At 42.8% G+C, this 72,089-nt stretch overlaps 2 protein-coding genes across 2 annotated transcripts; one reads left to right on the plus strand and one right to left on the minus strand.

Moving 5' to 3' along the window:
- Positions 1-40,011: 40,011 nt before the first annotated feature.
- On the plus strand, positions 40,012-47,001 carry LOC141049963 (olfactory receptor 1500-like). The gene is made up of 2 exons (XM_073546806.1): positions 40,012-40,083; positions 46,051-47,001. Exons 1-2 carry the CDS (start codon positions 40,012-40,014, stop codon positions 46,999-47,001), a joined length of 1,023 nt encoding a protein of 340 aa, XP_073402907.1.
- Positions 47,002-54,962: 7,961 nt separating this feature from the next.
- Positions 54,963-67,512, minus strand: LOC141049964 (olfactory receptor 1500-like). The gene is made up of 2 exons (XM_073546807.1): positions 67,504-67,512; positions 54,963-55,886 (listed from the first exon to the last, which is right to left on the minus strand). The coding sequence occupies exons 1-2, from the start codon at positions 67,510-67,512 to the stop codon at positions 54,963-54,965; spliced, it is 933 nt and encodes a 310-aa protein (XP_073402908.1).
- Between the last annotated feature and the right edge of the window lie 4,577 nt (positions 67,513-72,089).

Genomic DNA, 72,089 nt, shown 5'->3' on the forward strand with positions numbered 1-72,089 from the left:
CTCTTCAGTGAACACCGTAGAAAAAAAAATTGTGGGGAAATCTATGCTTTTTCATCATATCGCCCAATCTAAAGTATAATAAAACATGATCAAAAAGACTAATGCAAATACAAACGGTATCTCTGAAAACGACATTTTGTTCTGCAAAAAAAACAAGCCTCGTACAGCTCCATGAGTGGACAAAATCAAAAAAGCTATACCTTTCAGTTTAAAGAGATGCAAAAATAATAGTTTTTTTCTATAAAATTGCTTTTACTGTGTACAAGCGTCAAAACATAAAAAAACTGTATAAATGTAGTATCGCTGTGCTCATAATGACACAAAGAATACAGTTATCAATTTTACCACATGAGGAATGGCATAAAAAAACTCACAAGAAACAATTTCTGGATTGCTGGTTATTGTTTATTTTGTCTTCCAAAAATCAAAACAGAAGGCGAACAACACATGTTATGTAACCAAAAATAATACCAATAAAAACGTCAACTCATCTCGCAAAAAGTAAGCCATCACATGACTCTGTCGGCCGAAATATGGAAAAATGATAGATTTCAAAATATGGCAATGGAAAAACTAGTTTTTTCAATAAAAAGTGACGTTCGGTGTGTGACAGCAGCTAAACATAAACAAATATATATATATATATATATATGATATTGCTGTAATCGCACCGATAAATAAAATTGCCTAATCACTTTTACTGCATGAAGAAAGGCATAAAAAATAATTAAACCCAATTCTTTTCCTGCTGTTGATTTCTTCATTCTGCCTCCCAAAGATTGCAGTAAGGCTCGGCACTAGAGTTGAGCGACTTTTGGTTTTTTAGGGTCGCGTTTCGTTTCGTGAAACCCGACTTTTCCAAAAGTCGGGTCGAGCAAGATCGTCCGATTATAGGGAAAAGTCGGGGTCGTCCCGAAACACGAAACCCAATGTAAGTCAATGGGGAATAAAAGTCGGCAGTGAGAGGAGGACAGGAAACACACCTACAGTGGCCATTTGAATGCCAAAAGCATCAATTCTTCTTACTTAAGCTTGTCAACCTTAATTAACTACATAATACAAGTTACACACTGAAAAATGGGGGTTATTTGGCTAAAGTTGTGGGGGGGGAGGGCTGGCTCCAGGTTTTCATGTGCCCTGGGCGAAAGAGCGCCCCTTTAACACATACCACAACTCATCATGCTCCGATACGGCAGATAAATAGCGGTATAGTACAATGAAAAATACCTCACTTTTTACATCTCATGACGAGGCCCATCTATTTCTCCATACAGAATCATTGGTCCCATATAATGTTTGAAACATTATATGATGAGCTCCACATAATGCTACAGTATATGTTGGTCCCCATGGATGAAGCTCCACTGTCTTATGGGCCCAAATAATGCTCCAAACATAATGGGCCCCATTTCTAATGCTCTAGTGTATAATGGGCCCTGTAAATGCTGCTCCAGTGTCTGATGTCCACCTTTGGAATGTTCCAGTGTATGGTGGGCCCCATCTATCATTCTCCAGAGTATAGTGCTCCCCAAAAATTGCTGTCCCAACATTGAAAACAATCAAATAAGTCTCCTCGCTAGGGAATCCCTGTACTTGTCTGGACAGGCGCTATAGCTTGCTTAACAGCTCGCCAGCCGTTCTCACACCCAGTATGGATTGCACGTGATTGCACAAAGGTTAGAAAGGGTACCGTATCCCTGGATAACATGTATGGATAGCGTACACATTCAAAATATATGTCTCAGGAGGCAGGCTCAGACGGTGTCAGGCCCAGTATGGATTGCACGTGATTGCACAAAGGTTAGAAAGGGTACCATATCCCTGGATAACATGTATGGATAGCGTACACATTCAAAATATATGTCTCAGGAGGCAGGCTCAGACGGTGTCAGGCCCAGTATGGATTGCACGTGATTGCACAAAGGTTAGAAAGGGTACCGTATCCCCGGATAACATGTATGGATAGCGTACACATTCAAAATATATGTCTCAGGAGGCAGGCTCAGACGGTGTTAGGCCCAGTATGGATTGCACGTGATTGCACAAATGTTAGAAAGGGTACCGTATCCCCGGATAACATGTATGGATAGCGTACACATTCAAAATATATGTCTCAGGAGGCAGGCTCAGACGGTGTCAGGCCCAGTATGGATTGCACGTGATTGCACAAAGGTTAGAAAGGGTACCGTATCCCTGGATAACATGTATGGATAGCGTACACATTCAAAATATATGTCTCAGGAGGCAGGCTCAGACGGTGTTAGGCCCAGTATGGATTGCACGTGATTGCACAAAGGTTAGAAAGGGTACCGTATCCCCGGATAACATGTATGGATAGCATACACATTCAAAATATATGTCTCAGGAGGCAGGCTCAGATGGTGTCAGGCCCAGTATGGATTGCACGTGATTGCACAAAGGTTAGAAAGGGTACCGTATCCCCGGATAACATGTATGGATAGCGTACACATTCAAAATATATGTCTCAGGAGGCAGGCTCAGACGGTGTCAGGCCCAGTATGAATTGCACGTGATTGCACAAAGGTTAGAAAGGGTACCGTATCCCTGGATAACATGTATGGATAGCGTACACATTCAAAATATATGTCTCAGGAGGCAGGCTCAGACGGTGTTAGGCCCAGTATGAATTGCACGTGATTGCACAAAGGTTAGAAAGGGTACCGTATCCCCGGATAACATGTATGGATAGCGTACACATTCAAAATATATGTCTCAGGAGGCAGGCTCAGACGGTGTCAGGCCCAGTATGGATTGCACGTGATTGCACAAAGGTTAGAAAGGGTACCGTATCCCTGGATAACATGTATGGATAGCGTACACATTCAAAATATATGTCTCAGGAGGCAGGCTCAGACGGTGTCAGGCCCAGTATGGATTGCACGTGATTGCTCAAAGGTTAGAAAGGGTACCGTATCCCTGGATAACATGTATGGATAGCGTACACATTCAAAATATATGTCTCAGGAGGCAGGCTCAGACGGTGTTAGGCCTCTTTCACACATCCGGTTATCAGCATCAGGCGCGATGCGGCGAAAAGTGTAAAAACCGGATCCGGCGCCGGTTGCCACCGGATCCGGTTTTTCCCCCATTCAGTTTCATTATTGCCGCATCGCGCCGGATACCTATGCGGCGTATCCGGTTTTTGCCTGATCCGGCAAAAACAGCCTGTCCGGCATCTGGAAAAAACATTCCATGTAACGTTTTTTTGCAGCGCCGGACCGGCTTTTTCCACAGCGCATGCCCGGACTCTGTGAATGTTAACCCCACAAGTGCCCGGCGAGATAGAGAGAGATCTCTCTCTGTCACCCGGACACTTGTGAGAGATCTCTCTCGCCGGGCACTTGTGGGGTTAACACTCACAGTGTCTGGGTGAGAGAGAGAGATCTCTCTGTGGGGTTAACCCCACATGTGCCCAGCAAGAGAGAGAGATTCTCTTGCCTGGACACTAATGTTAACCCCCCATGTCTCTCTCTCTCCACCCCCCTCCCCTCTCCTCCCCTCCCCTCTCCTATCCTCTCCTCCCCTCACCTCCCTTTCAGCAGCTGTCTCATTGGCTGCCTCTGTCCTGCGGCTCCTTTAATAATGTCCGAGCCGTATCATCTCGCCGCACACACATCCGGTGTCATGGCTGCAGGCCGGATCCGGCGGCCCGGCTTTTCGCCGCACGCCACCGGACCCCACACACCGGATGTGTGAAAGTAGCCTTAGGCCCAGTATGGATTGCACGTGATTGCACAAAGGTTAGAAAGGGTACCGTATCCCCGGATAACATGTATGGATAGCGTACACATTCAAAATATATGTCTCAGGAGGCAGGCTCAGACGGTGTCAGGCCCAGTATGGATTGCACGTGATTGCACAAAGGTTAGAAAGGGTACCGTATCCCTGGATAACATGTATGGATAGCGTACACATTCAAAATATATGTCTCAGGAGGCAGGCTCAGATGGTGTCAGGCACAGTATGGATTGCACGTGATTGCACAAAGGTTAGAAAGGGTACCGTATCCCTGGATAACATGTATGGATAGCGTACACATTCAAAATATATGTCTCAGGAGGCAGGCTCAGACGGTGTCAGGCACAGTATGGATTTGACGGCCCAGATTACACAGCGGAGGAGCAGGGAGAGGTAAAGATTGCAAATGCTGGGGCCCTGCCCAAGCAAGGGGGGCCCACTCGTGGGCGCGGGAACTGGCACTGAGCCCCTCATAGTACAGCGGTGTGTCTGACGGCGGGTGTGCACCACCACCGTCAGAGACACTTGATTGCACTATGAGGGACCCTGTGCCAGTGCCCGCACCCAAGAGTCGGCCTACCCACCTGTCCAGGGCAACGGCACTCGCACGGTGTCGTGCGGTACGTGGTGACTAGGGATGGGCGAATCTACTCGTTAGGACTCGTTACTCTGAGAGTAGTAGGGGACTCGCAGGAGTCGGTACTCTGCGAGTTTCCAAGCGATTACTCGCACAGTAACGAGTCCAATGCAAATGAATGGCAATCCTAGTTTTTGCAGAGTTTCTTAGCGATTTTGTGTCAGCAGCTGGACACAAAATCGCTAAGAAACTAGGATTGCTTGTATTAAACTGTGAAAAAACTAGCTAGGAGTTCTCTCTCTCTGTTTTGCAGCGATTCCTGTGCTGGGGGATTCCTGTGCTGGGGAGGAGGAGAATGGGGATGCGAGTTTTGCAGCGATTCCTGTGCTGGAGGGGAGAGAGAGAGAGAACTCCTAGCTAGTTTTGTGTGTCCTAGCTGGACACAAAATCGCTAAGAAACTAGGATTGCTTGTATTAAACTGTGAAAAAACTAGCTAGGAGTTCGTTCTCTCTCTCTCTCTCCTCGCATCCCCATTCTCCTCCCCAGCACAGGAATCGCTGCAAAACAGAGAGAGAGAACTCCTAGCTAGTTTTTTAACAGTTTAATACAAGCAATCCTAGTTTCTTAGCGATTTTGTGTCCAGCTGCTGACACAAAATCGCTAAGAAACTCTGCAAAAAAAAAAATCTGCTTCCCCATTCTCCTCCTCCCCAGCACAGGAATCGCTGCAAAACTCGCATCCCCATTCATTAACATTGGACTCGCTAGACTCGCAACGAGTAGCAAGTTTCCAAGTCGGACTCGTTACAGCCTAGCGATTCCGAATATTTCAGGATTCGCCCATCCCTAGTGGTGACCCCGGCCATGGGGGGGAGGCAGCACAGTTAGGGAGTTTTAGAAAGTGGCATATGTTGATGTTGGACATTCAGCTGATGCAAAAGGCGAAATAGGTGAAGTACCAGGAAGAGGTGGACCAAAGCAAGCCATTTTTCTGTCACCCTATGTGTCATCAGGGGAAGGTGGGACAAAATCCTTGGAAACCCATGCGTGGTTCATTTTAATGAAGGTTAGATCATCCACATTTTGGGTTGACAGACAGGTCCTTTTTTCTGTCAGGATTGATCCAGCTGCACTGAAGACTCTTTCCGATAGCACACTTGCAGCTGGGCAAGCGAGCTCCTGTAAGGCATATTGGGCCAATTCAGGCCAGGTGTCCAGTTTAGCGGCCCAATAGTCAAAGGGGAATGACCTGTGTGGGAGAACATCGATATGGGAGGAAAAGTAGTTTGTAACCATAGTTGACAACTGCTGTCTCCTGTCACTTTCCATCGATGCAGTATTACCAGTTGTGTGAGCGGTATTTGAAAAATCAGTCCTCAACATTGTCATGAAACCCCTGTCTCCAACGCCACTTCTGCTGTGTGCACCACGAACACCTCTGCCAAGCTGCCCCCAGCCCGTACGGCTCGTGTGAGAACCATCACCGGTGCTGTGTGCTGGGAATGCCTCAAGCAACCGATTTACCAGAGTTGCTTGTTTATTAGCCAATATTAGGTCAAGTTTCTCCTGTGGCATGATGTTTTGTAATTTGCCTTTATAGCGTGGATCCAGGATGTTGGCCAACCAGTAGTCGTCATCGTTCATCATTTTGGCAATGCGGGGGTCCATTTTTAGGATCCGCAAGGCATAATCTGACATGTGGGCCAATGTTCCCGGTGTCAATGATGCACTGCGAGTGCTGGGTGGAGGAGCACTTTCTGGCAAATCCACATCCCTCCAGTCACGCACAAACCCTGTACCAGACCTTGCCACGCCAACATTTTCACTTGCCCCACGAGATGCATCCTCCTCCCCTAAGTAATCATCCCCATCATCCTCCTCCTCCTCCTCTTCTTCCTCCACCTCGTCCAGGAGAGGTCCCTGAGCAGACAATGGCTGAATGTCATCAAGGATTCCCTCCTCCTCTTCCTCCTCATCAACATTGGCTGCAGACGCCTGCTCCTTAAGGTGCGTCAAAGTTTGCATGAGCAGACGCATAAGTGGGATGCTCATGCTTAGGATGGCGTCGTCTGCGCTTACCAGCCGTGTGCATTCCTCAAAACACTGAAGGACTTTACAAAGGTCTTTCAGCTTCGACCACTGCACGCCTGTCAACTCCATGTCTGCTCTCAAAGTGCCTGGCCGTGTATCCTCCCACAAATGCATTATGGCCTGCCTCTGCTCGCACAGCCGCTCCACCATGTGCAGGGTGGAGTTCCACCTTGTTGCAATGTCGATAATGAGGCGGTGGTTGGGAAGGTGGAGCAATCGCTGCAGCTTCTGCATACGAACGGAGTGTACAGGCGACCGGCGGATGTGCCCGCACAGTCTTCGCACCTTCTGGAGCAGGTCTGTTAACTCCGGATAATTTTTGAGGAAGCACTGCACCACCAGGTTCAAGGTGTGAGCCAAGCAAGGTATGTGGCTGAGTTTTGAAAGGGCTATGGCTGCCACAAAATTACGGCCGTTATCACTAACTACCTTGCCTGCATCAAGATGTACACTGCCCAGCCATGACTCAGTTTGTCGCTTCAAGTACTCGGCCAGCACCTCGGCGGTGTGTCTGTCGCCCAAACACATCATCTGCAACACAGCCTGCTGACGCTTTCCACTAGCTGCTCGATAGGGGGACACATCGTGTGCAACAGTGGCAGCTGCAGATGGAGTGCTCGTACGACTGCGCTCTGTGGACGAGCTTTCGCTTCTGGAGGAGGAGGAGGGTCGAACGCCTACAGCCAACTGTTTCCTATACCGTGGGCTAGGCAGCACTGTCCCACCACCGCTGTCCCCTGTGGACCCTGCATCCACCACATTAACCCAGTGCGCAGTGATGGACACGTAACGGCCCTGGCCATGCCGACTGGACCATGCATCAGTTGTGAGGTGCACCTTTCCGCTCACTGACTGCTTGAGTGCATGGACAATGCGGTCTTTCACATGATGGTGGAGGGCTGGGATGGCTTTGCGAGAGAAGAAGTGGCGACTGGGTAGGTCATAGCGTGGTACTGCATAGGCCATGAGTTCGCGGAAAGCTGTGCTATCCACCAACCGAAAGGGCATCATCTCAAACGAGATTAGTTTGGCAATGTGGGCGTTCAAACCCAGTGTACGCGGATGAGAGACTGAGTACTTTCTTGACCTACTCATAGTGTCTGGGAGGGTGAGCTGGACTTGAGAGCTGCATATGGTGGAAGTAGCGGTGGACAGGCCGGACTGAGAGAGGGTTGATGATGGTGATGGAGTTGGTGTTCTTTCTGATGGCCTAGAATCAGTCTTTCGTTGATATAACAGTGGGATTCCCTGACTGCTGTGGTCTTGCAACGACACCTCAACATTTGCTGCTGTGCTAACCGGTGGGCTTACAGTGGGGGAAACAATGTAGCGTTGCTGACTACCTTCATTGTGATCAGTTGCACATGTGGCACTTGAGGTTTGGTGTTGTGTCCATGCTTGCAAGTGCATGCTGGTTAAATGTCTAAGCATGCAACTGGTATTCAAATTTTTCAGATTTTTCCCTCGGCTAAAGGTCTTTGCGCACTTCTTACAGATAACCTTGGCCTGATCATGAGGATTTTGTTCAAAAAAGTGCCACACTGCACTCTTCCTACTTTGGCAGACATTTTGCGGCCTAGCACGCTGTGATCTTTTGACCCTCTGGACACGCTGTCCAGCAACTTTTTTGATGTTTGGAACCTGTCTTTGGAGTGCTCCGGGCCTGCCAGATAACAGCTGTTGCGATGTCGATGTCTGCTGTGGATGCTCCTCATCTGAGCTATTGGAAGCAGCACCCTCTTCCCCCAATGGATGCCAATCTGGGTCAACAACTGGGTCATCCATCACCTCCTCTTCTATGTCATGTGCACCTTTCTCTGTGTCACCGTGTATGGTGGTATAGTGTGCGGGAAGGGGCACCTGAGTCTCATCAGGGTCAAAATCTGGCTCTGTACACTGCGAGGACAATGTAGTGCTCTGAGTGAATGTACCAGCAGAATCATCCATCAGCGGCTGTGCATCAGTGCACTCCATGTCAGATTCATCTTGGCCTGGGTAATTCACCATTTCACTTGATAATCCAGGCATGGTATGTGAAAACAGTTCCATGGAGTAATCAGTAGTATGGCCTGCGTCATCCTTCAATCTTGGTTGGGGTGAAGGACACAAGGAAAGGTGTGGTTCATGAACATGAGCCTCCAATGACGACTCAGTGCTTTTACTTTTTACAACTGAAGAAGAGGAGGCTATAGAGCTGGAGGCTGAGTCAGCAATGTAAGACAAAACTTTTTCCTGATGCTCTGCCTTTAAAAGCGGTTTGCCAACTCCTAGAAAACTAAGCGTTCGAGGCCTTATGTAGCCAGACGATGACGCAGGGTCAGCACCTCCTGCATTCGGTCCTATTTTGCTCTTGCCACTACCATCAGATCCACCACCAACACCATCATTACCAGCTGCCAACCCCCGCCCAATTCCACGGCCTCTTCCACCAGCCTTCCTCATTTTTGGTAGAAATGTAGACAAAATCCAACAAACTATATAGTAATGTAAAACAAGGTACAAGGTGTCTATAGGACAGGGGAGATTTAGAATTTCTGCACACACTTGTGGACAGTGGACACTTTTGGATTGTGTGAGGCCCACTGATAACTGAGCGCTATGTGACAGGCTCGATGGCACATCTGCCTGTGACCAAAGTGACGACAGGATAATGGAGATTTTGAATCTCTGCGCACACTTTTGGACACTGGACACTTGTGGATTGTGTGAGGCCCACTGATATCTGAGCGCTATGTGACAGGCTCGATGGCACAGCTGCCTGTGACCAAAGTGACGAGAGGATAATGGAGATTTTGAATCTCTGCGCACACTTTTGGACACTGGACACTTGTGGATTGTGTGAGGCCCACTGATATCTGAGCGCTATGTGACACGCTCGATGGCACAGCTGCCTGTGACCAAAGTGACGAGAGGATAATGGAGATTTTGAATCTCTGTGCACACTTTTGGACACTGGACACTTGTAGATTGTGTGAGGCCCACTGATATCTGAGCGCTATGTGACACGCTCGATGGCACAGCTGCCTGTGACCAAAGTGACGAGAGGATAATGGAGATTTTGAATCTCTGCGCACACTTTTGGACACTGGACACTTGTGGATTGTGTGAGGCCCACTGATATCTGAGTGCTATGTGACATGCTCGATGGCACAGCTGCCTGTGACCAAAGTGACGAGAGGATAATGGAGATTTTGAATCTCTGCGCACACTTTTGGACACTTGTGGATTGTGTGAGGCCCACTGATATCTGAGCGCTATGTGACACGCTCGATGGCACAGCTGCCTGTGACCAAAGTGACGAGAGGATAATGGAGATTTTGAATCTCTGCGCACACTTTTGGACACTGGACACTTGTGGATTGTGTGAGGCCCACTGATATCTGAGCGCTATGTGACACGCTCGATGGCACAGCTGCCTGTGACCAAAGTGACGAGAGGATAATGGAGATTTTGAATCTCTGCGCATACTTTTGGACACTGGACACTTGTGGATTGTGTGAGGCCCACTGATATCTGAGCGCTATGTGACACGCTCGATGGCACAGCTGCCTGTAACCAAAGTGACGAGAGCATAATGGAGATTTTGAATCTCTGCGCACACTTTTGGACACTGGACACTTGTGGATTGTGTGAGGCCCACTGATATCTGAGCGCTATGTGACACGCTCGATGGCACAGCTGCCTGTGACCAAAGTGACGAGAGGATAATGGAGATTTTGAATCTCTGCGCACACTTTTGGACACTGGACACTTGTGGATTGTGTAAGGCCCACTGATATCTGAGCGCTATGTGACACGCTCGATGGCACAGCTGCCTGTGACCAAAGTGACGAGAGGATAATGGAGATTTTGAATCTCTGCGCACACTTTTGGACACTGGACACTTGTGGATTGTGTGAGGCCCACTGATATCTGAGCGCTATGTGACACGCTCGATGGCACAGCTGCCTGTGACCAAAGTGACGAGAGGATAATGGAGATTTTGAATCTCTGCGCACACTTTTGGACACTGGACACTTGTGGATTGTGTGAGGCCCACTGATATCTGAGCGCTATGTGACACGCTCGATGGCACAGCTGCCTGTGACCAAAGTGACGAGAGGATAATGGAGATTTTGAATCTCTGCGCACACTTTTGGACACTGGACACTTGTGGATTGTGTGAGGCCCACTGATATCTGAGCGCTATGTGACAGGCTCGATGGCACAGCTGCCTGTGACAAAAGTGACGAGAGGATAATGGAGATTTTGAATCTCTGCGCACACTTTTGGACACTGGACACTTGTGGATTGTGTGAGGCCCACTGATATCTGAGCGCTATGTGACAGGCTCGATGGCACAGCTGTGACCAAAGTGACGAGAGGATAATGGAGATTTTGAATCTCTGCGCACACTTTTGGACACTGGACACTTGTGGATTGTGTGAGGCCCACTGATATTTGAGCGCTATGTGACACGCTCGATGGCACAGCTGCCTGTGACCAAAGTGACGAGAGGATAATGGAGATTTTGAATCTCTGCGCACACTTTTGGACACTGGACACTTGTGGATTGTGTGAGGCCCACTGATATCTGAGCGCTATGTGACAGGCTCGATGGCACAGCTGCCTGTGACAAAAGTGACGAGAGGATAATGGAGATTTTGAATCTCTGCGCACACTTTTGGACACTGGACACTTGTGGATTGTGTGAGGCCCACTGATATCTGAGCGCTATGTGACACGCTCGATGGCACAGCTGCCTGTGACCAAAGTGACGAGAGGATAATGGAGATTTTGAATCTCTGCGCACACTTTTGGACACTGGACACTTGTGGATTGTGTGAGGCCCACTGATATCTGAGCGCTATGTGACAGGCTCGATGGCATAGCTGTGACAAAAGTGACTAGAGGATAAGGGAGATTGGATTGCTTTTAAAAAAGCAGTTTGCGGAGCAGTGGGTAAACAGCAATGCCAGCGTGTCAGGAAGCCTTAAAAGGCAGCCCAACAACCAACACCACTGATACACCACAATATAGCCTCCCCTTGCACTGCACACACAGTGACTTGTGTGTTGTGCAGGCCAAATCGCTAGCAGCAGAAGCAGTTTTTTTGTCTTCTTCCCTGCCTAACGCTCTCCCTACAGAATCAGCAGCAACCTCTCCCTATACTAAGATCGGCAGAAGTAAGATGGCGGTTGGCGTGAACGCCCTTTTATAAAAGTCTCTCATACAAAGTCTCTCATACAATCCTTATTGAAAAAATGATTAAGTATGGAATGGACAAGGCAACTGTTAGGTGGATTCATAACTGGCTTAGTGATCGGACCCAAAGAGTGGTCGTAAATGGCTGCACATCCAGTTGGAAGAATGTCTCAAGTGGGGTACCACAGGGCTCTGTCCTGGTCCCTGTATTGTTCAACATCTTTATCAATGATTTAGATGAAGGAATTGAGGGTAAACTGATTAAATTTGCTGATGACACAAAGCTAGGAGGGATAGCTAATACTAGAGAAGAGAGAGAGAGGATTCAAAAAGATTTAAATAAACTGGAGAAGTGGGCACCACATTTTAAAAAAGACATCAACAAACTGGAGCAAGTTCAGAAAAGAGCGACCAGAATGGTGACCGGTCTGCAAACCCTGTCTTATGAGGAAAGGTTGCAGGATTTGGGAATGTTTAGTTTGCAAAAGAGAAGACTGAGAGGAGACTTAAGAGCTGTCTACAAATATCTAAAGGGCTGTCACATTGTAGAAGGATCAACTTTATTCTCATTTGCACAAGGAAAGACTAGAAGCAATGGGATGAAACTGAATGGGAGGAGACACAGATTAGATATTAGAAAAAACTTTTTGACAGTTAGAGTGATCAATGAGTGGAACAGGCTGCCACGAGAAGTGGTGAGTTCTCCTTCAATGGAAGTCTTCAAACAGAGGCTGGACAGACATCTGACTGGGATGATTTAGCGAATCCTGCTTTGAGCAGGGGGTTGGACCAGATGGCCCTGGAGGTCCCTTCCAACTCTACGATTCTATGATTCTATGATTCTATGATTCTATTCTATGATTCTATACCCCCTGTGACGCCCACCAAAGCAAGCCAATCACTTGCATGCCCTTCTGAAAGATGGTGGTGACCCGTGCCTAGGTCATCACGTTGCCCACAGTGTCCGTGGATCCTGATTGGCTGAAAAAGAGCGCAAAACAAACTTTTGAAACGCGACTTTGGCGCGTAAGTCGCCGACCTCGTGGCCGACCTCATCCTAGGGTCGGGTTTCGTTTCATGAAACCCGACTTTGCCAAAAGTCGGCGACTTTTGAATTTTTTCGACCCGTTTCGCTCAACTCTACTCGGCACACATTTATCCTGCACTCTGTGCTGAGCGCTTGTGTGGCGCCCCTGAGGGTTCAGTCGCCACAGAGGTACTGCACCTCCTCCTGAGGTGTGGTGCCCCACCATTCAGGTAAGGTAGAGACTTCTGACCACACTCCAATACCTGCATCCCACACAACATAGTAGTGTAGCAAAGCACCCTTTGGTGGCTCCCTGCTTGGAACACGAAGCATGCTGGGAGGCAGGTGAAGTTAGTTGGCACCAAAAGAGCGGGAAGAGTTTAGGATTTGGTCAGTCAGTCTGACAGAGTGAGTGGAGGAGTGTAGATCCCCTGAGTGGGATGGATGAAGGAAGTGCTGCAGCCGACCTCAGTGACCTGGGTCCGCTGGCACAAGAAGGAGACATTGATGGAAAGACTGACTTTCTCCATAAGAAAGAAGGATTACTAAGGAACGTAAGGAGAGGAGGACTAAGGATTAGGGTTAGAGCAGAACCCTTCTCAAGTTCACAGCACATGGCCGGGGTCCGGTCCCCGAGGTTGTATGGATACTAATGGTCCTGCGACAGACACCGGAGGAATAGAAGTTGTCACCACTTTATTCCCTCACAAGACTTTCGGGCACAACAGCATCGATATTGAGCAGGGACTAGGTAGAAAGGAGTCCCCTACACAGGCTACAGCTGTCTGCCGTACAAGTAGAGTTCATAGGAACATCTGACAGGAGGAACTCCAGTGTAACTCAGTACTGAGAGTACTTCACTATAGGCGCGAAAGGGAGACGTTCAGAAAAGGCACTTACGTTGGTGGAGTGTTGGAACGGAGTACTCCATCTGGCCTGGAGGTTGGCTGGGCCCCTGACCTGGAGGATACGGCACCGAGGCGGGCATCTGGATGTACAACAGATTGTGAGTAGTGTTGAGCATTCCGATACCGCAAGTATCGGGTATCGGCCGATACTTGCTGTATCGGAATTCCGATACCGACTTCCGATATTTTTTCAATATCGGGCATCGGCATCGGAATCGGAAGTTCAAAGTTGATTGACAGCCGAAATGACGTCATCATGATGCGCGGTGTGTGCGCATCATGATGCGCCGTCATTTCGGGCCTTCTGGGGGTCTCTGCCGGCCTGCCGGGGGGCTGTGTGGACTGCCCGGGGTCTGTACCGGCCTGCCGGGGGGCTGTGCCGGCCTGCCGGTGGTCTGTGCACCCTGTGGGGGTCTGTACCGGCCTGCCGGGGGGCTGTGCCGGCCTGCCGGTGGTCTGTGCACCCTGTGGGGGTCTGTACCGGCCTGTCGGGGGGCTGTGCCGGCCTGCCGGGGGGCTGTGCTGATGTCCGGGGGTCTGTGCAAGCATCGTCCGATGGGACTACAAGTCCCATCTGGCGATGCCTGCTACCATGACAGTGATTGACACATTAGCCAATGATGGGACAGTAGTAGTCCCATCATCCGGCTAATGTGTTAAATGTTTTAAAAAAAATATATATATATATACTACATACATACTACATACATACTACATGCTACATACATACCACATATATACTACATGCATGCTACATACATACTACATGCTACATACATACCACATATATACTACATGCATGCTACATACATACTACATGCTACATACATACCACATATATACTACATGCATGCTACATACATACTACATGCTACATACATACCACATATATACTACATGCATGCTACATACATACTACATGCTACTAGAGTTGAGCGATACCATCCGATACTTCAAAGTATCGTATCGGATGGTATCGGCCGATCTTTAAAAAAAGTATCGGTATCGCCGATTCCGATACCGGAAGTCCCATTCAAGTCTATGGGACTTCCGGTATCGGAATAAGAAAAACCCTTTCCTGCCCTTGTACAGCCTCTCTGGGGTCTGTACGGGCCTTTCGGGGGGCTGTGCCGGCCTGCCAGGGGGTCTGTGCAGGCTCCGGTGGTCTGTGCCGGCCTGCCGGTGGTCTGTGCAGGCTCCGGGGGGCTGTGCCGGCCTGCCAGGGGGTCTGTGCAGGCTCCGGTGGTCTGTGCCGGCCTGCCGGTGGTCTGTGCAGGCTCCGGGGGGCTGTGCCGGCCTGCCGGGGGGCTGTGCCGGCCTGCCGGGGGGCTGTGCCGGCCTGCCGGGGGGCTGTGCCGGCCTGCCGGTGGTCTGTGCAGGCTCCGGGGGTCTGTGCAGGCATCGTCCGATGGGACTACAAGTCCCATCGGGCGATGCCTGCTACCATGACAGTGATTGACACATTAGCCAATGATGGGACAGTAGTAGTCCCATCATCCGGCTAATGTGTTAAATGTAAAAAAAAAAAAAAAAAAAAAAAATTACATGCTACATTCATACTACATACTACATACATGCTACATTCATACTACATACTACATACATGCTACATTCATACTACATACTACATACATGCTACATTCATACTACATGCAACATACATACTACATATATACTACATGCATGCTACATATATACTACATGCATGCTACATACATACTACATATATACTACATGCATGCTACATACATACTACATATATACTACATGCATGCTACATACATACTACATGCTACATGCATGCTACATACTACATACATGCTACATATATACTACATACATACTACATATATACTACATGCATGCTACATATATACTACATGCATGCTACATACATACTACATATATACTACATGCATGCTACATACATACTACATGCTACATGCATGCTACATACATACTACATACATGCTACATATATACTACATACATACTACATATATACTACATTATTTCCCACACAGCAATGGCATAAAGTGAGACTAGGGACTTTTTTTTTTTTTAAGTGGCGGAGGAATACAGTGCGGAAGGATACCTACCTTCCGTCATTGGATTCCTGCAGCCCGTAGAGAACGGCAGCATCATCTGATGCTGCAGTTCTCTACCCAAGATCGTCGTGGGACACACTCGTGGACTGCTTCGGATCGTGGGTGAGTATTTTTGTGGTTTGTTATGTTAATATTTATTCCGGAAAGACAATGGCTTCGGGGAACAATGTGACAAGTATTGGTAAGTATGTTACTCTATGTTATATGTACTGTATGTCTATGTATGTATTGTATGAATGTATTGTATGTATGTAGTATATATGTGGTATGTATGTAGCATGTAGTATGTATGTAGTATGTATGTAGCATGCATGTAGCATGTAGTATGTATGTAGCATGCATGTAGTATATATGTAGTATGTATGTAGCATGCATGTAGTATATATGTAGCATGTATGTAGTATGTATGTGGTATGTATGTAGCATGTAGTATATATGTAGCATGCATGTAGTATATATGTAGTATGTATGTAGTATGTATGTAGCATGTATGTAGTATATATGTAGTATGTATGTAGTATATATGTAGCATGCATGTAGTATATATGTAGTATGCATGTAGTATATATGTAGCATGCATGTAGTATATATGTAGTATGTATGTAGTATATATGTAGCATGTATGTAGTATGTATGTAGCATGCATGTAGCATGTAGTATGTATGTAGCATGCATGTAGTATATATGTAGTATGTATGTAGTATATATGTAGCATGCATGTAGTATATATGTAGTATGTATGTAGTATATATGTAGCATGTATGTAGTATGTATGTAGCATGCATGTAGCATGTAGTATGTATGTAGCATGCATGTAGTATATATGTAGTATGTATGTAGCATGCATGTAGTATATATGTAGCATGCATGTAGTATGTATGTGGTATGTATGTAGCATGTAGTATATATGTAGCATGCATGTAGTATGTATGTAGTATGTATGTAGTATGTATGTAGCATGCAGTATGTATGTAGTATGTATGTAGTATATATGTAGTATGTATGTAGCATGCATGTAGTATGTATGTAGCATGTATGTAGTATGTATGTAGTATATATGTAGTATGTATGTAGCATGTAGTATGTATGTAGTATTTTTTTTTTTTTTTTTTTTTTTTTTTTTAACATTTAACACATTAGCCGGATGATGGGACTACTACTGTCCCATCATTGGCTAATGTGTCAATCACTGTCATGGTAGCAGGCATCGCCCGATGGGACTTGTAGTCCCATCGGACGATGCTTGCACAGACCCCCGGACATCAGCACAGCCCCCCGGCAGGCCGGCACAGCCCCCCGGCAGGCCGGTACAGACCCCCACAGGGTGCACAGCCCCCCGGCAGGCCGGCACAGCCCCCCGGCAGGCCGGCAGAGACCCCGGGCAGTCCACAAAGCCCCCCGGCAGGCCGGCACAGCCCCCCGGCAGGCCGGCAGAGACCCCCGGAAGGCCCGAAATGACGGCGCATCATGATGCGCACACACCGCGCATCATGATGACGTCAGGCCGTCAATCAACTGAACTTCCGATTCCGATGCCAAATTCCGATATTGAAAAAATATCGGAAGTCGGTATCGGAATTCCGATACAGCAAGTATCGGCCGATACCCGATACTTGCGGTATCGGAATGCTCAACACTACATGCTACATACATACCACATAAATACTACATGCATGCTACATACATACTACATGCTACATACATGCCACATATATACTACATGCATGCTACATACATACTACATGCTACATACATACTACATATATACTACATGCATGCTACATACATACTACATACATACTACATATATACTACATGCATGCTACATACATACTGCATGCTACATACATACTACATACATACTACATGCATGCTACATACATACTACATACATACTACATACATACTACATGCTACATACATACCACATATATACTACATACATACTACATGCTACATACATACCACAAATATACTACATACATACTACATGCATGCTATATACATACCACATACATACTACATACATACTACATACATACTACATGCATGCTACATACATACTACATGCTACATACATACCACATATATACTACATGCATGCTACATACATACTACATGCTACATACATACCACATACATACTACATACATACTACATACATACTACATGCATGCTACATACATACTACATGCTACATACATACCACATATATACTACATGCATGCTACATACATGCTACATGCTACATACATACTACATACATACTACATACATACTACATGCATGCTACATACATACTACATGCATGCTACATACATACTACATGCTACATACATACTACATACATACTACATACATACTACATGCATGCTAAATACATACTACATGCTACATACATACTACATACATACTACATACATACTACATGCATGCTACATACATACTACATGCTACATACATACTACATGCATGCTACATACATACTACATGCATGCTACATACATACTACATGCAAACTACATACGTACTACATGCTACATACATACTACATACATACTACATGCATGCTACATACAATACATTCATACAATACATACATAGACATACAGTACATATAACATAGAGTAACATACTTACCAATACGAAGCCATTGTCTTTAACGGAATAAATATTAACATAACAAACCACAAAAATACTCACCCATGATCCGAAGCAGTCCACGAGTGTGTCCCACGACGATCTTGGGTAGAGAACTGCAGCATCAGCTGATGCTGCCGCTCTCTACGGGCTGCAGGAATCCAATGATGGAAGGTAGATATCCTTCCGCACTGTATTCCTCCGCCACTTAAAAAGCCCGTGGTTTGTTATGTTAATATTTATTCCGTAAAAGACATTGGCTTCGGGGAACAATGTGACAAGTATTGGTAAGTATGTTACTCTATGTTATATGTACTGTATGTCTATGTATGTATTGTATGAATGTATTGTATGTAGCATGCATGTAGTATGTATGTAGTATGTATGTAGCATGTAGTATGTATGTAGCATGCATGTAGTATGTATGTAGTATGTATGTAGCATGTAGTATGTATGTAGCATGCATGTAGTATGTATGTAGTATGTATGTAGCATGTAGTATGTATGTAGTATATATGTAGTATGTATGTAGTATGTATGTAGCATGTAGTATGTATGTAGCATGCATGTAGTATGTATGTAGCATGCATGTAGTATGTATGTAGCATGCATGTAGTATGTATGTAGCATGCATGTAGTATGTAGCATGTATGTAGTATGCATGTAGTATATATGTAGTATGTATGTTACATGTAGTATATATGTAGTATGCATGTTGCATGCATGTAGTATATATGTTGTATGTATGTTGCATGCATGTAGTATATATGTAGTATGTATGTTGCATGCATGTAGTATATATGTAGTATGTATGTTGCATGCATGTAGTATATATGTAGTATGTATGTTGCATGCATGTAGTATATATGTAGTATGAATGTAGCATGTATGTAGCATGTATGTAGCATGCATGTAGTATGCATGTTGCATGTAGTATATATGTAGTATGTATGTTACATGTAGTATATATGTAGTATGCATGTTGTATGTATGTAGCATGTATGTAGCATGTAATTTATTTATTTTTTTTTACATTCAACACATTAGCCGGATGATGGGACTACTACTGTCCCATCATTGGCTAATGTGTCAATCACTGTCATGGTAGCAGGCATCGCCCGATGGGACTTGTAGTCCCATCGGACGATGCCTGCACAGACCCCCGAAGCCTGCACAGCCCACCGGCAGGCCGGCACAGCCCCCCGGCAGGCCGGCACAGCCCCCTGGAGCCTGCACAGACCACCGGCAGGCCGGCACAGCCCCCCGGCAGGCCGGCACAGCCCACCGGAGCCTGCACAGACCACCGGCAGGCCGTCACAGCCCCCCGGCAGGCCGGCACAGACCACCGGAGCCTGCACAGACCCCCTGGCAGGCCGGCGCAGCCCCCGAAAGGCCCGTACAGACCCCAGAGAGGCTGTACAAGGCAAAAATAGGGTTTTTCTTATTCCGATACCGGAAGTCCCATAGACTTGAATGGGACTTCCGGTATCGGAATCGGCGATACCGATACTTTTTTTTAAGATCGGCCGATCCATTCCGATCCGATACTTTGAAGTATCGGACGGTATCGCTCAACTCTAATTGTGAGTAAAGCTTTGGAACTACATGCCCTGGTGACCTCCGCTTATTCCTGCGCCAACACCCTCAGCACTGCTACATCTCCATGCTTAACACCACACCGCTCTCCTCACGATCTCTCCATCTACACTGCCCTGGGACTACAGCCCTGCCTGTGGAGGGCCACACCATCATTGCTGCACCACACCATCTCCCAGAGGATTTGTCTGCAGCGTCGGCTTAACATCTTCATTGCCGAACACCACAGGTGGCTTCACGAATCATTCACTCATAAACTTTAATCAACATCCACACACTCAACATTCCCCTTTTACAATGGACGCCCAGGGCCACGGACTGGGTAACAGCTACCGTGACAACTCCCATTGAAATCCACCGGGCCCAGCTCCGAGTACCCCACAGCCCTGGGAGGGTGACCCACTCACACCGGGGTTTCTGTGTAATTTTCTGAGATGCGTGATTCAGATTTACACCCTCCGAATATTCCGTATAACAAGCCAGATGTAGGCACTGTTGACACTGTCTTGGCTATTAATCGGTAGTGTACGCTGTTTTAAGAGTGCATAAAAACACTGTCAACCACAGTTTTGTGCACATTTGAAAATAAGGAAACCACTGAGCAGAGGCCGGATGGAGTCCAGACTAACTCAGAGGCTTAGATGGAAACCCCAAAGTAATTGCTGGGCGTAGAGTGCTAGATAAATGTGATCCCAAATGTTATGTAAAATGTTGTCAATAAATGCTTTAATCCACAAAAATAGCAAGTCCCCACTCAGGTCCATCACCTGACAATGGAAATATAAGGGGCTTCGACGTTACTGCACAAAGCCTCTGGAAAAGTGCTATGGCGCCTCGCTCCTCAAAAGAAATCCAACAAAATCTGGGCTCACAAAAAAATGCCCCCTCCTTTCTGAGCCACACATGTTTGGCATTTATGTGGTGATGGCAGCTCACCTACTTTACGGATTTGTGTCTCTAGAAGCATGAGCTGGGCATAGTATACTGGTGACTGCAATGTACTGGTCACTACAACCCACTGGTCACTACAAGAGCAGATTGCAATTTACTCAGTAACATCCACTGCTGCTTGTTTCTGGAAAATACCCATGGAGTTAAAATCATCAGTACACCTGTAGATAAATTACCAAAGGGTATAATCTCCACAATGTGATCACTTGAGGGGGATTCTGCTCCTCCAGCACTTAGGGGCTCTGTATATAAAGTCCACAAACTATTCTAGGAAAATCTGTGCTCCAGGAGGCAAATAGCTCTTCGTCTCTCGTGAGTCTCTCAGTATGGCTAAACAGTACTGTGGGGTACTTCTAAATTCAGCAGAAATTGTGGAGCAAATTTTGGTGCCATTTTTTGCCCATTTCTCCTTGTGAAAATGTAAAACCTGAGGTTAATGCATATATTTAGTGGTAAAAATGTAGTTATTTTTTCTTCACAGGCCAATGGTATAAGGTTCTGTGACACACCTGTGATGTCAATATGATCACTACAACCCTACATTAATTCATCAAGAGGTGTATTTTGTAAAATGGCATCATTTATGAGAATCTTTGCTGTTCTGGCACCTCAGTGGTTCTCCCAGGGGGTCATGGCACCCGAAAACCATAACAGTAACATCTGCAATATAATATGGCACTTCTTCCCTTCAGTGCTTTGCACTGTGCCTAAAAAGTATTTCTCATTTACGTGTAGGGTATTGGTACACTCAGGAGATATTTTTAAAACAAACTAAGATCCATTTTTTCTTAATAACTGTTAGAAAAATTAAAATTTGGAGCTAGAACAACATTTTAGTGGTAAAAATGTAAATATACTTTTTCACCGCCCAATGGTATAAAAATGTGTGTGGGACAGATGGAGGAAATATGATCACTGTGTAGAGTTCGTGGGCCAAGCTGGGGGGTGGGGGGTGGTCCCTCTTCTTACCGTGCAGAGATGTAACAGAGACAAGATGGAGGCAGGTTCTGGGTGCAACAGGTCCAAGTTTATTTTCACTCGCCGTCCACCTGACGGCCTCAGAAGCACACCGCACTTCCTTCACCTCACGGCCCTCCGTTTCCAGGGCCGCTTCCCACACTCCATACATTACACTGGGGACGTGTATGCATACACCGTCCCCTCTTCACTCGTCGACGCTCCTGACAGGTCCGTCACTGTGGCCGCCTTAGGCTGGTTTCACATTTGCGTTTTTTAGCGCTGGAAAAAAACGCACACCTGCGCATGCGTTTTTTCCCCTATATTTAACATGGGTGCGCATACCTGCACGCTGGTAAGCGCATGTATGCGATTTTCATGCGCTGCGTTTTTTTGGGGTGTGCGTTGGGATTTTCCAGACGCAGCATGTTGCATTTTTTGGCCCTACAAAAAAGCGCATGCGCACATATGCGCACGTTTTGCGCTAAAAATGGCCATTATAGCCTATGGATGCGCATATGTGCGCACTGGCATGCTCATGTATGCGTTTTTTTGCATATGCGTTTTTTTTTTTAAACCATGGAATTTAGGGGTTTGGGTTAGAGTTAGGGTTAGTTAAGGGGGTTTAGGGTTAGGGTTATGGTCAGGGTCAGGGTTAGGGTTGGGGTTTGGGTCAGGGTTAGGGTTAAGTATGGTTTTGTTAAGGATTAGGGTCATGGTTAGGGTCAGGATTAGGGTTAAGTATGGTTTTGTTAAGGGTTAGGGTCAGGGTTAGGGTTAGGGTTAGGGTCAGGGTTAGGGTTAGGGTTAGGGTTAGGGTTAGGGTCAGGGTTAGGGTCAGGATGAGGGTTAAGTATGGTTTTGTTAAGGATTAGGGTCAGGGTTAGGGTCAGGATTAGGGTTAAGTATGGTTTTGTTAAGGGTTAGGGTCAGGGTTAGGGTTAGGGTTAGGGTTAGGGTCAGGGTTAGGGTTAGGGTTAGGGTTAGGGTCAGGGTTAGGGTTAAGTATGGTTTTGTTAAGGGTTAGGGTCAGGGTTAGGGTTAGGGTTAGGGTTAGGGTCAGGGTTAGGGTTAGGGTTAGGGTCAGGGTTAGGGTTAGGGTTAGGGTCAGGGTTAGGGTTAGGGTTAGGGTTAGTTAGGGTTTAGGGTTTGGGTTAGGGTTAAGTATGATTTGGTTAAGGGTTAGGGTCAGGGTTAGGGTTAGGGTCAGGGTTAGGGTTAGGGTTAGGGTCAGGGTTAGGGTTAGTAAAGTCATGGTTTGGGTAGTGTGAGGGGCCACCTAAAAATGTTGGAAAAAAACGCAAACGCGGTAAAAACGCGCTAAAAACGCATACAAACGCATAAAAACGCTGCGTTTTTTTCATGCATGCGCATAAAAATGCTTGAAAAAAACGCAGCAGTTGTATGCTTATGTATGCGTTTTTTCAATGCGTTTTTTTGCGGGAAAAACGCGCTGCAAAAAAAAGCAAGTGTGAAACTAGCCTTAGTCCCATAAACCAACAGCGCTTCTACTGTTCAGTCGTTGTGTCAAATACGGTGTCTTACACCCAGTGCCTCGTCCCTTCTGCGATTCTTCCTGTGAGGACCACCCCCTGACGCTCTCTCTCCTCAGTCCCCCTGGTCTGGTTCTCCTCAGAGAGCACGAACTGTCGTTGTCCTCCTGTCACCTGAGCTCCCCCTGGGGACTGGAATCTTCTGGAACCCTCCCTCAGTATTTATTTCTTTCCCGGTTCACTGTAACTCTGCCCCCCATGACCAACGGTTTCCTAGCCCTAAGCTGCTGTCAAGTCCTTTTCCTCACACTCTCCCCTGCCACCTTGTGGTCACCCAGGGTACTACCTATCACTTTGACTGCCCAGCTGTTATCCATGTGTTATAACTGACAAGTACATCTGTCGGTCAGGTCACTGTCCCTACAACTGCACCCCTAGATGAATTAAATTGGGAATGCAGCTTTTAAAATGAGGTCATATATTTTTTTTTATCTGTTCTGGCACTTCAAGAGCTCTGCTAATCTGACATGGCATCCTTAATCTATTCCAGCAAAATAAATCTCAAATATGGCACTTCTTCCCTTCTGAGACTTGCACCATGCCTCAAAAGTACTTTTTGACCACATATGGGGTATCAATGTACTCAGGAGAAATTGCACAGCAAATTTTGGGGTTCCATTTTATCCTGTTATCCTTGGGAAAATGAAAAAAAAAGTGGGAATTTTTTTTATCATTTCAACAGATCAGTGTTGTAAACTTCTGTGAAGCACTGGGGGTTCAAGGTGCTCATCACACATTTAGATAAGTTCCTTGAGGGTTCCAGTTTCCAAATTGTGTCACTTGTGTGTGGTTTCCACTGGAACTGGTGCAGAATTCCTTAAAAATCTGCATTCCAAAACGTCACTCAATTCCTTTCTGAGCCCTGCAATGCGCATGAACAGTAGTTTTTCCCCACATATATGGAATAAGCGTACACATGAAAAATTGCACAACAAATTGTATGGAGCAATTTCTGCTATTATCCTTATGAAAAAGCAAAATTTGGGGATAATGAACATTTTTGTGGGAAAATTAGATTTTTTTTTTATATTCCTGGCTCAATGTTGTTAACATCTGAGAAGAACCAGAAGAACCTGGAGGATTTAAGTGCTCACCACACATATAGAAGAACTCCTGAGCTACAGCTTGTTTTTTGCAGTCACCAGATGACATTTTCAGAGATACCATTTGTATTTACATACCACTTTTTGATCGCATTTCATTACGCTGTTTTTCAGTATTCTAAAAAGCATAGTTTTTTTTGACATTTTTTATTTTTTTATGGTGTTTACTGAAGGGGATAATTAGCGTGACAATTTTATAGATCAGTTCATTTTGTATGGAGTAATACCAAATATGTGTACTTTTTTTACTTAAATATAAGCATTTAGGGTATATTTTATTCCTCTGATTACTGGTATAATTCATTGCAATGCACATACTGTATAGCTGTCAGTGTCACACTATGGCTGGGGTCTGACTTGCGATTGCAATGCGAGAAATGCGAGAAACTCGCGCATCAATACCCGGTACTCGTAAATGGAGTGTGCGACTGCATGTATTTCTAAACAGCCGCACAATCCGGTCCTGCAGTGATGTGGGAGACTCGCGCTAGTTTCTCGCATAACACTCACAAGTCTGACCCCAGCCGAACAGAACCCCTTTTAGACCATGTTCCTGGCATAGTCGTACAGGACTGGCCACTATAGCTGTTAGATTGTGATCTTCTGCTGTCATGGCAACCATTGGGTCCCCGCGATTACATTTTGTGGGTGCCGATCTGGTGGGAGGGGGAGCCCCCTCCCTCTCCTAACCTTCTAAATGATGCGATAGCCACTGACAATAGAATTTAGAACAGCTGTGGCTGTGTGTGCACTGACCCAGGCCGTGACAGCCGGAAGTTGTGGTAGACTACTCATGACGGGCCCATCAGATCTTTAAAATGAAGGTTTTATCATTTGTCCCATATGGAAAACATGCTGACAAGTTCTCTTTAAAGTTGCACACATTTGATAAAGTTTTCATATAAACTTTCTAAACTCTTTCAATCGTTTGGCAATAATGAATCATTAGGAGTTTTGCTCTTTAGGGATTTAGAACACAGGAGACTCTTGACGGTAAAGAAAAAGTTTTTCCTGGAGTTTGTTTTCCACAGTCTATGTCCTTCACAGATTTCATATATATTAAGGTAGTTGCTGCGTGTTCCATCATCTCACAGAAGACAGAGGATCAGACATTGGGAAGGAGCTGTGTAATCAGGTTGATTACTCTGTGTTTTTTTTTTCATTCATTATTCCCAAGAATTTTTTCAAGGAAACTGGAGCAAAACGACAGAATTTACATTACTAGAAAATTGTTGATGCCGGGAAATGGGAAAATCTGATGTAAGATTATATTTATTGTGGAAATTCTCAGGTCCTTATTTCATCATTATTGCTATTTATATCTGTTGTCTGTGGTGATTTTGTATTTGCTGGGGACACAGGAGTCGATTAAGGTACAGAAAGGCGACATGGTAGTGGAGCTGCTGAAGACTAGATGGTGGGAAAGTTAGAAGAGGCTGTATAAAATCTAAATGGGCTTCAGTGGAGAAGATGCAGCATAAGATTCTAGAAGGGAGGTAGTGAATGATCTATATAATAGGAGATGGAGGAGCAGGAGGAGAGATCACATGAGACCAGAAGGAAAGTTGACAATTGGTTGATCACAGGCTCCATTAGAAAATCATGTGTTATCGCAACTGAGACAAACATTTCATTTAGTAAATAATATCGGTTCTGTAGAGGTTTTTTTTATGTGAAAATGATCTTATATTGTTCTTTGGACGAGTGTTTCTCCAATTTTTAGGATTTCTTGTTGATATAAATTCTTTCAAGGCACTAGGAATTTTCACAAATGTGAAAATAGCCCTGCCTGGCTGTCCTGTGCCTGCCTGGCTGTCCTGTGCCTGCCTGGCTGTCTTGTGCCTGCCTGGCTGTCTTGTGCCTGCCAGGCTGTCTTGTGCCTGCCTGGCTGTCCTGTGCCTGCCTGGCTGTCTTGTGCCTGCCTGGCTGTTCTGTGCCTGCCTGGCTGTCCTGTGCCTGCCTGGCTGTCTTGTGCCTGCCTGGCTGTCCTGTGCCTGCCTGGCTGTCCTGTGCCTGCCTGGCTGTCTTGTGCCTGCCTGGCTGTCCTGTGCCTGCCTGGCTGTCCTGTGCCTGCCTGGCTGTCCTGTGCCTGCCTATAGTTGGTGCACACCTGTTTAATGACTGTTTACCTCCTGATTTAATGGCTAGAATCTAAGGAATGTTACCTTCATAGTCGTCATAGTCAGGGATGACTACAACATGATAAACGCTGAAACACTGATGGCAAAAACTGACACGCGGGCAAAATATTTATGACACTCAAATGAAAAACACTGATCATACTCGGACATTTTTTCTTTCCATAAATGTGAAATCACCGTCTTCGTAGATTATTAATAATATGCCATGAGACCTACTTAACCAATTTGGATGATAACACAATATCGGGCCACAAGAGATGGAATTCATTTTTTCACTTGAAAACTACGCTAGTCCAACATTGAAATGCGTTGTGGAAAACTGCTCAACTCATCTTGGTCCTAAGGACCCTTCAGCGCAGCCTGATATCGTGTTATCGTATGAACTGGTTGACTCTCCTGGAGGAGATCATCCCCCAGCCAGGAGGCAGCTGATCTCCTCAGGTGTCCATAGGAGTTGTGACTGCACACAGCCAGCTCAGGTGAGCGCCTTCCTTTCACTTTCCTTTGCACTCAGAAGGGCGTCACCTGATGGTCTTGTGGCTTTTGTTTCCCTACAGTTTCTCTGCCGTGAGACCTAGTGAGCCGCTCCCGTCAGGTAACTCCGGTGCAGCCATCAGTGTCACACTGCACTATCGGGTAGAATAAGGCTAATTTCACACTTGCTTTTTTTTGCAGCGTGTTTTTCCCGCAAAAAAACGCATTGAAAAAACGCATACAAACGCATACAAATGCTGCGTTTTTTTCAAGCATTTTTATGAGCATGCATGAAAAAAACGCAGCGTTTTTATGCGTTTGTATGCGTTTTTAGTGCGTTTTTACCGCGTTTGCGTTTTTTCCAACATTAGGTGGCCCCTCACACTAACCCAAACCATGACTTTACAAACCCTAACCCTAACCCTGACCCTAACCCTAACCCTGACCCTAACCCTAACCCTAACCCTAACCCTGACCCTAACCCTAACCCAGACCCTAACCCTGACCCTAACCCTAACCCTAACCCTAACCCTGACCCTAACCCTAACCCTAACCCTGACCCTAACCCTGACCCTAACCCTAACCCTAACCCTAACCCTGACCCTAACCCTAACCCTAACCCTAACCCTGACCCTAACCCTGACCCTAACCCTAACCCTTAACCAAACCATACTAACCCTAACCCTAACCCTGACCCTAACCCTAACCCTTAACCAAACCATACTAACCCTAACCCTAACCCTAAACCCTAGCTAACCCTAACCCTAGCCCTAAACCCCCTTAACTAACCCTAACTCTAACCCAAACCCCTAAATTCCATTGTCCAACTAATGGTAAAAAAAAAAACGCATGCGCAAAAAAACGCATACATAAGCATGCCAATGCGCACATATGCGCACCCATAGACTTATAATGGGTGTCTTGCTGTAAAAAAACGCATTGCGCGTGCATGCGTTTTTTTGAGGCAAGTCGGACGCCCAAAAAATGCAACAGGATGCATTTTGTGCGCCCGAGCGCATACCGCAAAAAAACGCATGCGCGGAAAAACGCGTACAAACGGATGTGTATGCGCACATAAGCGCATCCCATGCAAAGTATAGGGAAAAAAAACGCATGCGCTATTTAGCGCTAAAATACCGCGAAAAAAAACGCAAGTGTGAAACCAGCCTAACACTGCAGAATTAACTAACGTAGTTCCTATTTTTTTCCATTTTTAGGACTTGTTCACAAGATGAGCTTTTGTTGCGTTTTGTTCGTGTACGTTTCTGCAGCAGAAAAAAATCAGTGTTTTAGAGCACCAGCAAAATGATTGTGAGATTTCTGCAGTCTCATGCACACAATGCTCATCTTATGACCGATAAAAGAGGTTTTTTTTTCAAATCTTACATGTTAATTATTTCTGTATTTTTGCAGCATTTTCATTCAGTTCAAAGTACGGGATAAACCGTCAATAAGAACGCATCAAAAAGGCGCAGATTTGAGGACACATTTTTCTTGCCAACACTCTGGCTTTTGTAGCAGAAAAAAATGCTGCAAATACTCAACGTGCGCAGATACCGCACCTGTAAAGTGTAGGAACGGGATACAACCAATCTTTGATGGTGTGGAGGGCTCAGAAGAGCAGAGTACCAAAAACTATCCCATTCCATGGTCTCACAACACTTTCCCTACAGGGTCACCTTCTATTCTTACTCTTTCATTTTTTCTCCTCCTCTTCTTCCTAGAGCCATATTTTGTTATACACCCACGTAGCAGTACGATGACTTGTTTTTGGCTCGAGGAGTTGTCATTTTGAATGTTATCATTTATTTTATTATCCAGTGCACTGAACAATGGGAAAAAAAAAATCCAAGTGCTGACAAATAGTATATAAGGAGAATGGAATGTGATGCCAGTGTAACTTTGCTCCTGAGGAAGTGTACAGTGTGTACACGAAACGCGTAGAGTTTATGGAATAAAAAGAAAGTTATAATCACTGCTTGGTCCTTGGATTAACTCCTTGTGAACTTTGGACTGGAACAGCGCGATCCTGAAAGCCGGACTTCTCTCCTTCCTATAGATGTTGGAAAGGCATTAAAGAGGGGTAGGCTGTGCTGAATGTGAGACACCAGTTCTTCAAATCAATATGGCCGATTCACCTTACCCGTCCATTGGGCTTTGGAAGGGCATTTTTGGTATTTAGGGAGGATATGAGAAGTTTTGCTCCAACAAGTAAGTATGGAACTGATTAGTTGGTTTATTTGATGGGATTCTGTCAGACCACAATTATGGTTTTAACCAAGCATTTGGCCTTGTAGGTGATTTTGCCCTTAAAAAATTACACAAATAGTGTTCAAATCTTTGCCTCCATTCTGTAGAAACTGAAGTTCAAACAAAGCTGGTAAGCGGACTGCAAGGTACAGTCATATGTAAAAGTTTGGGCACCCCTATTAATGTTAACCTTTTTTCTTTATAACAATTTTGGTTTTTGCAACAGCTATTTCAGTTTCAGATATCTAATAACTGATGGACTCAGTTATATTTCTGGATTCAAATGAGGTTTATAGTACTAACAGAAAATTTGCAATCTGCATTTTAACAAAATTTGACCGGTGCAAAAGTATGGGCACCTCAACATAAAAGTGACATTAATATTTTGTAGATCCTCCTTTTGCAAAAATAACAGCCTCTAGTCGCTTCCTGTAGCTATTAATGAGTTCCTGGATCCTGGATGAAGGAATTTGTGACCATTCCTGTTTACAAAACAATTCCAGTTCAGTTAAGTTTGATGGTCGCCGAGCATGGACAGCCCGCTTCAAATCATCCCACAGATGGTCAATGATATTCTGGTCTGGGGACTGGAATGGCCATTCCAGAACATTGCAATTGTTCCTCTGCATGAATGCCTGAGTAGATTTGGAGCGGTGTTTTGGATCATTGTCTTGCTGAAATATCCATCCCCTGTGTAACTTCAACTTCGTCACTGATTCTTGCACATTATTGTCAAGAATCTGCTGATACTGAGTTGAATCCATGCGACCCTCAACTTTAACAAGATTCCCGGTGCCGGCATTGGCCACACAGCCCCAAAGCATGATGGAACCTCCACCAAATTTTACTGTGGGTAGCAAGTGTTTTTCTTGGAATGCTGTGTTTTTTAGCCTCCATGCATAACGCCTTTTTGTATGACCAAACAACTCAATCTTTGTTTCATCAGTCCACAGGACCTTCTTCCAAAATGTAACTGGCTTGTCCAAATGTGCTTTTGCAGACCTCAGGCGACTCTGTTTGTGGCGTGCTTGCAGAAACGGCTTCTTTCGCATCACTCTCCCATACAGCTTCTCGTTGTGCAAAGTGCGCTGTATTGTTGACCGATGCACAGTGACACCATCTGCAGCGAGATGATGCTGCCGGTCTTTGGAGGTGGTCTGTGGATTGTCCTTGACTGTTCTCACCATTCTTCTTCTCTGCCTTTCTGATATTTTTCTTGGCCTGCCACTTCTGGGCTTAACAAGAACTGTACCTGTGTTCTTCCATTTCCTTACTATGTTCCTCACAGTGGAAACTGACAGGTTAAATCTCTGAGACAACTTTTTGAATCCTTCCCCTGAAAAGCTATGTTGAATAATCTTTGTTTTCAGATCATTTGAGAGTTGTTTTGAGGAGCCCATGATGCCACTCTTCATAGGAGAATCTAATAGGAGAACTACTTACAAGTGGCCACCTTAAATACCTTTTCTCATGATTTGATACACCTGGCTATGAAGTTCAAAGCTCAATGAGGTCACAAAACCAATTTAGTGCTTCAGGAAGTCAGTAAAAAGTAGTTAGGAGTGTTCAAATCAAGAAAATGATAAGGGTGCCCATACTTTTGCACCGGTCAAATTTTGTTTAAATGCAGATTGCACATTTTCTGTTAGTACAATAAACCTCATTTGAATCCAGAAATATAACTGAGTCCATCAGTTATTAGATATATGAAACTGAAATAGCTGTTGCAAAAACCAAAATTGTTATAAAGAAAAAAGGTTAACATTAATAGGGGTGCCCAAACTTTTACATATGACTGTATGTCCTACAGGGAACGGTTAAAGGATCTGGGAATGTTTAGATTGCAAAAAAGGCTTAATGGAGACCTAACAGCTGTCTACACATATCTGAAGGGCTGTCACATTGTAGCGGGATCATCATTATTCTCATCTGACAATTAAACATGAGATGCAATGGGATGAAACTGAAAGCCAGCAGATACAGATTATATAGTAGAATAAACTTTTTGGCAGTGAGGATAATCAATGAGTGGGACAGGCTGCCGAGAGAGGTGGTGAGTTCTCCTTCAATGGAAGTCTTAAAATAGAGGCTGCACAGACATCTGTCTGGGATGGTTCATTGAATCGTGCATGGAGCAGTTGGTGGGACAAGAGGACCCCTGAGCTCCCAATCCTAACAATCTACGATTCTATGATTCTATGCCAAATAAGGTGGCCATAGCCAAAACTCTCAGTACACCGTGATGCCCACTGGTTTTGCATGCTTCAGCTTTGATTATTAGTAATTGACAGCACATGCCTGGCTTTCATTACAGACTGCGATTGCTGCAGGCAAGCACGCCCAACCAGTCTATAGTGAAAGAGATGTGGACATGCATAAATAGTTGGTGGAGCAATGTCAGACCAAGGGTGCACTGAGCATCCGATTGACCATATCTAAATAAACCTCATTTTCTGCAGAATGGAATCATCGATTAGAACAATAAAGGTGTGATTTTTATTGGGGCTATGTACTTAGTTAATATTATTAATATTGCAAATTTTCACTGACAGACGCCTTTAAGGGTCTTATTCACACCTTGCATTTTTGCCATGTTTTTGCTCTCTTAGCTGTTGAACAAAACAGCATTCTAGATTACATTCCCAAGATGAGTCTTTGGTGAGTTTTTTATGCTGCATATTTTTTTAAAAAATGGTACTAACCTATTTTACCTAACATGTGGAGAAATGGTGCAATCTGGCACATCAAGGAAACACCAAAAACTCATCATGGGAACATACTCTTACAGTTTCAGCATAGCTAATCAGATTTCAGAGATCTCATGTACACGCTAGTTATTTTTTTTCTTGCAGACTTGAACTTTCAAAGTGGTTTTTTTTGCAGCTTGTCAATTACTTCAGCATTTTTACAGCTTTTTTTCACCAATTCAAATGAATGGAATAAGATACAAGTAAAAATGCATAAATTATGCACAGAAAAATGGGGCAAAAATGCACAGATATTGTACTGAGTTATTACTGCCAACACTGATTTCTGCAAAAGAAAAATATGCTGAAAATAATAATAATAATAATAATAATAATAATAATAATAATTTTATTTCTATGGCACCAACATATTTTTCAGCACTTTACATTTTAGAGGGAACTTGTACAGACAATAGATATTACAGCATAACAATAATCACATAGATCAACAGATACCAAGAGGAATGAGGGCCCTGCTCGCAAGCTTACACTCTACGAGAAAATAGGTGAGACATGAAAGGTGGATGGTAACAATTGCTTTCATTGTTTGGACCAGCCATAGTGTACGAATCGGGTGTTCCTGTTGCTGCATGAACCGGTTATCAGACTAAGGCCTGTTTCACACTTGCTTTTTTTTGCAGCGCGTTTTTCCCGCAAAAAAACGCATTGAAAAACGCATACAAAAAAAAGCATACAACTGCTGCGTTTTTTTCAAGCATTTTTATGAGCATGCATGAAAAAAACGCAGCGTTTTTATGCGTTTGTATGCGTTTTTAGTGCGTTTTTACCGCGTTTGCGTTTTTTTCCAACATTAGGTGGCCCCTCACACTAACCCAAACCATGACTTTACTAACCCTAACTCTGACCCTAACCCTAACCCTAACCCTGACCCTAACCCTAACCCTAACCCTTAACCAAACCATACTTAACCCTAACCCTGACCCTAACCCTTAACCAAACCATACTTAACCCTAACCCAAACCCTAACTAACCTTAACCCTAGCCCTAACCCTGACCCTAACCCTAACCCTAACCCTAACCCTGACCCTAACCCTTAACCAAACCATACTTAACCCTAACCCTGACCCTAACCCTGACCCTAACCCTTAACCAAACCATACTTAACCCTAACCCAAACCCTAACTAACCTTAACCCTAACCCTAACCCTGACCCTAACCCTAACCCTAACCCTGACCCTAACCCTTAACCAAACCATACTTAACCCTAACCCTGACCCTAACCCTGACCCTAACCCTTAACCAAACCATACTTAACCCTAACCCTGACCCTAACCCTGACCCTAACCCTAACCCTGACCCTAACCCTTAACCAAACCATACTTAACCCTAACCCTGACCCTAACCCTAACCCTAACCCTGACCCTAACCCTTAACCAAACCATACTTAACCCTAACCCTGACCCTAACCCTAACCCTAACCCTAACCCTGACCCTAACCCTAACCCTAAACCCCCTTAACTAACCCTAACTTTACCCAAACCCCTAAATTCCATTGTCTAAACTAATGGTAAAAAAAAACGCATGTGCAAAAAAACGCATACATAAGCATGCCAATGCGCACATATGCTCACCATAGACTTATAATGGGTGTCTTGCTGTAAAAAAACGCATTGCGCGCGCATGCGTTTTTTTGAGGCAAATCGGACGCACAAAAAATGCAACAAGTTGCATTTTGTGCGCCCGAGCGCATACCGCAAAAAAACGCATGTGCGGTAAAACGCGTACAAACGCATGTGTATGCGCACATAAGCGCATCCCATGCAAAGTATAGGAAAAAAAAACGCATGCGCTATTTAGCGCTAAATTACCGCGAAAAAAAACGCAAATGTGAAACCAGCCTAAGTATGCAACAGTACAGACACAGAGGGCTATTAAATGCATAAAGCATGTGAGGAACCTGGCTATGGTAAAAGATTTTGAATGGGCCAAACAATGATAGTTAGATTATTGTGTTGAGGTCATAGGTCAGTTTGAAGAAATGCATTTTTAGGGCACACTTAAAACTGTGGACATTGAGGATTAATTGAATTAACCTGGGTAGTGCATTCCAAAAAATTGGTGCAGCACATGATAAGTCTTGGAGACGGGAGTGGGAGGTTCTGATTATTGAGGATGCTAACCTCAGGTCATCAGCAGAATGGATGGCATGGGTAGGGTGGTAGGCTGAGACGAGGGAGGAGATGTAGGGTGGTGCTGAGCCATGGAGTGCTTTGCGGCTGAGAGTAATAAGTTTATACTGAATTCTGGAGTGGATGGGTAACCAGTGTAATGACTGGCACAAGGTAGTGGCGATTGGTGAGGAATATGATCCTGGTGTGATATACAATGTCTGCAAAATATGTTTTTGGTTGGAATGTGCTAGAGATCCTCCATTCTATGACTCTGTAAACTGTAGGTAGTAGGAATCCCTTCCCCCCCAAGTGTTATCAACCCTGCCACTCCCTCTGGAAGAGCAGGAATGTTAATTAGCTAGGGGGAAAAGATCCCTTTGGTCTCTGAAAGTGTGCTGGGATCAATATAGGAGATATTAAAAAGAAGCCTGGCTCGCAAACCATACATGACATAGAAACAACGATCATATTTCTTTGATACGAGTGGACCCAGCTTCGCTGTGGTGCCTGTTGCAAAACTCTCGGATCATCAGAACCTGAGATATGGGTTCCTGGTAAACGGTGTATCAGAAATACTGCATATTTGGGCTTGAATAATTGTACTCGACAAATTACAACCAATGATGCCATATATGTGTCTGTCCGGGTTTCCCTCGCTAATTTATGACGATTATAAAGTTTGGTAAGATTTCTACCTTGGAAAGAGAGAGGTGGGACTACCCCAGAATGCATCTCTCCGTGATGTCACATAGCAGAGTCTATAAGGCATTCCCTTGGCAAAACCAGCTCAGAACAGCTGCAGAGTCCGTGCTGAGCAGAACCCAGATGAGTGGAGACATGTGGCTCCGCTTTCTCCTTCCCCCACTCAGCCACTTGGTTTTGCCTAAAGAGTCATGAACAACCGTGAGTGTTACTTTCTATGTTCATCCATCTTTTATTTTATATTTGGAACTGTACATATGTAATGTCTCAATTTTATAGCAACTTTTATCTGTATAATCACTGCCCTCTTTCAGGGAATAAATGATTTAATATTTAGTTCTGTCTCCATGCTCTAAGAATCGAACTATAAGCCTTTGTTAGATAATCGCTACTAAATTGTCGGGTTGGAATCAAACCCCTCCCTTGAGTTTATAACTTAAGCGGAGAAACCAGGAGCTGGTGGCAGAGCAGCGCGTTGTGTACGGTTATTGCGGCTTGCTGGCAGCCCAGAAGGGTTTTATATTGCTGAGTGAGGGGCTGCGGCCACAGCATTGATAATTCCCTGACTGCTGAAGCCTAATTGCCGGTTCACAACAAGCAGCCCGTCCGGCAACTAATTATCCTAGGTGCAGTTCCCTGACTGACCTGAGGGTAAGGGGGCGCCGGAGAGCTGCGAGTTCCAAATTGAACTGAGAAAGTGGGATATACATAACTCCCCGCAGTACTTAGAAGATTGATAGCAGTGGTGGGGCATCCAAAATACCCCCCTGCAGCAAATTGTAGAGCGAGATTAGCTTGCTGGATATTTTTGTCACATGGTGCCAGTGGTGGGATAACTAAGATAATCCCCCACTGCACCTGTGATAGCCGTGTGCCGGCAGTGTGTCACGTCCCTCCATCCGCTGATACACCCGTGTCAGTGGTGGGATTGTGACATAGTGGTGACACAGGGTCCGCTGTCCGTCGCGTTTTGGTGGCAGCAGGACCCCCGTTAGTCTCCGTATTGGGCAAACAGCAGTGGGCTGTTCGTCACACCTGGCTGCAGCATTCAAGACAGATTGGAGAGGGGAAAGTTTGGTAAGAAGGAGGCCGATTGGTAGAACGTTACAATAGTCCAAATGAGAATGAATAAGAAAAACAGTAAGAGTTTTTGCAGAATAAAAAGTAAGAAAATGTTGAATTCTAGAAATGTTTTTGAGGTGCAGATAACAAGAGCGAGCCAGTGATCGGATGTGGGGGGTAAATGAAAGCTCTGAATCAAGTATGATGCCAAGACAGTGGATATGTTGCTGGGGAGTAAAGGTAGATACACATATGGAAATGGCAATGTCAAACTTACGCAGACTTGTAGAGGGAGGAAGCACAAGGAGTTCAGTTTTTGACAAGTTCAGTTTCAGATAGAGGGAGGACATGATGTTGGAGACAGTGGTAAGACAATCACTGGTGTTTTCTAAAAAGGCAGGAGAAGAGGTATATAATTGGGTATCATCAGCATAGAGATCTGGAAAAGGGGTTCCTCGGCTTATCAGACATGTTATGGAATGCCATAGTGGTAATGCTGAAATGCTGAGGTTTGCAGGTGTTGAGAGGGTTAAATTTCCCAGCCAAGGTGGTAACCACCGCAGAATGTTACTTGTGAAAGAAGCTAGATGGATTTTGCATTCTAATGCTTGAATGAAAAAATTGACATGTCTGTCTTTTTGTAATGTTGATGCTTTTTTGTATTTGTATTTGATTTCTGAGTGTTTTTACTTCATGCTTTTATGAATGGATTGTTCACATTAACAGGTGGGTGTACATTGCATTGTGAATGTAGATAGGTGGCACCTTAACCAGCAGGTTGATAGGTGTCAGCCTCCTGCAATCCAGTGCAGGACCCATTGAAGCGCTTAGGCGTGAAACAGCTGTAGTCCGTAACTTGCACATGTCTCCCCGTGCCTGAGCCGCACAGTGTTCAATAAAGCAAGTTGAAACCGCATTGATGAGTGCCATCCATCATTTTTTTTCAATGTGGATTGCCTCAAGTATCAGCCCTCTTCTTCTCTTTGTATACTGCCCCTATTGGACAAAGAATCAGTAGATCCAGGAGAATTAGCATGGAGTAATGACCATTAGATTCAGCTGTTTGTAGATCATTAGAGACTTTAGTGAGAGCAGTTTCAGTAGAGTGTAAAGAGCGGAATCTGGATTGGAGAGGGTCGAGAAGAGAGTTTTCTGAGAGATAGCGGATAAGACGGGAGTGGACCAGGCGTTTGAGGAGTTTAGAGATGAAGGGAAGATTTGAGACAGGTCTATACTTAGTAGCACAGTTTTGGTCGAGGAATGGTTTTTTAAGTAGTGGATGTATGATGGCATGCTTAAATGAGGAGGGAAAAATACCAGAAGAGAGAGAGAGGTTGAATATTTTTGTTAGCTGAGTGGTGTCAGCAGGGGAAAGGGACTGGAGGAGATATGATAGAATTGGGTCACTGGTACAATTAGTAGGGTGAAAAGATGCAAGGAGCCTGCTTACTTCTTCTTCTGTGACTGTTTCAAAATCAGAGAGTGAGCTAGGTGCAGTAGGGGAGGGAGGACAGTGCAATTTAGTCAATTTTTTCTTTGAAGTAACTGTTCAGGTCGTCAGCGCAGATATCTGTGGTTGGGGCCTGATGAGGGCGCTGAAATAGGTTTGTTTGGAGAGGTGAAGGGCAGTGTTGTATGTTTTAATTATAAACTTATAATGGATGAACTCTTCGGGTGTATTTGATTTTCTACACAGATGTTTCGGCACACCTAGAGCACCGCTGTAGAAACGTATTTGCAGCATGTGCCAGAGTTGTCACCATTTGTGCAGAGTTGTTCTATGTATAGGAGGTGTGGTTTCATCCAGGGCACTTTGCAGTGTTTCATTATAATGCTTCAGTGTAGAACCAGGACATGAGAGATAGGGGCCAATGAAGACTGCAAGTTCTTCAGAAGTTTCTGGGTGTTAATGGCCTGTATGTTTCTATAAGTGTGAAAAGTGAGGGTGACCTGAGCGGGATGGCAGTTCTTAACTGAGAATGAAAGAAGGTTGTAGTTAGAGAGCGGGAAAGGAGAGTTTGTAAAATCATATATTGAGCAAAGCCGGGAGAAGACCAACTCGAAGGAATTTCGTCTTCATGCGTAGGAGAGTTAGTAAGCTGCAAAAGTCCAAAGGAGGAGGTTAGAAATAAAAGTTGAGTAGCAGATGAGGAGAAGGGAAAAGCAATGGGGATGTTGAAGTCTCCCATGATGAGGGTAGGGATGTCACAGGAGAGAAAATGTGGAAGCCAAGTGGCAAAATGATCCAAGAACTGATGGGAGGGGCCCGGCGGACGATATACAACTGCCAATCACAAGGAGAAGGGGATGTAGAGTCTGACAGCATGGACCTCAAAAGATGGGAAGATAAGTGAGGGTGCTTGAAGGATAACCTGAAAGGTACATTTGAGTGATAGGAACAGACCAATGCCTCCACCTGCTCTGTTGTCCGATCTTAGGGTAAGAGAGAACTGTAGTCCATCATAAGAAAGAGCAGCATCATTGGTAGTGTCTGACTGCTGGATCCAGGTTTAAGTAAGAGCCAGAAGGTTAAGAGAATCAGAAAGGAAGAAGTCATGGTTAATGGAGAGTTTATTAAACACTGAGCGAGAATTCCAAAGGTAACAATTGAAAGAAACAGAAGGCAAGCAGGGAATATTAATGAGATTTGAGGGGTTTCTGAGTGTAGCAGTAGATGGGTGCAACTTACTATAACATGAGGGGCCGGGGTTGGGAGAGATGTCTCCTGCGACTACGAGAAGGAAGATAGAAAGAGTGAGCAGATGGTTAAGTGATTTGTGAGATTGTCTCTTGTGTTGAATGGTGGGACTGAATGAATATGTGCAGTTTAGCTATGTGAAAAGAGCATGAGTGTTATACATAGGAGAGGAAGAGGACTGAAGAGACGATTTGTACAGTCCTTCAGTTTTTTAGCAGACAGGATAGTTTTTAATCAGCAGAATGGAAATAATACTTGCTGCAAAAGTGCACACTGATGACACAATGATAATATCCTTGCGACATCAGCGTGACATGTACCGGTGCCTGGGAAGGAGCGGTACAGTATGAGCTATTCCCATGCGCCTGCTTCTAAAAGCTGCTCTCACCATTGTCGCCTGGTCTCCCTGGGCTTGATGTCAGCTGACAATACAAAGCTAACATCAACTCGACAAATATTACCCTACTTGCCACCACCAAAGGGTAAGTGGTAAGAATGAGGCTAAGCACCATTTTTGGCGCATCTTATGAATGCTCCATTTCTGGGGCACCTGAGGGCTAATGTTGGTAGCCTGGGGAAGGGGAGAAATATCTCTGGCCTCTTCCCAGGCTATTAATATCAAACTACACCTTTTCAAAATAACCCATTGTAAAGGTTGAAAAAAGATATTTTTAGTATATGAGTATTGGAAGATCAATGCTTAGAAATAATTGTGGGATCTATGTGCCTGTTACCTTTTGCTATGTAATTGTGTTTTTTTTATGAAGTGAGGTATACTTAACAGTACTAGTATTCTTTTTAACTCTGGGTGGGAATGAATGCCACTTCTTTTAGTTACAAATCTGACAGGAAGTTGAAAATCTGAATGTTTTCCTTGAGACAATGTGGGTTAAAAGGAACTAGTCTCCACGTTTTTCACATATTACCTATTGCCACCAAATTTCAGCCAATTTTGACAGCATTCTAAAATGCTACATGGATGGCTCCAATTCGCATTGCAAGACCAAAAAAACACTTTTTATTATACTCAGCCATGGGGCGGTTCGGTACGATGAGAAATGCTGCTCTTAATCCTACAACTCCTCTCTCCTGTCCTCTTCTGCTTCATGTCATCAAGACTAAGATCTCCTTTACCCTCTTGCATAGATGCACTTTTCTCTACACTGCTTAGAGTAGTTCAAATTACTGTAATGTGCATGCGCCAGTGCTTTTTCACTTTTCCTTGTGCATGCATAGAACAGTATTTGGCTCTGGCCTTGGCAGGGTAGAGAGATGTGTTCCTGTGCAGGAGTCTAAAGGGGAACACTGTGGAGATGATTTACGATGCGTCATCCACACAAAACAGAGAAGAATGGTGATTCCAAGAAGAGAGGAGTTGCAGGAAGAAGACAAGCAATGCCCGTTGGACCAAACCGACCTGTCGGTGAGTACAATAAAATGTTTTTTTTTCTGCCTTACGAGGTGAACTGGAGTCATATACAGTATACAGCATTTTAGAATGTTTCAAATGGGACTGAAAGTTGGTGGCCGTAAGTTATATTGGAAAAACCTAGTGACAGTGGTTCCCTTTAATAACTCTGTGTCACTGTATTTAATAAAAATAATAATAATCTTTATTTATAAAGCGCCAACATATTCCACAGCGCTTTACAGTTTAACAGTTCCTCACTCAAGTCATAAGTAACAACGTTAACAATACAATAATTAAAGCAAAATATGCCGCCCCTGCTCGTGAGAGCTTACAATCTACAATGAGGTGGGGGAGATACAGAGGACAGGTGTGTATATACAATGATGTATTTACAATTAAGGTCCAGCCATCTTGAGGGAGTGGGGGATGGATAGAGATAGTGAATGGGCTATATACTCACACTTACACATAGAATGACTGTGATTAGTGAATGTGATAGGCCGCTCTGAAAAAATGTGTTTTGAGGGAGCGCCTAAAACTATGCAAATTGTGGGTAGTCCTAATTTCATGGGGTAGAGCATTCCAGAGGATTGGCACAGCGCGTGAGAAGTCTTGGAGTTGGGAGTGGGAGGTACGGATTAGTGCGGAGGTTAGTCGAAAGTCGTTTGCAGAGCGCAGCAATTGGCTAGGCTGATAGACAGAAATGAGGGAGGAGATGTAGGGGGGTGCTGCACTGTGGAGAGCTTTGTGGGAGAGAACAAGTACTTTGAATTGGATCCTATAATGAATGGGCAGCCAATGTATGGACTGGTGAAGAGCGGACACGTCCGAGTACCGATTAGGCATATGGACGACCCTGGCTGCTGCATTAAGTATGGACTGGAGAGGGGATAGTCGAGTAACAGGGAGGCCAATTAATAGAGTGTTGCAGTAATCCAGGTGGGAGTGGATCAATGCGACAGTGAGGGTTTTTGTTGTTTCCATGGTGAGAAAAGAGCGGATACTAGAGATGTTCTTTAGGTGTAAGCGGCAAGAGCGGGCAAGAGATTGTATATGGGATGTGAAGGAGAGATTGGTGTCAAAAATAACACTCAGACAGTGCGCCTGCGGTGTTATTATGGTGCCACCCTCAGAGAGGGAAATGTCAGATTTAGGGAGGTTAATAGATGGCGGGAGCAGAAGTTCAGAGATGGAGAGGTTGAGTTTGAGTTAAATTATGACTTTTTCTCTGGTGGTGACTTAATTTGGTCAATTGATTTTGGTAATGGAGTTGTAAAGGGATAGTAAAGCTAATTGGGATAGGGAAAAGGTTTTCCACTGCTTGGATCCGAAGATTGTGATTTGGCTTTCACATTCTGTCAACTCATCTCGATAACACCACCGAAAAAGTTTAGGATTCTCATTTTTCTTTGAATTATTTATAAATGATAATCTTTGAGAGTTTAGATGGGATACAGTATGTCATCATTTGAAATGTAATGACACAGAAAAGAGTTGGCCTTTGAGAATAAATATTTCCAACTCCTGTTATTTAAATTGAAGTGGGTTTAAAGCTTGAAAGGTAATAAAGGAAATCAACAGTCTGTTGGGTAGCCAGGGTTTTTTTTTAAAATGGGCTATTTAAAAGGATGGACTTAAGCTTTTGTGTTGTGTAGAGGGTAGCAAGTGCAACTGATTCAGGAGCTGTGAGTTTTGGAAGTTGAGGTTTAGAAAGGTACTGCCTAAATGAAGCTTTCTCATCTCCAGTTATCTCTCGTCTCTTGAGGACAAAATTTATATAAGGAATTTTACAGATGTTTTGGTAGTGACGGTGATCAATTAGTGGAACAGGCGGCCACGAGAAATGGTGAGTTCTCCTTCAATGTAATTCTCCAAACAGAAGCTTGACAGACATCTGTCTGAGATGGTGTCGTGACTCCTGCATTGTGCAGGGGCGTTGGTGACGATGACCGTTGAGGTCCCTTCCAACTCTAACATTCTATGGTTCTATGATCTCTTTGATTTTGGCAGTTTTTTGATGATTAGACCATTTGAATAATTGACCATTAGAATCATTGAGAATATGGATGAAAGTGCATGCTTTCTCTTTTAAATAAATGATGCCATTGGTTTGAAGACAAAGTGCCCAATTTACTAAAACTGTTGTGTCCAAAGAGTCTAATCTATTAAAATATAAATTTATTTACACCTTATATAAATTTCCAAATTTCCAAATGGAAAAAAAGTATCTTAATTCGAGAATTGTCATTTTTCAGTTAAAGTACTTCCTTAAAAAATACAATAGTGATCATGCTTCCCAAAGTAGTATCAATAAAAACATTATCTCAGCAATCAAATAGACAAATTCCCAAGCAAATCCATTTACAGAAAATTTAAAAGTGTACAGTTCTCAGAAAATGGCAACAAAAACAATTTAATTTTGCAAGTTTCTAAAAATTGTTTTAATTGCAAAAATTTACAGATAATCAAATCCGCCAAGAATTACATGTAATAATAATATAATAATAAATTTTATTTTTATAGCGCCGACATATTCCACAGAACTTTACATTTCAGAAGGGACCTGTACAGACAATAGACATTACAGCATAACAATAATCACATACAGTAGATTAGAACAAATACCAAGAGGAATGAGGGCCCTGCTCGCAAGCTTACAGTCTATGAGGAAAGAGGTAGACACGAAAGGTGGGTGGTAACAGTTGCCCTGATTGTATGGACCAGCCATAATGTTAAGTGTGTAACAGTACAGACACAGAGGGCTAATGGATGCATAAAGCATGTGGGAACATGATGCGGGGAACCTGGTTATGATAAAACTTTTGGCTGTGCCACACAGAGATAGATTAGGTTAATGTGTTGAGGCGGTAGGCCAGTCTGAATAAATGCGTTTTCAGGGCATGCTTAAAATTGTGGGGATTGGGGACTAATCGTATTGACCTGGGAAGTGCATTCCAAAGAATTGGTGCAGCATGTGTAAAGTCTTGGAGACGGGAGTGGGAGGTTCTGATTATTGAGGATGCTAACCTCAGGTCATCAGCAGAATAGAGGGCGCGGGTAGGGTGGTATACTGAAACAAGGGAGGAGATGTAGGGTGGTGCTGAGCTATGGAGGGCTTTGTGGGTGAGGGCAATAAGTTTGTACTGGATTCTGGAGTGGATGGGTAGCCAGTGTAATGACTGGCACAAGGTAGAGGCATCGGTGTAACGATTGGTGAGGAATATGATGCTGGCTGCAGCATTCAGGACAGATTGGAGAGGGGAGAGTTTGGTAAGAGGGAGACTGATGAGAAGAGAGTTACAATAGTCGAGACGAGAATGAATAAGAGAAACAGTAAGAGTTTTTGTGGAGTCAAAAGTAAGAAAAGGTCGAATTCTAGAAATGTTTTTGAGGTGCAGATAACAAGAGCGAGCCAGTGATCGTATGTGGGGGACAAAGGATAGCTCGGAGTCAAGTATGACCCCAAGACAGCGGGCATGTTGCTGGGGAGTAATAGTGGAATCACACACGGAAATGGCAATACAAAACATGCGGAATATCACACAAATTTACCTTGGAAATTTGATTTGGATCAAACTCAGATTAGAATTTAATATGCCTTACTATGTTCTGGGTTTCAACATTTGGTTTTGATTATGATTAGGGGCGCATATTGTTTTTGCAATATTCGCCAAACTCAGCCGAACGTCATCGGAGTCATTGGGAGCAGAAATGAATGAATATGTTCAGAACCGATCATCAAATATAAATTCAGCACAAATGGGGAACCAATATGGCATGAATATGGCAAATTCAGATTCGGCGACCGATTCCGAACATTCGCTCAACTCTACTTAACTCCACTCTATAAATGTGCATCTGCAATTTTACTGAATGTGCGTGGAACAAATTGCAAAAATATTTGTATACTGAAGAATACAAAGTTTTAAAAAAATTAAAGGAAAAGTCAACCCAACTTGAATAATTTTGATAATCTTTTCTAAAATACAAAAATAAAAAATCATTATCAAATTGTAATCATATGGATAATCATGTCTCATTTTACCATTTAAGGAACAATGTAAAGGCAAAACCCTAAAAACAAGGACAGAATTACTTTTTTTTCACCATTACACCTCACTATTTATTTTCCTGTGTCTCAGTACATTATATGGTAAATTGCATGGTTTGATTCAACACTACAGCTCGTCCCACAAGCAAAATGAAGACCTCTTATAGCCATATTGAAGGGAAAAAAAAATTATGGCTCAAAGAGCAAGGGGAGGAAAAAGTGATAGCGCAAAAATGAAAAAGATTCTGTCCTTAGCCCCATTCTGGAATATAACATAATAGTACATCACAGGTCAGACTCTAGAGTATGGTGCGGGCTCAGGGACTGAGCCTGTGCCATAACTGAGAGATGTCAGCTGTGTTACACTGTGCTACTGATGTTTAACTGTTTAAATGATTCTGTCAATCTCTGACAGCGACATTTAAATAGCACGATTTCTAGTGTGCACAGGCTTCTATTGGCTCCTCAAGGCATTTAAAAATTAGAAACGACTCTACTTTTACCACATTAATATTAAATAAATATATACAAACATTGCCATACTTGTCCAATTTATTACAATCTAAAAATAATTACCCCATGTGGTAAGCATTGTGGAGAGAAAGAAAAAAAAATGAAATCAAAAGTTCAGATTTGCGTTTTTCAGTTATCAAAAATATGTGTGTCTACCAATAAAAAAGGTGGATGGAAAAACATGCCCGCAAAATTTAAAAAACAATAGTCATAATAGGACCGACCAGGAAAATCATGTTGCTGTGGGATTATTTTTACCCCAGAATCGACACTGTCAAAACAAACCCAGCCACCAAAAAAAAATTGTCAAAATTACAATTTTGCTTTTTGTTTTTTTTTGCCATTTCACTGGACTTTCTTTTTTATTCTGAACATTTTTTGATATTAATCACATTATTCAAAATTGCATTTCATCCAGCAAAAAAACAAAAACAAGCTTTCCTATGATTATTTCAGTGAAAGTATAAAATAGTTATGGCTCTTCGAAAAGGGGAGGAAATGTTGAAGGAGCAAACAGTAAGAAATGGAGTTACAGAATTATAGTTATACAACATAACACATGGCACATTTTAAATCTGCTGTTAACAGTAAACCGTCTTGACACAACATTGTTTTTTGAGCCTAAACAGGAGATGCCATCTAAAAAATACCATTAATTCTAGTCGAGTAGCTCAGGGCTGTTTAGTTGTCTCTACTCCAGCCACTTAGCAGGTCAACACAGGACCAAAGGAGGAAAACTATTCTAAAGATGGATGTGGCAAACTAGAATTGGTATCTTCCATTTTACCCTACCCTGTTGCTTGAATCGGGGATAATATGATGCCACATTATTGCCATCCCTGATTCAATCAACAGAGCAGGGTAAAATAGAAGAAAGTACCTCTAGTTTGGAACCCAAGGTACGGCATCTATATACTAGAGTAAACATGAAGCTATAAAACGACCAAATAAGGATATTAGGCTACTAACTAATTTTATGAAGGCACACAGCAAAATAACACATACAGATAACATCAAGTATTGTCAACTTCTTGTGAATATGGCAGAAGAACTTACAGTCTCTAAACACTAACTAGAGAACTGTTTGCCCACCTCTCAGAACTCACATGAACTAAGTTCAAGTGGGATCTAAGATCAGTGTTGCTGGGGAAAGCTTTCTGTCTAGGCTGTTGGGGCATTAGAAGTATGTTTAGGACCTGTGAGATGTTCAGTTTGATGGAGATGTTCCGAATGTTTCTTGAGGTTCTTGAGTTCCGTGAGGCAATTAGCCAGTGTAGAGGTACCAAAGGGAAACATCCAGAGATGCTGGAATTCATCTTGTCTTAGATATACAGTAATGTGAATGTTTTTAAGGATCTTGTGCTTGTTCTAATATACCAATGATTTCATCTATTTATTTCCTACTTTTTATTTAGGTGAACAATTTGACTGTGAATGCAGAATTTTTCTTATTAGGATTTAAAAATGGCCAACATTCAACTATTTTACTGTTCTGTCTTCTTCTGGCTGTATATTGTGGGACAATATGTGGAAACCTCTTGATCATCACCCTGGTGTCCACCAGTAAGAGTCTCCACACTCCAATGTACTTCTTCATCTCACAACTGTCCATCAGTGACATCTTGTTGGCCTCAGATATTGTCCCTGACACACTACATATCCTACTAAACAACGGGGGAACCACCACTTTTACTGGTTGTATCACTCAGTTTTATTTTTTTTGTGTATGTGAAATATTTGAATGTTTCCTCCTCACGGTGATGTCCTATGACAGATATGTGGCCATCTGTAATCCCCTCCATTACAACTCCACCATGACAAGTGACCGCTGTGTGGTATTGGCCGCCATGTGTTGGGTGTTGAGTCTTTCTATTACACTGATGTACTGTATAACAATATCGATGCTGACATTTTGTGGACCAAATATCATTGACCACTTCTTTTGTGATTTTGTTCCTTTATTAGAAAATTCTTGCTCTGGTACATACACTATTGAGTTGGAGGTGTTTATAATGTGTTTCCCAATACTGTTCATCCCTCTCGCAGTGATTGTTAGTTCTTATATTAATATTATTGCCACCATCTTGAGGTTTCAATCAAATGTTAATAGACAAAAGGCTTTCTCCACCTGTAGCGCCCACCTTTTTGTAGTCTCCATATTCTTCAGTACTCTGCTGAGTGTTTATCTTTTCCCAAAAGGAGAACAGACACTGAACGTTAGTAAAATCTTATCTCTGCTGTATACTATATTAACACCATTGGTCAATCCCATAATATACAGTCTGAGAAATAAAGACATAAAAAATTCTGTACAGGAAATAATCAGATTTGTACTTGGTTATAATGATATATTGCCATCTAGATAAAATTAATTTTTACGGACTGTCAGATCAAATGGATTTTTTTTTCCTCTTTTTTTTACTACTTATCATGTAACACTCTCATTGCCAGTTTTTTTTTTCTTATCATTTTGGTCTTATGGTATCCAAGAACATTTTCCTAAACACTGTCTTTCTCAGGCAGATCTTAATGACACTGCATGGGGGTCATCAACAGACCACCAGCTGTCATAGCAACCCATCATTGCTCCGTGACCATGAAATGATGCCCCTGCCCTGCCGGTGTGTTAAATGCTGCTCTCAGAGATTAATAAGTCAGAGAGTTGGCATATAACATACCAGTACGTCATATGAAATAATAGAAATCATACAATGTTAGAGTTGAAAGCCCCCTCCAGGGTCATCGTGTCCAACCCCCTGCTCAACGCAACATTCACTAAACCATCCCAGTCAGATGTCTGTCCAGCCTCTGTTTGAAGACTTCCATTGAAGGAGAACTCACCACTTCTCGTGGCAGCCTGTTCCACTCATTGATCACTCTAACTGTCAAAATGTTTTTTTCTAATATCTAATCTGTGTCTCCTCCCATTCAGTTTCATCCCATTGCTTCTCATACTTTCATGTGCAAATGAGAATAAGGATGATCCCTCTACACTGCGACATCCCTTCAGATATTTGTAGTCAGATATTACGTCTCCTCTTAGCCTTCTTTTTTGCAACTCCAGATTCTTTAACAGTTCCTCATAGTACATATTTTGCAGTCCGCTCACCATCCTAGTTGCTTTTCTCTGAACTTGCCACGGGTTTTCGATATCTTTTTTTAAACGTGGTGCTGAGAACTGGACACAGTATTCCAGATGAGTTCTGACCAAGGAGGACTAGAGGGAAATAATGACTTCATGCGATTGAAACGCTATGCTTCTCTTAATACATCCCAGAACTGTGTTTGCCTTTTTGCTGTTGCATCACACTGTTGACTAATGTGCAGTCTGTGATTTATTAGTGTATCCATCATTCATACACATGCTGTTGCTTAGTGTTATCCCTCCCATTCTGTAGAGGTAATTTTTGTTTTTCTTATCCAAATGTAGAATCTTGCATTTCTCCCTGTTAAATACTGTTTGGAATAACTTCTACTGATTCTAACACTGATTGATCCACAGTATTCTCATACATATCCTAGTAATACAGAAGAATAAATGGTTGGATCAGTATGTAGATACAGTATATTGCTGTGTGATAAATGCTGAATACAGCAGGAACTAAAAACAAGTGAACTCTAGAAAAAAAAACAAGTGACTCCAGATTTTAGAACAAAGAATGTAAAGTTATGTGATGGGTTAAGTGGATATGATCATAGCTTATTTTATTAAAGTTACCAGCAACGTTATAGTCTTTCATGACTTCTTCAAACCAGCAATAATAAACTGCTTGTCACCCAAATACCTCAGAAAAGTCAGTAGAGAAAACCATAGAGACGTGAACCAAACCACTGTCCAGGACTTAACATAAACGTATAGGGTAGTGCGGTACTAGGAAGAAATTACTTATTTTTAATTCTTTCCTGAGATAGTGATTTTCCATTTTGTGCCTTTGTTTTTTCCTCCCTATCTTCCAAGAGTAATAACTTCCATTAGCATAGCCGTGTCAGATGAGTTACATTTTTTTCAATGTCATCATCCACTGTCTCATGTGATGTACTGTGGAAAACAGAAAAATAAATAAAATTCACTTGTGCTGCGATTTTCTAAGATTGCAACACTTTCATTTATCGGTTGATGAGACTAAATGAGACCTGATTCTTCTAACCTGGATTGACATTTTTATTGATACCAATTTATTATTTTTATTATTATTTATTATAGCGCCATTTATTCCATGGCACTTTACATGTGAAAAAGAGGACACACAACAAAAAACAAGTTCAATAAACTTGAACAAGACAAGTCACTGACTGATACAGGGGGTGAGAGGCCGATGCCTGCGAGGTCTCGCAGTCTGCAGGGATGGGTGAGGACACAGTAGAGCTGGTCATGCAGCAGTTTGGTGGAACAAGGGTTACTGCAGGTTGTAGGCTTGTTGGAAGAGATAAGACTTCATGTTCTTTTTGAAGGTATCCACTTTAGGCGAAAGTCTGATTTGTTGGGGGATACATTGGAAAAATCTTGAATGCAATTGTGGGAAGACATAATTGGGGAGTAGAGAAGTAGATCCTGTGAGGATCAGAGGTTGTGTACAGGTAAGTACAGGGAGACTAGGTCACAGATATATTGATGAGGTTGTGGATTGGTATGCCTAGGTTAGAGTTTTAAACTGCAGATTCTAGGCAATGGGGAACCAGTGAAGGGATTGAAAGAGAGGATAAGCGTGGGAATAGCAGGGGGATAGGTGAATTAATCGGGCAACAGGGAGTGAGGTGAAAAGGTGGTGTGGGAGACGTTGAATGTCCAGTCTGTTAGGTATGAGGAGATCCAAGATAGGGCCAAGACTGTAATGCCAAGAGATAAGAGAATCTGTAGTAAGAGAGAATAATACACTGTGTCAAAGGCAGATGACAGGTCCAGGTGGAGGAGGACAGAGTAGGGTTGATTTGGCAGTTAGTAGGTCATTAGTGACTTTAATTAGGTCAGTTTCAGTGGAATAGTGTGATCACCAACTAGATTGTAAGCGGTCAAAGAAAGTGAGCTAGGAGGACAGTTCAAAATGGTCGTGTTATTCCAGTAGTTTTGAGGCATATGGTAGAAGTAAAATGGGGCGATAGCTAGACAGAAAGCATGGGTCAAGGCTGGGCTTTTAGAGGATGGGTGTAATTGAGGCATGTTTGAAGTACGAGGAAAAGACATCAGTTTTTAGTGATAGGTTGAAGAGATGAGTAACAGTGGGGATGAACATAGTCTTGAGGTTTGGGATGAGGTGGGATGGGATTGGGTGAAATTCACAGGTGGTGAGATGCTATTTGGAGAGTAAACAGGAAAGAAGATCTTCTGCAGTTGTGCAGAATGTTGTTTTGGAGGAGGAGTGCTGAGTAGTTATGAGATGAGGAGGGGCTGTGGCGGCTGTAGGCCAAAGCTTTCTCTGTGGTAATCCGTTTTCTGCCTAAATAATGAGGCAGTCTTCAGCTGAGATGAAAGGAGAAGTAGGACTTGCGAGAGAATGAAGGAGAGATTTAAAATTTTAAAATTTGAGTAGATTCAATGTTTTGATTGCTTCTTACTAGATTTTTTTGCGATATTGTGGGGTTTTATTTTCTTATTTTTATGTAGTTTACCGATCGCCTTCACTTTTTATATATTTTAAAAGAGCAGACTTTTTTTTTTATCAAAAATGTTTTTTACTAACAACCATATGTTATTTAAATGCATTTTTGCTTTTTGGCTTATTTAGTTGCGGGAGGGTATATGACCATTTTGTTTCGCAATGGAGAAAAGCTAGGAGACAAAAAGTGCAACGATGTGCAAAAGGTGATGTCATTCAATAAAGGAAATCAGAAATCTATATCAATCAGATATTATTATGCAGAAATTTATAGAAGAAAAATACCAAAAAAATCTCAGTAAACGTGCTTTCAATAAGTCAAAAAACCTTAATTATAATTCTCTCCAAAAAATCAGAAATTAAGAAATATGAACAATTTGAATTTAACTTCATTACCACTTTTAATAATCAACATGAAAACATCAGAAAAATTCTTCAGGATCATTGGAATATTCTGCTCAATGATCCCATTTTAGAGAAGTCATTACAAAACAACGTCCTTTTAACATTCAAGAGGGCCCCCACATTGAAAAGGATATTAGCCCCAGTAGGATCAAGGAAAAGGATCTTCACCCAATAACTAACACTCATCATCTGAATGAAACCACTGAATGTGCTAGGAGGAACTGTTTGTGCTGAGAGGCCATATGGGGTAGCCTGACAGAATTCTCTCTTCCACAAACAGGAGAAACTTTCCAGATCAACAGCCCTATGTCTTGCAATACTTGTTCTGTAATTTATGCAATTATATGTCCTTGTAAAAACCTATATGTGGGAAGAACTACCCAACCTTTGTATAAATGTCTCCATTCGCGCCGTTCCAATTTAAAAAAAGGGTTTCTGAAACACGGTTTGTCACGTACATAATAAGGATCAAAAAGAACTCAGAATTTTTTCCAACAGAAGAATCCCATCCGAAACCCACAATCGGATAGAACAAGTGAACAGTAAAGCGATATACTGAATCTACAAATGTAATACTCTCACCCCTAACCGTCGGAATGAAATGACTGACACCTTTTTATGACATTCCATCTAGTCCTTATATAGAGTCATTATAACATTTTCCTGAGACAATTTATTTCATTCTTTTCACATTTTCCACTACATTTCCCCCTCATGAATTTCACTCCCGTTTCCTAAAACTTGAAGGTTCATGTGCAGTACATTCCCTCAGTACACTATACTCTCTCGTGGAATAATAGATAAATCAAAAACACAATGAATGCATTTCTCACCTGGTTGTGAACCAGTTGCCTGCCATCAGCCCATTTTTCTTTACGCTGCTTTCAGCATAGTCCATTAAGCCATCCATTTATTGTTTGCACTGCATTCCTCATTTGTGTGTCATTACAATATCTTATCTGCACGGACACACTGATAAACCAGGTCCCCTGTTGTAATCAATGTTCTCACATAGAACACAACACTACATACATTTTCTGATGACCTGGCCTACCACTTTGCAGAAAAAATAGATAATATCCGTCAGGAAATCTGCTCCCAACCACCAAGTGCTGTGACTCCCATCCCTTCCTGCATCTCCCCTGGCTCACTTTCCACAATTGATCCCATCACAGAAGAAGAAGTCTCCAGACTCCTCTCTTCTTCTCGTCTGACTACATGCACTACCGACCCCATTCCCTCACATCTCCTCCAGTCTCTCTCTCCAGTCGTCACAACCCACCTAACTACAATCTTTAATCTCTCCCTCTCCTCGGGCATTTTCCCATCCTCCTTCAAACACGCCATCGTTACTCCATTACTAAAGAAACCTACTCTCAACCCATCCTGCACAAACAACTACAGACCAGTCTCCAATCGCCCCTTCATCTGTAAACTTTTGGAGCGCCTAGTTTACTCCCGCCTTACCCGTTACCTCTCCACTAACTCCCTTCTAGACCCTTCACAGTCCGGCTTTCGTCCCCTACATTCGACTGAAACTGCACTCATCAAAGTGACCAAAGACCTTCTGACATCAAAACTTAATGGTGACCACTCTCTGCTCATTCTTCTTGACCTATCTGCAGCTTTTGACACTGTTGACCACCATCTCCTACTCTCTAGGCTCCTGTCACTAGGCATTAAGGACACTGCTCTCTCCTGTTTCTCTTCCTATCTCTCTGACCGCTCCTTCAGTGTTTTGTTCTCTGGCTCCACGTCATCTCCTCTTCCTCTTGCTGTCGGGGTACCTCAGGGCTCAGTCCTTGGCCCCCTTCTTTTCTCTATCTACACAGCCCCAATTGGACAGACCATCAGCAGATTTGGCTTTCGGTACCATCTTTATGCTGATGACACACAACTATATACGTCTTCCCCCGAACTTACCCCCTCTGCACTACAGAATGCCAGTGACTGTCTGTCCGCAGTCTCCAATATCATGTCCGCTCTCTATCTGAAACTCAACCTCTCCAAAACTGAACTTCTTCTGCTCCCGCCGTCTACTAAACTCCCTAAATCTGACATTTCCCTCTCCGTGGGTGGTACCACTATAACACCCCGGCAGCAGGCGCACTGTCTGGGTGTTATGTTTGACACCAATCTCTACTTCACATCCCTTATACAATCTCTTGCCCGCTCTTGCCGCTTACACCTAAAGAACATCTCTGGAATCCGCCCTTTTCTCACCATGGAAACAACAAAAACCCTCACTGTAGCATTGATCCACTCCCGCCTGGATTACTGCAATGCTCTATTAATTGGCCTCCCCGTCACTTGACTATCCCCTCTCCAGTCCATACTTAATGTAGCAGCCAGGGTTGTCCATCTGGCTAATTGGTACTCGGACGTGTCCGCTCTTCGTCAGTCATTACACTGGCTGCCCATTCATTATAGGATCCAATTCAAAGTATTTGTTCTCACCCACAAAGCTCTCCACAGTGCAGCACCCCCCTACATCTCCTCCCTCATTTCTAGCCGATCGCTGCGCTCTGCAAACGACTTTCGACTAACCTCTGCACTAATCCGCACCTCCCACTCCCGACTCCAAGACTTCTCCCGTGCTGCTCCTATCCTCTGGAATGCTCTATCCCAAGAAATTAGGACTAACCACAATTTGCATAGTTTTAGGTGCTCCCTCAAAACACATTTGTTCAGAGCGGCCTACCACGTTCACTAATCAAAGTCATTCTATGTGTAAGTGTGCGTGTGTAGCCCATTCACTATCTCCATCCATCCTTCACTCGCTCAAGATGGCTGGACCTTCATTGTATATACACCATTGTAAATACACTCCTGTACTCTGTATCTCCCCCACCTCATTATAGATTGTAAGCTCTCACCAGCTGGGGCGGCTTATTTCATCTTATTTTGCTTTAATTATTGTATTGTTAACGTTGTTACTTATGACTTGTGTTTTGAAACTGTTAAACTGTAAAGCGCTGCGGAATATGTTGGCGCTATATAAATAAAGATTATTATTATTATTATTATTATTATTATTATTATCTCAAACACCAGTCTATTTCATTTGCCAGGCCAGTTACCTCCTCCGGTGCCTTCACTCTCAGGTCACTTCCTCCTACCTACCTCCTAATATGGGACTCAAACTCCCCCCTCTTTTTTTCTTCCTTTTTCTTCCTTTTTCTTCTCCCCACTTCCCTTGTTTTCCTCCTACAGTATCAGATGTCACAAACACACTAAATGGTTGGGGATGAGCGTTCCCTCTGCACGTACATTGGGTTCAATCATGATCTTATTTGACAGGCAGATTCCTTGTCCTTTTTTAGGATCTTCACAACCAGACACTGGTGTAGTGGCATACAGCTCCACTCTCCGGTTTGTCCAGTAATGAAATCAATCTTTCTGATCCAGTTCGATCCCACTCAGATATTGTTCTCCTTAGATATTTCTTCTTATTTTTATACATCATGGACAGGTTCTGCCCTATGTTCAATTTTAATAATTTTTCCCAATATTTTAATTAATGTGATGTTAGTTTTAATAAAGTGTATAAATGTTTTAATATTTTTGCAATAAGATTTCTGTGTTACGTATGCCAAATATTCACATAGATCTGGATAAAGTCTTTGAACTCTACTCAGTCAAGTGGCCGGTTTGGTGTTTTGTTTTTTTTTTAAAAAGACTACTTATAAGATGAACATTTCTAACAGCTACCATAGGTTTTTTCCTGATGAAGAGGTCATGCAGAACCTTAAAACGCGTTGACTTGTAAAACCTGTACTATTAAACTCATTTAAATTGATCTCGGCCATCGAGCTTTTATCAGCACAAGTCAATGACACCACCTTTTGCACATCATTTTGTTTTCTTGTAGGTTTTGTCTTTTTAGCTGCCGAAGGAAGGAGACTCAATCCTGCACGGACCCCTATCCCAGCTGTGCAAATACGTAACAACCACAAGGGACATTATATTATGCTCGAACATGGAAAATTATTGTTATTCATGATCCAGATGTGTCCAGTCTTACATTTGCGTCAAATTTGGTCAAGGACTTTAATTTCTCATGGAGAAAACTAAAAGAACATCCTGATATAAAAAAAAAAACATTATCAAGCTGCAATTAATTTCTCAACCACTAGTTGTCTCATAGACGCAAAAAAATTACATTTTGTCACAGAGCATGGAAAAAAATGGGATGTTCTGGAACTCTTCTGACTCCAACACAACACCGATCTGGTGACCAAAGAAAGATAAGTCATCACTTCTTATCTGGTTGGAAGCAATCACACGAGCTACGGTGGGACAAAAGAAGTTGGAGTTAGTGACTATATTTATTTTTTATTATTCTTTTTAAATCTGAAAACTCTTTTCATGTCTTTGTTTCTAAAACTATATATGATGGGATTAACCAATGGAGTGAGCACAGTATATAGAAGCGATAATATCTTATTACCATCTGACGATTTTCCTTTAGTTGGAAAAATGTAAACACTAAAGAGAGTCAGGTAGAATATGGAGACCACGGTGAGGTGGGAGCTACAGGTGGAGAAGACTTTGTGTCTACTGACATTAGCTGAAATCTGTAACACGGCTCGGACAATGTTCACATAGGAAATAATTATAATTATGGTGGGAATAACGACAAATGGAACACTCAGTAAATACAGTTGAAGTTTTATAGGAAATGTGTCAGAACAAGAGATCTCCTGTAAAGGAACCAGATCACAGAAGAAATGATCAATGATATACAGACCACAGAACTTTAACTTGGATATTATTATAATATAAATAAATGAAGAGGAAAAAACAACCAACCAGAAGAAGACAACCAGCCTCACACAAAATGTACTCGTCATGATGGAGGTATAACGGAGGGGATTACAGATGGCCACATATCGGTCACAAGACATCACTGTGAGAAGAAGGCATTCATACCCTTCTGCAACATTAAAAAAATAAAATTGAGTCATACATCCAATAAAAGTAATGGTTCCACCATTGTTCAGTAGGATTTGGAGCATGTACGGGACAATGTCTGTGGGTAACAAGATATCACTGACGGACAGTTGTGAGATGAAGAAGTACATTGGAGTGTGGAGGTTCTGGCTGGTGGACACCAGGGTGATGATCAGGAGATTCCCACATATTGTCCCACAATAAACCACCAGGAACAGAGAGAAAAGGAACATTCTCATATTTTTGGTGGCTTGAAACCCAGTAAGGAAAAACTCATTGACCACAGTCAGGTTTTTTTCCTGTATTCAAAGAAAAGCAAAATCGAAAAGAAACCACTTTTAGTAAAGGTTTTCCCTCTTCATTATCATTAACAAGCCTGTTTTGGTGTTTTTATACATCCACCTTCAGTTCCATAACTTTTTTTATTTAGTTTTTTAAAGACATTGATGGACTAAGGGTTTTTTTCAGTGGGATAAGATGTATTCTTTAATGGCACTACTGTATTGATAATTGTCAAATATTGAATAATTTTTTAAACTTTCATTTTGTAAAGAGATTGCAAAAATAATAACTTTTATACAGTACAGATCAAAAGTGTGGGCACATCTGTGCAAGCAATGGTTTGTTTGTTTCTATTGGAATGTGGATATTGTAGATTCAGACTGAAAACAGCAAAACCACAAAGGAACACATATGGAAAAAGGAGTAAAGAAACACGCATGAAACAAGCTGGAGTACTTGTTAAACCTGAAGTTCCTCAAAGTACCAACCTTTTAATCTGATGGCAGTTTTACACTCCTTTGGCATTTTCTTAAGCAACTTCATCAACAGACTTGATGGAGATGCAGAGGTGATATAGTAACATAGTAACATAGTTTTGAAGGCTGAAGGAAGACCTTATGTCCATCTAGTTCAGCCTATTTTTAGTGCAGCTGTTCTGCATTGTTGATCCTGGGGAAGGCAAAAAACCCACAGAGTAGAAGCCAATTTTCTCCATAGGGAAAAAAATTCTTCCCCTAAGCTGGGTCACCCATCTACCTATAATATTCTGTTATTTGTAACCTTCTATACTGTTACTCACAAGAAAAGCCTCCATTACTTTCTTACATTCATTCAGTGAGTTGGCCATCACCACTTCCTCAGGAAGAGAATTCCAGAGCCTCACTGCTCTTACCGTGAAGAACCCTCTTCTATGCTGGTGCAGAAATTGTATTTCCTCCAAACGAAGAGAATGCCCCCTTGTTCTTGTCACAGTCCTTGGTACAAACAGTTCATTGGAGAGATCTCTGTATTGCGCTCTGATATACTTGTACATATATATTAAGTCTCCCCTAAGTCTTCTCTTTTCTAGAGTAAGTAGATCTAATTTTGATAACCTTTCTGGGTATTGTAGTGAACCAACTCCATTTATCATTTTAGTAGCCCGCCTTTGAACCCTTTCAAGTTCAGTAATGTCTTTCTTGAGCGCCGGCATCTAAAATTGCACACAATACTCCAAGTGTGGTCCGACGAGTGATTTGTACAGAGGGAGAATTATGTTTTTATCTCGTGTCCCCAGACCTCTTCTAATACATCCCATGACCCTATTTGCTTTGGTAGCAGCTGCCTGACACTGGGCACTCCAATTTAGCTTCTTATTGACTAAGATGCCTAAGTCTTTTTCCATGTCTGATTTCCCCAGCAGTTTCCCATTTAGTAAGTAATTGTAGCATCTGTTTCTCCTTCCCATGTGCAGAACCTTACACTTATCTGTGTTAAACCTCATTTGCCATTTTTCTGCCCAATTCTCCAATTTACTCAAATCTGTCTGTAGTTGCAAACTGTCCTCCTTAATGTTAACTACCTTACATAGTTTTGTATCATCTGAAAATACTGATATTTTACTGTGTAAGCCATCCACTAGATCACTAATAAATATATTAAATAGTAGGGGGCCCAATACAGAACCCTGTGGTCCCCCACTAGTAACCCTGGCCCAATCTGAGGATGCCCCATTAATAACCACTCTCTGTTTTCTATCACTAAGCCAGCTACCTACCCATCTACACACATTTTCCCCTAGCCCAAGCTTTGTCATCTTACTTACCAATCTTTTATGTGGGACAGTGTCAAATGCTTTAGAGAAGTCGAGATAAATGACATCCAATGATTCTCCTGGGTCCATTTGAGCGAGTATACTCGTTACTCTGGTTTCCCAGAGCATGCTCGGGTGATCTACAAGTATTTGGATGTGCTCAAAGATTTTAGTTTCTGTTGTCGCAGCTGCATGATTTGCGGCTACTTGACGGCCTAAATACATGCCTGTTTGTTAGGAAATTCTCACATGTATTCAGGCTGTCAAGTAGCCACAAATCATGCAGCTGTGGCAACAGAAACTAAAACCTCTGAGCACTACAAAATACTTGGAGATCACCTGAGCATGCTCGGGAAAACCCGAGCAATGAGCATACTCACTCATCGCTAGTGCTAAGCACTTGTTGGATGCTTTACATTTACTTTGTGGTCTTCAAAATCCCAAATCATCTCAACTGTGTTGAAGTCATATGATTGTGAAGGCCATATCATCTGACACTGTGCTCCAACCCTCTCCTTATTGGTCATGTATCCTTTATATGGCCTAGATATTTGGGTCCTTGCCCTGTTATAACACAAAGGATGGTCCCACTAAGTGCCAATCAGATGGAATGTGAAGTTGTAGCAGAATGTTGTAGTAGCCATGGTCAGTAAGCGTACCTTGAATTTGTAATAAATTATCAACAGTGTAACTAGAAAAGCGCCACCACACCATCCCACCTCTCCTTCCATTCTACACTATTTATAAATACGCATGTAAAAATCATCTACTTAACTTTTTACTACTCTAAAGACACTGTAGTAGGTACTAAAAATCTGAAATTTTGACTTCATTAAAAAGTACAGATTTCCACTGCTCTAATATCCAGTCCTTGTTTTGAGGTATGTCTGATATATTGTGTATGGACATCTATTATGGTGTCTGTTATATGAGATTCAATCAATTTTCACCAGGGGAAGAGTCTTGAGGAGATCATTTGCATATTCCAAGTGCCTTCTGGGATAAGTGAAGAGTCTCCGCGAGCTCAACGATCACTGGGTTTTGGCCGTTGCAGCTGAAAAGAGGAAATCGGAGAAATTTTGGCTCATCTTTCAGCTGTGGAAACTGTTTGGGTAAGAATACAAGGACAGAACAATGGAAAGGACACCATTGTAGGCATTTACTACAGGCCGCCTGTGCAAGCTGAAGATATGGATGAACTCTTTATGCATCAAATGGCCAAGTTCTCCAAAAAATATGACATAGTTGTCATGGGAGATTTCAACTATCCAGACATTTGTTGGGAATCTCTCTCAGGCAAAACTAACAGGTCAAGGAAATTCTTATCCTCTCTTGCTGACAACTTTATCTTCCAAAAGGTAAAGGAGAAAACAAGGGGAACTGCTACCTTGGATCTAATCCTTATAAACAGGGAGGAAATGGTTGAGGAGGTAAAAGTGGCTGGGACCCTAGGAGGTAGCGACCATGCTATTTTAGAATTTTGGATAACTAGAGGCGGAAGACCTGTGAAGACTCAGACGTCAAGGTTAGATTTCAGAAAGGCAGATTTTAAGGGATTCAGAAAGAGAATTGGAGGGATCCAATGGCTGGATATCCTTAAAGACAAAAATGTCCAGGAAGGATGGGAAATCTTGAAAAATGAAATTCTCAAAGCACAGTTGTTAACAATTCCGAAAAGAGGGAAGAATAGGAAGCATTTAAGGAAACCAGGATGGATGAACACAGAACTTAAGCACATGCTAAAAAGGAAGCAAAAAATGTTTATAAAATGGAAAGAAGGAGGCATATCTAAAGAAGAATATAATGCTGTCTGCAGAACCTGCAAGGCACAAATCAGATTATCTAAAGCTGAAAATGAATTGAGGCTTGCAAGAGATGTCAAAAGCAATAATAAAGGATTTTGGGGATATGTCAAAAGTAAAAGTAAAGTCAAAGATGCTATAGGATTTTTACAGGATGAAAATGATGAAATGGTAAGACAGGATGTTGAGAAGGCTGAACTTTTAAATTCCTATTTTGCATCTGTTTTCTCTCAGAAAGGAAATGTAACATCAACTGTTATTCACTGACCTATTAAGGGAATAGAAGAATCCAGGATATCTATAAACAGAAAGATAGTGAGGAAACACTTAGCTAACCTAAATGTATTCAAGTCTCCAGGTCCAGATGAATTACACCCCAGAGTACTGAAGGAGATAGCAGAAGAAATTTTTGAACCCCTCTCCATAATCTTTGAAAATTCTTGGAGAACAGGAGAAGTGCCAGAAGACTGGAGAAGAGCAAATGTTGTTCCAATCTTCAAAAAGGGGAAGAAGGTGGACCCAGGCAACTATAGGCCGGTGAGTCTGACTTCTATACCAGGAAAGATCTTTGAACAAATTATTAAACAACATGTATGTCAATACCTGGATAAGAATGAAGTGATTAAACAGAGTCAGCATGGGTTTGTAACTAATAAGTCATGTCAGACTAATTTAATTTCCTTCTATGATGGTATTACTGATTGGGTGGATCAAGGAAATGCTGTAGATATAGTATATCTTGACTTCAGCAAAGCATTTGACAAAGTCTCTCATACAATCCTTATTGAAAAAATGACTAAGTATGGAATGGACAAGGCAACTGTTAGGTGGATTCATAACTGGCTTAGTGATCGGACCCAAAGAGTGGTCGTAAATGGCTGCACATCCAGTTGGAAGAATGTCTCAAGTGGGGTACCACAGGGCTCTGTCCTGGGCCCTGTATTGTTCAACATCTTTATCAACGATTTAGATGAAGGAATTGAGGGTAAACTGATTAAATTTGCTGATGACACAAAGCTAGGAGGGATAGCTAATACTAGAGAAGAGAGAGAGAGGATTCAAAAAGATTTAAATAAACTGGAGAAGTGGGCAGCAACTAACAGAATGGTTTTTAACAGGGAGAAATGCAAAGTACTACATCTGGGCAATAAAAATGAAAAAAGCATATATAGAATGGGAGGAATAGGGCTAAGTGACAGCACATGTGAAAAAGACTTGGGTATACTAATAGATCACAGACTGAATATGAGTCAACAGTGTGATGCAGCAGCAAAAAAGGCAAATGCAATTCTAGGATGTATTAACAGAAGCATACAGTCTAGATCACGTGAAGTAATTATTTCCCTCTACTCCTCTTTGGTCAGACCTCATCTGGAATATTGTGTCCAATTTTGGGCACCACATTTTAAAAAAGACATCAACAAACTGGAGCAAGTTCAGAAAAGAGCGACCAGAATGGTGACCGGTCTGCAAACCCTGTCTTATGAGGAAAGGTTGCAGGATTTGGGAATGTTTAGTTTGCAAAAGAGAAGACTGAGAGGAGACTTAATAGCTGTCTACAAATATCTAAAGGGCTGTCACATTGTAGAAGGATCAACTTTATTCTCATTTGCACAAGGAAAGACTAGAAGCAATGGGATGAAGCTGAATGGGAGGAGACACAGATTAGATATTAGAAAAAACTTTTTGACAGTTAGAGTGATCAATGAGTGGAACAGGCTGCCACGAGAAGTGGTGAGTTCTCCTTCAATGGAAGTCTTCAAACAGAGGCTGGACAGACATCTAACTGGGATGATTTAGCGAATCCTGCTTTGAGCAGGGGGTTGGACCAGATGGCCCAGGAGGTCCCTTCCAACTCTACGATTCTATGATTCTATGATTCATTTTTTGAAACTTATAACATGGATGAACTTATCCTCTGCAGCAGAGGCACAGTATTTCCCCAAATAAACAAAATCACATCTGACAACTAAATAGAAAAGAGATCTATTGGATCCTAAATCCAATTTCAGCTGAGCAGTTGAAGATTTTCACTAATACACTTGAGGATACCTTCAATCAATTTTCTGGATTGTTTCACCATAATTTCATGATAGTAGTGAAATGTCATTTACCCCCACCTTGTTAAGTGGATGGAACAGTGCATCAACATCGCCTCTGAAAATCACACCTGAAAGTTGAAAACACTTTCTGAAAGCTGGTGATTCCACAAATAAACTCTCGAGAAGTCATACCTGCCTTTTAGAAGCCATTCCAGGTAAGACCTAATAAAGCAGCTTTAAACAATACTAAGAAGGTATAAAGCTGTCATCAGATTAAAAGGGGGCTACACTGAAGAACTTCAGGCTTAAGATGTATTCTAGGTTGTCTCACATGCGCTACTTTATGGTTTTGCTGCCTTCGATCTGATTACACAATGTGCATATCCCAATAAGTACAAGAATACCACTGCATGAATAAATGTTTCCAAAGTTTTGATATGTACTGTATACACGTGGTCACACTCCCACCAGATGTAGAGTACTTCTTATTTATTAGCAAGTCATTAATCTTCCTCTGCTTCTTATGTGACAAGTGACATCTCGCACTTCATCTAAAGGTTGTTATTTTTATACCTATATGACAGCATGGTAAAACTGTATATAGACAGCAGAGGTAATATTAATCATAAGGAAATATGGCGAAATTCAAATTTGTCAGCTTTGTCAATTTTTTTTTCAAAAAAATAAGATTGCAAGTACCCTGAAAAGATGAATAATACATTCACTGGTCTCCAGATTCACCCCAAAATGGCGTCTGCATTCCCTGCTTCTGCTTTTACACAGACTATGATGGTCACTCCTGATTGGCTGAGCTATACTCTTGGATGTTATTGCTGCAAGACATTATGGGGAAGTACAACTGGCAGCACTCAAAATCATATGTTCATTTTCTGGCTAAAGTAATCTGTAATTTGTAAAATTGCGTCATTCATTTTTGTCAAATCAAATCACAAAGTGTTCGATTTTGGAAGGTTTTTAGTGAATTCTTAAAAATTCGATACAAATTTGCTTTGCATAGAACCAACTTACTCTTCGCTAGTCCTATTTACTTATTTACTAACTCAATTCCCTATTAGTTTGCTCTTGGAGTGTGAGAAGAAGCCGGAACACCAGGAGGAAACCCAAGCAAACAGTATACTATTACGACAACTATTTTTTTTATGTTTAACCTGTTTTCTTAGCTATCCTCAGAGTTTTACTTTACTGCAACAATTTAATATTAGTGCAAAATTTCTCCTACGGTATGATATATTTATTATTGTTTAATTTCTTAGAATAATCAGAAGTGATGATCATTCATTTTATAAGCTCCATAAAGATTGACTTCTTGTTAGAGGGATTTTCTTCCTTCATACACTGTTCAGAGACCGAAAGAATTTTCCTAAATATTGTTTCATACACTATTATATAATTGTATATCGCAGTCTAGGTGCTCCTACATAGAGCTGGCCCAGGACTGACAGCCAGCATCTGCCTATGACAGCTAACTCTGATTACTGTCACTTATTCAATTAAATGCCATTTTCTTGCTCATGGTCTTCCATTAGCCCTCATGCAAGGCGATGGCTGGTTACCCTTAGTGATAGATAGTGGCCTGCTACCGAGCCTGTTCTGTCTGATCTGTGAAAACATAAACATTTTAGTGAGGAAAAAAATCTTAAAAGTTAGAATAGATCGACCCACTTTCTCCCAGAATGACAAATAAAAAGCAATGAAAACGTTACCTATGTGTCTGTCCGCTATTTCTTCCTTCTTCTTTGCTCGATTTCTAAAACTTAACATAGACAAAACAGAATTCATCATCTTTCCCCCATCTCACTCAATCCCCCCAACAGACCTATCCATCACAGTCAATGACTGCTCACTCTCCTCAGACCCACAAGCTTGCTGCCTCGAAGTAACCATGGACTCTGATCTCTCCATTAAATCACATATCCAAGCCTTTTCCCCTTCCGGCCCACTCTAACTCAAGATTATTTCCCATATACTTGTATTTCTTATCCAAGAATCTGCAAAAATCTAGTATATGCCCTCATCATCTCCCACCTCAACTAATGCAACCTCTTGCTTTGTGGCCTCACTTCTGTGGCCTCACTTAACTTGTCCCCCCGCTATTCCTGTACTGTCCCCTCTTTAAATCCCTGCAGTGGCTCCCTATGTCCAGACACTCCAGTTCAATAGTTCAAATCCCAAACCATGACATACAAAGCCATCCACAACCTTTTTCCTTCATACATCTGTGACCTCGTCTCTTGGTACTTACCTGCACGCACCTCTGATCTTCACAAGATCTCCTTCTCTACTCCCCTCTTATTTCCTCTCCCCACAATCGCATACAATATTTCTCCCGCGCATCCCCCCTACTCTTGAACTCTCTACCACAACATATCAGACTCTTGCCTACCATGGAAACCTTCAAAAATAACCTGAAGACCTACCTCTTCCAACAAGCCTACAACCTGCAGTAACCACTGATCGACCAAGCCAGTGCACGACCAGCTCTACCCTCACCTACTGTATCGTGACCCATACCTTGTAGATTGTGAGCCCTCATGGGCAGGGTCCTCTTTGCTCCTGTAAGAATCGGTGTCTTGATTATTGTCCTTGCTTTTTATTACCATATATACTCGAGTATAAGCCAACCCAAGTGTAAGCCAAGGCACCTAATTTTGCCACGGAAAACTGGGTAAGTTAATTGACTCGAGTATAAGCCGGGAATGCATTGTTCATTCATCCCTGTCCTGGAATGTGTGGCTCTCCCTGTTGTATGCTTGGCTCCCCCATCATCCTCCTTGTATACATGGCTCACATCCTCCCCATCCTCCCCCTTGTATACATGGCTTTGCATCCTCCCCATCCTCCCCCTTGTATACATTGCTCGGCATCCTCCCTGGCCCCCCTTGTATACATGGCTTGGCATCCTCCCTGTCCTCCCCTTTGTATACATGGTTGGCATCCTCCCCTGTAGTCCACCTTGTATACATGGCTCGGAGTGCTCCCCCCATTATCCCCCTTGTATACAAGGCTTGGCGTCCTCCCCCTTGAATACATGGCTCAGCATGGCTCGGCTCCCCCCTTCTCCCCATCTTACTCACCCCTTCCTGGCACGGTCTTGGCACTTCACTGCTTTTCAGTTGTCCCGGCGAGGCAGCTTCTTCCTGTGTTCAGCAGTCACGTGGTACCACTCATTAAAGTAATGCATATGCACTCCACGCCTATGGGAGTGGAGACTCGTGCATATTCATTACTTTAATGAGTGGTACCACGTGACTGCTGAACACAGGAAGAAGCTGGCTCTCCGGGACAACAGAGATGCAGGGAGGATGTGCAGCGACCGCGCCAGGAGGGGGAGTATGATTTGACAGCTGCTGGCTCCTGCCGCTCCCCTACCCCCTCCCCCCCTAGCTATCTAGGACAATGACTCGTGTATAAGCTGAGGGGGGGGGTTTCAGCACAAAAAAAGTGCTGAATATCTCGGCTTATACACGAGTATATATGGTATGTATACCCCTTTTCACATGTAACATAGTTAGTAAGGCCGAAAAAAGACATTAGTCCATCCAGTTCAGCCTATAAAATTCTGTCAGAATAAATCCCCAGATCTTCGTCCTTCTGAAGAACCTAATAACTGTAAGATACAATATTGTTACGCTCCAGGAAGACATCCAGGCCTCTCTTGAGCCCTTCAACTGAGTTCGCCATCACCACCTCCTCAGGCAGGGAATTCCAGATTCTCACTGCCCTAACAGTAAAGAATCCTCTTCTATGTTGGTGGAGAAACCTTCTCTCCTCCAGATGCAGAGAATGTCTCCTTGTGACCGTCACCTTCCTTGATATAAACAGATCCTGGGAGAGATATTTGTATTGTCCCCTTATATACTTATACATGGTTATTAGATCGCTCCTCAGTCGTCTTTTTTCTAGACTAAATAATCTCATTTAATTACATGTAAACTGCCATGTAATGAAAGGAGCTATAATAAATTATAGTAATAATTATGTAGGCCAAAATATTATCACTAAAAACATCAGATTGGTCAAAAAATAACAAGTCCTCACACAGGTCTATTGATGGAAAAATAAGAGTTCCCAGTATCAGAAAATCAAAAACAAATCATTTTATTTCTCAAATTTCTGAGGTTTTCCACTAATATCATTGTAATCGTACTGAACTAAAGAAGCACAAAGGGCCCATAACAATGTGAAAAACATTGATTCATTTTTACCATTTGAATGAATGGTGTGATTTACAAATGCATCTCAGCCCTCATACAATACGGGTATGCCAACAGAAAAATAAACAAGAAAAACGCAAGCACACAAAAATGGGAAATTTAATGATTCTGAAATGGTTAAAAGAAAAATTTATTTGTCAAAAAGGGAAGAGTCAGATAAAGGATTTATTTAATAAATTATTGCATTATTATTATTATTATTTTTGCCAAATCAAATTACATTTTTTTATTTATTTTTTAAAAAGATTAAATTTGACATGTCCATCTACTGTATGTTTAAGAAAACCATATGTGGTATCCTGACAATTTACCATTAATTTTATATGATACATCCTTTTTTTTAAAGGGAGAATATATAATTATATCTATTGTTTATTTTTCTGCTTTCATAAACTTTTCCCAGTTATTTGGTAAAATTAAAAAAATACAAAAACTGCAAGCAGAAATTGTCATTATTTTGTCTTATTTGGAATACTGGATTTGGATGAATCTCCTGTTAGACATGAAGACAGAAAGTTATATTCCTTTGTAAGATACAATAACATGAAAAACTTCTGGAATATTTATTTTGCAGACTTTACATTTTGATTTCAGATTAGATTTGTTCTTAGAAACAAAATAAGCCACATATACTGTATATTATCTCACATTTATTGTGTGTATCTACTATGACAAGGGACTAGAACATTTATAACCCAAAGGCGAAAAATTACCCAAAGAAACTCAGATTTGTGAATTTTGTACTAGTTTTATTAACCAAAAATGCAAAATTTGTCAGGCCACAAAGTACCGTTTGTTCCCTGCTCTTATCTACTCTTTCACTGTCAAGGAAAAATGTCTGTAAATGGATGATTATCACTATCGAGAAATATGAGAAATCAGGCTCTGTCAGGATTCTAATGTCAGGACCCTGTTGGCGTCGGCAAACTGCCACGCAGAGCAGGGTGACTTACCCACACTATGGGAGAGCGTGGGGTCCAACACTGTCGTGATGGTTCAAGCAGACAGGACCTGCGGCACTGAAAATAGTAAGGAGTCCCAGGACCTACGATCATGTGACTGCAGGGGCTGGGGCTTAGCGTACTACTACTGCAGAGATGTAATGTACCTACTACAGGGAAACTGTAGTAGAGGAAAACGCAGGTCAGACAAGCGAGGGTTCGTACACGGAGAGGGCTGTGCGGTACCAGAGGGACGAGCAGAGAATAGTCAAGTCACAGGCAGAGGGTCATACACGAGAGGTAGCGCAGTACAAGAGGGACAGGCAAAACTCATAACAGGGACAGAACCGGATCAAAACCAAACAAGCAACAAGTTATCAGGCACAAGGCACACGTATGCACGAGGTCAACTAACTCAGCCGAGGGCAGGAGTATAACTGACACCGGACCTAAGTCGAGTGAGCATTAAATAGCCGCCCTCTGCCTGAGAGAGGCAGAACAATTAACCCCTGTCTGACCAGGACGGGCCAAAGACAAACCCCATCCTGGATCATGACAGGCTCTCTGTGAAATCATGAAATCTTCCATTGCACACATGTAAGCACATGACTGTACAATAAGCTAGAAGAATACTTTTGGCAACAGTAATGATTGCAAAATGACTTAACGAAGATAACATTGAAAATTTAGAATGAGAATCGGTAACATTTGTAAACAATCAGGATTCATGGATTCTGCAAAAACATAAAACAAAGGAAAACAGGTTCCAAAATTATCACAAGGCGTTAAGCCCCAAAATAATGATTATTTTCGAGTACTTACGTCAGTCATGTTCAAGTTCTAAAAATTAATATTTCTTAATTTTAATTTAGTTCTGCTTTCAAGAAAATTCTGCAAGACAAGTGTAGGCTTACGAGCGTCACCAAATGTGCTGGAGACATAGATACAGTCATTATACACAGAGTTTACAGGAGTGATATATACTTAACCTGGAGATGAGATATGGCACATAACAAATCTTCGGAGATTATTTTTCGCTTGTGTCTCAGTAAATCCTAGTCTTTATGGAATAGGAAGATAAAATTGTTTTCAATAATTGGTTTAATGACGCCAGCTTAGTAATTTTTTTTAAATGAATTATTGGATAGAAAAGTATTTAAAAACTCTACAATACTAAGAAAAGAATAATCAGAAATCAATCTTACCAACAAATTTGGATTTTATGAATATTCAATTGGTCTAAAAATGTAAATAATGAGTTCATACTTTACCCTTTAGTGTTTTCATGAAAACTAACAGTAATACCTGATGTTCAGTGCCAGGAAGTGTCACAATTAGTGTTGAGCTTTCCGATACGCAAGTATCGGGTATTGGCCGATATTAGCTGTATCGGAATTCCGATACTGACTTCCGATACTTTTTTCATATCGGATACCGGAATCGGAAGTTCCCATAATGCTATCAGCCCGCTCGCTTTGATTCAGCCAATGGGAATCCTCAGAAGTGTGGGCACATCCTGTTAGGCATGTAGGCATGTTAACTATTGGCATGGCTGTGATTGGCTGCTGAAATGATGTCATGATGCACTATAAAAGCCACTGTCGCAGCCATTTCTGGTCACTCTGCTGTGAATTCAGTTAGGGACAGGCTGCTGTTGAAGACTGTGAGGGACAGTTAGAAATATCGATTCTCAAAACAATATTGTGCTTTATCCAGGCTACATAAACCACCACTGTAGCTTAGTTTTCCCTAGCAGCAGTGTTCACAGCTGTCTGCAAGGGCTGTGTGAGTGCAGCTCACGCTGTGGAGTGGGTCCTGCAGCCACGTCTGGTTGTAGGACACCCAGCGTGTATCACTGCTGCCTTATACATATTTTTCTTTTTGAGCTGCTTATTTTTAAAAAATTCTATCTAGTGTGCTTCCATCCGTATCCATATAAGTTGGTTGCAAACACTAGCTGCACTGTTCACAGCTGTCTGAGAGGTCTCTGACTGTGTGTGAGTGCAGCTCACGCTGAGTAGTGTGTCCTGCAGCTACGTCTGGTTGTAGGCTGCTCAGCGTGCGTCACTGCCTCACACATATTTTTCTTTAATTGCAGCTCATTTTTTCTTCTCTTATTAGTGTGCATCCATCCATATCCATCTACATTGGTTGGTTGCAAACACTATATAGGAGTAGATAGAGGAGCCTTTTTTCTGGCTTGTGCCCTTCAGCTGCAGCCAGATTAGTATTACCCAATTTTTTTGGAGCCTCATCTTTTGCATTGTAAGTTACCTGCCTGTATTGTAATAGCTCCAGAAAGTTGGTGATACTCTGACTTTCAAATCTTTGGTCACATCCTTTTAGTTTTTTTTCCCCCCCAAAAAAACAACAAAGTTCACCAAACACTACATTTGAAAGTTGTGTAGGCCACATTAGCTCCCATTAAAGTGTAGTCTATTGCAAAAAAAAGGGGGAGACAAAAAAGCGCAATAGGGTCTTATCCACGTTACAAGAGACAGTATATCATGAAATATGCTCACCTGGTTAGGATGAGATAAGAGCGTGTAGGTAGCGGCTGCTGCAGATCCACAGGTCTTCAGCGACCAAAGAAATCATGAATCCAAAGGGAGTTTGTAGCTATATTCCGCGCTGCCGCTTTAGACAAATTCCAGGAGAGTGCTGTATGATTGCAGTGGTTTTATTCTACGCATTTCAGGGGTCTCATGCCCCCTTCATCAGGAAATACCACAAATACCTGTATGTATTTGTGGTATTTCCTGATGAAGGGGGCATGAGACCCCTGAAACGCGTAGAATAAAACCACTGCAATCCATACAGCACTCTCCTGGAATTTGTCTAAAGCGGCAGCGCGGAATATAGCTACAAACTCCCTTTGGATTCATGATTAAAGTGTAGTCGACACACACACTTCATAAAATTAGTGTTTCTTATACCTGTAACCAGCTGTTCAGGAATAAGCACACTAAGGCCCCTGTTATGATGAGTCACCGAAGGAGGAAAAAACAAAATACTAGCTAAGTCCAGAAAAACCAGAGAGGTTGGCAGCTATCGGATTGCAGACCCCTGAACCTATCCACAACAACTAGCAGTAGCCGTGGGGGGTTCCTACAGTGCCCTAGACCCCTTGATCACAGCCGGAGAACTACATAGCCTAAAGACAGAAAGGGGAAAAAACTAAACTGCCCCAGAGCAAACCCCAAAGCAATAGGCAGCCCCCAACATATAATGACGGTGAAGCAAGATGAAAACACTAACACAGATAGAAAGATAGGTTGAGCAAATGATGGGGCTCAAGCTAACTAAATAGGACAGGATAGGAAAGCTGCTGTCTGCCATCCGCAAAAAAACCTATCCAAAATGAGCCAACTGACTGATAGGAAAAGCAGGCCCTGAAGTCGCTAGGCTTCAAAAGACTATATCAGCACTCAGGTATATTCTGAAGACAGAGCAAAAGATCAACAGATCAGAGACAAAATGGAATTCAGCTCACCCCCGGCCGGGGATGGCAGAACTCCCAAAAAACAAGGCAAAACAAAAGCAAAACTGAAGAGTACAAAGCAGAGCAGAAAAACTTAGCTTTGAGACGCAGGAATAAGACTGGTCTCCAAGAATCCAGCAGGATCAACAGCAAGGCAGAAGGGCGTCGGCTGCCTTATATCCAGTCCTCAATTCCAGCCACCCAGTCATCATCTAGCTGCCCAGGTGTTTGGTAATCAGCCTCACTATCTTCCTTCACCAGAGGAGGGAGTTCATCAGACCTCAATGGTGAAGGGAAAAATGAACTCACAACAGTACCTCCCCCTTGAGGAGGTGTCACCGAACCCTCATCCATGCCACCAGGGCGATCCGGGTGAGCCCGATGAAAGGCACGAACCAATCTTTCGGCATGAATATCAGAGGCAGAGACCCAGGAGTTATCCTCCTGACCATAACCCTTCCACTTAACCAGATACTGGAGTCTCCGTCTAGCCAGACGGGAATCCAGTATCTTCTCTACCTCATATTCCATGTTACCTTCAACCAATATAGGGTCAGGAGGTGCCACCACAGGAACTACTGGTTCAACAAACCTCTTCAACAAGGACTTATGAAACACATTATGAATTTTAAATGTGACAGGAAGAGCCAACCGAAAAGAGACCGGATTAATAATCTCCAAAATCTTCTAAGGTCCAATAAATCTAGGCTTAAACTTAGGAGAAGCCACCTTCATAGCGATATTTTTTGATGACAACCAAACCATATCACCCACCTTAAACTGGGGACCAATGGTCCTATGCCGGTTGGAAAACCGCTGGGCCTTTTCCTGGGAGAGAGACAACTTATCCACCACTTGGTCCCAGATCTGGTGCATTCTCTCCACCACAGTGTCAACACCTGGGCAGGCAGAAGGCTCCACCTGCCCTGAAGAAAATCGAGGGTGAAACCCAAAGTTACAAAAAAAAGGTGACATCAAAGTGGCAGAACTAGCTCTATTATTTAAAGCAAATTCGGCCAAGGGCAAAAATGAAACCCAATCATCCTGATCGGCAGAAATAAAACATCTCAAATATGACTCCAAAGTCTGGTTTGTTCTCTCTGTCTGCCCATTGGTCTGAGGGTGAAATGCAGAGGAGAAGGACAACTGAATTCCCAGCTTGGAACAGAAAGTCCTCCAAAATCTAGACACAAACTGAACTCCTCTGTCAGATACAATGTTCTCAGGAATCCCGTGCAAGTGAAACACCTGTTGCAAAAACAAGGGCACCAACTCAGTGGAAAAACAGTCCCTGAAGTCGCTAGGCTTCAAAAGACTATATCAGCACTCAGGTATATTCTGAAGACAGAGCAAAAGATCAACAGATCAGAGACAAAAATGGAATTCAGCTCACCCCCGGCCGGGGATGGCAGAACTCCCAAAAAACAAGGCAAAACAAAAACAAAACTGAAGATGAAGAGTACAAAGCAGAGCAGAAAAACTTAGCTTTGAGACGCAGGAATCAGACTGGTCTCCAAGAATCCAGCAGGATCACCAGCAAGGCAAAAGGGCGTCAGCTGCCTTATATCCAGTCCTCAATTCCAGCCACCCAGTCATCATTTAGCTGCCCAGGTGTTTGGTAATCAGCCTCACTACCTTCCTTCACCAGAGGAGGGAGTTCATCAGACCTCAATGGTGAAGGGAAAAATGAACTCACAACAGGCCCCCCTTTGTACTTTTCTGCCTATCTTTCTCAGTCTAGCAAGATGAAGAAGGCAGGGAGTAAGGCACGTGGCCGTGGGTGTGGAGTTTCAGCAGGGAGAGGACATGGGGATTCTGCAGGGAGAGGACGTGGGGATTCTGTGCCTGCTGTTGGCACCAGTGAGTCAGCATCCCCCAGTTTTAGCAGGCAACAGTCCTTTATGCGAAGCTTTGTAGGACCTCACCG

Source organism: Dendrobates tinctorius, unplaced genomic scaffold, assembly GCF_039654945.1.
Source record: "Dendrobates tinctorius isolate UK_male_01 unplaced genomic scaffold, ASM3965494v1 ptg000151l, whole genome shotgun sequence".
Lineage (NCBI taxonomy): Eukaryota > Metazoa > Chordata > Amphibia > Anura > Dendrobatidae > Dendrobates > Dendrobates tinctorius.

What these genes read in the sequence shown, in the direction of transcription:
- LOC141049963 (XM_073546806.1), top strand. Translation starts at nt 40,012, where the DNA reads ATGGTGATTCCAAGAAGAGAGGAGTTGCAGGAAGAAGACAAGCAATGC. An exon ending in TGGACCAAACCGACCTGTCG is followed by an intron (nt 40,084 to 46,050) that starts GTGAGTACAATA and finishes CTTTTTATTTAG; the next exon opens with GTGAACAATTTGACTGTGAA.